The sequence below is a fragment of the Mustela putorius genome, unplaced genomic scaffold (assembly GCF_011764305.1).
Source record: "Mustela putorius furo isolate JIRA1106 unplaced genomic scaffold, ASM1176430v1.1 tig00000281_pilon_pilon_pilon, whole genome shotgun sequence".
Taxonomy (NCBI): Eukaryota; Metazoa; Chordata; class Mammalia; order Carnivora; family Mustelidae; genus Mustela; species Mustela putorius.
Window position 1 is genome coordinate 28,771,936 of NW_025421343.1, and position 51,003 is coordinate 28,822,938.

At 46.6% G+C, this 51,003-nt stretch overlaps 1 protein-coding gene across 2 annotated transcripts; it reads right to left on the reverse strand.

Annotated features, from left to right (window-relative positions):
* Positions 1 to 270: 270 nt before the first annotated feature.
* Positions 271 to 36,286, reverse strand: CAPN14 (calpain 14). Of its 2 annotated transcripts, none has more exons than XM_045079273.1 (22): positions 35,846 to 36,286; positions 25,392 to 25,651; positions 24,094 to 24,163; positions 23,154 to 23,272; positions 22,881 to 23,017; positions 22,433 to 22,607; positions 21,774 to 21,839; positions 19,425 to 19,510; positions 18,162 to 18,236; positions 16,916 to 17,079; positions 15,894 to 16,057; positions 15,369 to 15,377; positions 14,698 to 14,903; positions 13,710 to 13,746; positions 13,167 to 13,223; positions 11,318 to 11,375; positions 8,642 to 8,706; positions 7,232 to 7,300; positions 6,498 to 6,576; positions 5,764 to 5,880; positions 5,358 to 5,413; positions 271 to 2,999 (listed from the first exon to the last, which is right to left on the reverse strand). In XM_045079273.1, exons 2-22 carry the CDS (start codon positions 25,614 to 25,616, stop codon positions 2,973 to 2,975), a joined length of 2,061 nt encoding a protein of 686 aa, XP_044935208.1. In that variant the 5' UTR covers positions 25,617 to 25,651; positions 35,846 to 36,286; the 3' UTR covers positions 271 to 2,972. The 2 variants fall into 2 exon arrangements, with proteins under 2 accessions (XP_044935208.1, XP_044935207.1); XM_045079272.1 differs by lacking the exon at positions 35,846 to 36,286 and adding an exon at positions 27,999 to 28,172.
* Positions 36,287 to 51,003: the final 14,717 nt, after the last annotated feature.

The following is a 51,003-nucleotide window of genomic DNA, read 5'->3' on the forward strand; positions in this document are numbered from 1 at the left end:
GTATTCATAACCAGACGGCCACTTTCTCAGAGGTTCCCGGAGCTGAGTCCCTGACACCGGTGACCAGGGCAGTCCTCCCGAGGCTGCACTTCAAAGACATGGGGTGAAGTGTTCAGAGAGGCAATGTGGAGGAAGAAGAGGAAAGTGGAAATGAGACAATGAAATGCTGGGTGTTTATGAAGAGCCGTCGGTAGGAGAAACCATGTTCTTAGACACAAAAATAAAAATAAATTATAATAGTTGTAAAAAAAATACTTGTACTCCTTCAGGAAAAAAAAAGAGACACTTTATTTATTGAGTGCCCCCAGTATGCTGGCATTAGTTATCACATAATGACCCGGTGAGATAGACATCTGGGGGTCCATTTCACAAATGAGTAAACTGAGGCCCAACGTCATCCAGCTAGAATGTTCCTTCCTAACGTCTCCTCACTTTCATTGCTGTTGGATTTTGTATACCTAGGTACAAAAAAAGGGCACTGGAAAAGAGCTGGTACTCAGGACTTGGGGCCAGTGACTCCAGATGGCCATCTTTCCAAAGCTCCCGGACTGCTGGACGCACAGCTTGCTCCAAAACTCAGCCCGGCACAGCTGGCCCACTTTGACCTACCCATGACCCATGAAACTCATTTCCTCCTTTTTCCCCATTATAAATATAAATGCAGATATTTCACTGGGGAAACATCAGATTGAGAATCCCAGAGGCTAAAACCATTTCTCTAACCCAGCATGACAGTGGCAGGGAAACAGTGCTATTTACAGTCAGCTGCTGACTGCCTTGCCCCAGGCTCCAACTGGAATCTAGAAGGTTCTCTGTGGTGGCTGAGTTTTTGTACAAAACATGAGAGAAGGAAGCGAGAAAAAACAGGGGTAAAGAAAGGGCAGGTATTTTAGTCCTGGTCTTGGAACTGTCATTTTTTTTTTCAGCAGTTCGGGTCTTTTTTCCTTTTCTTTTCCTGAGATTTTAAAAGCTTGCACCAGTGCTCAGCCTGGTATGCTCTGCCTGCTTATAGTGGACGGGTGGACACCCCAACTTTCTAGACTCCCTGACCTCACCTGTCTTGGCACCCGAGGACCGATTTCTTGCTAATCCTTCGCTGGGTTTGCACACTTCCTGCTTGTCTCAGTCAGGATCAAACTTCTGGCTTCTGACTCCTGGGAAATGCAGCTGCCCGCCTCTCAGACCTTCGGCCTGACCTCATTGACGCTTGTGAGGCCCATCCTGTCCCAGGATGCCTCACATGCCCCAGAGTGACAGAGGATGGGGAAGGGATATTTGGGTGGGAAAGGGGCTCTGCCCCTGGTCTCTGGCCCTCAGCTTTGGGGGGCACTGGAAGGAATGGGGGAGGAGGTCAGCATGGCACGGGGCATCTGACTTACCACAGTGATAGGCCCAGGCGAGCGAGGGGAACATATGAGTGACGTAGGAAGGCAGTTCAGACCATTGAGAAGCTAAAAGGGAGGTTCTGTCAGACGTAATTAACTTCGTTATAAACACCTTCGGCGCTAAGCAAAACTACTACACTGTAACCCACGGGTCGTGAATGGGATCAAGGTATCATCTTCCTTGCTCCAAAAACCTCCCACACTGCCTTCGTGGAACCAAAGCAAGAGCTATTTAATTAAAACAAATCTTTACAATGACAGAATCTAAGGACAGAGATACTGACAAATAAATAAACATAAAAATCCTGGCTATGATACATGATCATCATTTATACAATCAGGAATATCTCATGTACCTGGAACTTCATGGGAAACCATTTTACATTTCATCATTTGGAATCAACAAAGTTTTCTCTAAGTGAAATACTTTTTGACTTCCGAAGCCACGCTTAGAAAGTGTTTGCTCCTTCTTCAGTGCCCACTTATCGGACTGTCAAGCTTCCTTTTGTTCTGCCAACAGACACCCTTTTATCCCATCATTCAGCTTTCTCCCTGAGTCTTTTATGGGCTTGGAAACCAGACAGTCATGTCTATTAGAACAGTTTGGAAATCAAGAGTAAATAGAATTTTAACAAATGGCTCTGAGTCGCTAAACTGTGAGTAAAATATATAGACTTTGGAAGATGGACTTTATTCTGGTTTTCCTCCAGGCTCTGGGGCTGGGAGGGATGCTGTGAAGATGCGGCAGCATGGTAGTTCAAAAAATCAGAGACACCAACCATCCACTGCTCAGCTTTATACTACAGCACGGACAGGTTGCTCTTCTATAAAGTAGGCACACGGAGGCTTTGGGGACTGATCTGAAATGGATCTGATAGTCCAGAGGTCAAGTAAACAGACTGACATCTATTATATGCAGGAAGCCCTTGGAGAACTCAGGTGTTTCAAATCCAATGGTTCCCGCCCCAATTTCAACCACCTGGAGATCCTGGAGCAGAAGACCGTCCAGTGCCCTCAAATGTCAGAGCTGGCCCAACCCACCTGGACCCCGCCAATCCTCTCATTTTCCATGTTCTCGAAAGCTCACTAGAGCCTCACCCCACCTCCACACGGTTGAAATCTACCTAGGCCTCTATCGATTTCTAGAAGCTGGCGCAGTTTTTTAAGGGCATATTAGTCTCTCCTCAGGTCTTGAAACCTAGACTACTGCCCCAAATGGGGTAACATTCGGCTGAGGTCACTGAAGCTGGACGGTCATGAAGGCAGGATTGTTAAAGGTTGAGACACCAACCCTGGAATCAGTTTGCTTAGGTCACATCAGGTAACATCTCTCCTTGTGAAAAGGTTGTGGCCTGAGAATGGCCATTGGTCTTTACAAGTCCAAGGCAATCTCCCTTTCCCTTTTTGCACACTGCCTATCCAAAAGAGAGGTCTGCAGAAAAGAAATCTTCCCCTCTGAGAAGATGATGACTGGAGACGTGGTCCTGAAGAACTGTAACTGGGTTGCATGTGGACTGGTGTCCGCCAAAAGCCACCTCTGAGCTGTATGCAAAGTCCTCAGCGAAGACAGACAGGGCCCCAGCCTTCTCAGGAGTACAGAGTCATCATCAGCCACTGGACATAATGGGGAAGCAAATTATGGTCAGTTCAGGCAGATCCCTGACATTCAGCTAAGGGTGCTTCATTTTTCGGTCACCAGACCCTGGAGCCTGACACAGGACTGGGACCTCCTCCCCTCTTGTTCCTGAGAAGCCATGGAGACAGGACAGTAATGGATGGTTTAGCCAGAGGGACCACACCATCTGGTAGTAAGTATAAATCAACCTGAAATATAATCAACCTTGACTTCTCAGGGTGTGAGTGAATGATGATACCTAAGATGCAGGCTGATTCTGTATTCAATTCTCAATGCAATTTTCTGCCATGAATTCAATTTGGCGTGCTCGGGACAGCAGTGTGCAGGTGTGTGGACCAACTGGGTAGCAGAAATCCATTACAGCTAGTCTACATGTTTCCATTTATGGGCCCATTTGTCTGACAGCTTTATGTGGGTGTGATACACAGTCCCTCTGTCTCACATACAGAGGACCTCTGGAGAAACCACTTCCCAGGTCATTTACATCAGAACGATACTGCTAATGATGTTGGTGAGGAAGATGACAAGGTTGGAGTTACCCATGGCATCAGAGAAAACCAGTGTGAAATTCAAACCAGTTAGCTGCCACTCCCTGTAGACGTTCTTGGATGGCCCTGAGGATCTCCTTCTCGTGCAGCCAGAGATGCTCAGAGCTGAAGAGGATCTTAGAGACAACCTAACCCAGGTCACTCATTTCACATGTGGGGAAACTGAGGCCCAGGCATACTGAAGTTGATTCAACGAGGATCCCACAGCTAGTTACAAGCAGTGCTGTGGGCTCACCTCGGGTCTCTGTCCAGTTCTCTTCCCATGATGGCACATTGCTCTGCTGGATCCAGCTAGGGCTGTGGGCTGCCCATTTCAATGGCACATTCATGTTTTCCTGCTCTCCCAACTCTCAGCCTGTGCTATGGAGTTACTGCCTGGGATCAGGACATGAGCTTGGGGATTTGAGATGGAGATGGGCTCAGAAAATTCTAACCACTGCCCCTCCAGCTGACTCCTAGCTTCACATTCAGATAGGACTGTGACTGAGGCAAGACACATGCCACATGCTGAGTATCCCGATATCTTGGAAAGATACTATGTAGAATGGACATTTGAGGTCAAGGAAGAAACCTCTGCTTTTACTAGACTCTTTTAAAGCAGACTAAATGGAGGATGTGTTTTTACAAAGGAAAAACATAATTTAATTCCAGATTCCAATGTCTTTGCAGGAAACACTACCTGGACCCACGTCGGACATAGAGTAGGTGCTCAGTAAATCCGTGCGGTTTGATTCATCAGGGAAGACCGTCGGTGTCAGGCACACATTTGTCTTGTTGCCATATCATCTCATTCACTCAACGAACATTTGTCAAGCCTCCTATTACACGCAAACCGCTGTATGACGTTTGAGAAGAGGCTACCCAGACAAGATCAGAATCCCTGCCCCTAGGGGGAAGGCTAGGCCAGCTCTTGAGAAAGATCTGACCTTGATCTTTTCAGATTCATCTTGATCCAGTTTTGTCATTCTCTCTACTCCCGCCAGGACCACACACACTGTTCCCTCTAGCCTGAGCCTTTCCTAGTTTCCACTCAGCCTCCCTGGCTCCTTCTGATCTTCAAGGTTTCAACTTTGATGTTACCTCCTCCAGAAAGGCCTCTGTGAAATGCCCTATTCAGACCAGCTGCCTTATTTTTGTTCGTGCTGGAGTTCATTGCTGGCCTGGGTCCTTGCCCACTCTGTGTCCATGCCCTCTACAAGAGGCTCTGTGGTGCCTCTCATGACAGAGAAGGCTATTCCCCATGTGTTGGAAGTGGACTTGGCCACATGACTTGCTTTGGACAACAGAAGGAATTGCACAACACCATGTGCCTGACCTTGGAGACCTTGCATGTGTAAGCTCGCTCCTCTGTACTTCTGCTATTGTCTGGAGACAATGAGACCAGCCCGGCCAGAGCTTCCTCAATGAAGGTACTGGCAAAGTCCCCAGTTCACCCACCCATCATAAGCCAGCCAACCGAGACCCACTGACTCCCAGATGTGTAACTGGGGAACTCAGTGAGTGTTGCTGTCACAGCTGAAGTTGGGTGGATTTGCCCCATGGCATTACTGCGGTCACAGTCATTGGGTCCACTGAGCCAGAGTGTAGGTCCCTGCCTATGCACCCAGCACAGACTGAGTGCTCAGTAAAGAGTGGACCAATGAATGGAGAAGTACCGTGAGTGAGGGGCTACCTCCCCAGCTCAGCAGAATGAAGGCCCCAGAACCCCACTCCTTCATGAGAGCCTGGACCCGCTGTGGCCCCCTCTGCCTAAGATGGTGTGCGACCGCCCCAGGGACAAAGGCTTACCTCTGGCTTCTGGAGGTATATCCCTTTGCCATCTTGGGTTAAGTTCTGGAAGGCACCTGTGAAAATGCAGCAGCAAGGAACACAGCTAACGTGTGATGGAAACATTAGCTACTGGCTCCTCCTACCCGTCCCCTCTGCCGGGAACCTGGTTTTAGCCCTATGTGGCCACACTTTACAACGGCAAGTGAGCTTCCTCAGACCTTTGGCCCAGGGACAGGTGGGGTGTACATGATTCTGGGGCCATGCAGGCGGGGTTCTCAGGCACGGAGCCAGCGTGTCCCTATAGCTCCTGGCCTGTTGTTTCTGCCCCGGCATCTGTCCTCTCTCCTGCTTGAACTGGCGACAGGGGGAAATCCACAAGGAGTGCAGGGGAGGCTCCCACCCTGCCTCCTTCCCACCAGCTCACCCTCCATGCTCTCCGCACGCAGCATCAGGTGGACGAAGCTGACGAAGTCCATCTGGAGGCGGGGGCCGCCGTAGCGGACAAGCATCAGCTGGCAGATGTCGTCACTGAGCACGATCCCTGCATCAGACACAGATTCCCGCCTGGTGCTGGGGACCTCGTGCCCCCGCCCCTCCACCTGAAGCCCCTGCAGCTGTCCCTCCCCTTCTAGGACCCGAATCCTGATAACATGGGGGTCTTCTTTCATGAGGTTCAGTATGGACTGCTCAGTTAGTTAGTCCCTTAACGTTATCTCCATCTCGACTCCCCATTTCCACCCCCTTAGGCCATCAGCACGAGGATCTTTTTATAGAGTGGGATGCTGGCCTTCAAGGCAGGAGGCAGTCTGTCCAAGAGTGGTCCAAAACATCCCTTTTGGGGCCTGCTAGTCCTGGATTCAAGCTCCAGACAAATTTACGAACTTTTCTGACTGGTAACTGCTTCTTTGTTGAGTGGGGATTAGCCCTCGGCGTGGGTGATTAAACCAGAGTGTGGATGACCGAACCTTCAGCACTTCAGTACTGTCAGCTGTGACCAGTGATAACACACGTTTCTGTGATTTGCAGATCCACAGCCTCAGGCCTCTGGACCTGGGGAGCAACTCTGTGCCTTGGGATTACTTGAGAAGTGCTGCCCCACCCCACCCCTCCCAGCCCAGAGCAGGTGCGTCCCTCAGGACCTGCTCGGCCTGGGCTTACCTGCGTCCCTCATGGCCGCCCGCAGCTGAGTCCTGTTCAGGTATCCCAACCGGTGGCTGTCGTGCTTGTGGAAAACCTCCTGCGTAGAACCCAAACCAAAGGCTTGGGAATCAGGTGTTCGCAAGCATCACCTGTGAGCCAACCACCCCCCACCCCCGCCCCGCCGTGTCCCAGCATCCACGCCGCAGCGGCCATCGTGGGACCCCGCCAGCATGGCCTGCTGCCAGGACAGGAGTAGGTAGAGGGTCTGGGCTTCTGAGAAAAGGAGTGGGGTTTTTTTTGTCACGCAGATAGACAATCTGAGCGTAGCTAAATGTGCTTGACTTAGGTGCATTCTCCAAACCTTGAAGGTCTGCTGACTTTTGGACCCAGGAGAGAAGAGAGATGGTGGTCAGTAAGAACTGGGCAAGGAGGAAGAAGCCAGCTGATGCAGGACTTTAATTTTCCTGCTAAGGAGCTCAGACCTTATCCAAAGACCACAGGGGCTCTTCAAAAAGCTTTCATCAAGGAAGCAACATGATCAGACGTGCCCTTTAGAAATCCAGGAGACTCTTGCAACAGGCTGAGTTTAGGAGAGAGGGAAGGCGGGCGCACCGAAGGGAGGGGAGAGCTGCGGGGTGACCACTGGGGTACATGGTGCTGAAAGGGAGTGGTGCTTACACGGCTTCGCAGAACTGCCGTCTCTGCCCGCACCCCCGCCCCTGCAAGGAGGTCTAGGGAAGACTCATTCTTACCTGATAGAGCATCAGCTGCTTCCACAGGTGTCTGAACTCCTGGATGCTCACAGTGCCGGAAGCATTAAGCTGATAGAGCGTTAAGGTCAAAGCCGCCTGGGGAGTTGCTGTCACACCTCTGGGAGCAGCAGCGGGCCCTCCGCACAACAGGGTGTCATTGGTGGACAGCCCTGCTCCTTGTCTCATAGCCCTGCCTGGCTTCTGCTGGCTAGTCCGTCCAGCCCAGAGCGCCCCCGCCCTTGCTAGGAAGGGACAGAAGGAGCCAGAAACACAGCCGCACAGGAAGAAGTTTGAGGACAGGGGGCATGATGGTGATGACCACTGCTAGCACTTAGGGAGACAGGATATTCCGACACAGACTATTTGATGGGATTTAAATTAAAAAAAAAAAAAAGGTCACTTTTTTTCCCCATTATTGTTAAAACCAGCTTCTGGAGGGAGTCCATCATAGGGCAGCTCTTACATTTAGTCATTTTATAAAACGTTAACAACTTAATGATGGGGCCTTGTAGATCATGTCCACATAGCTCTGCATCAGAGAGACCGGGTCAAATACCGCCACACGCAAGTCTTCTTGGAGCCCGAGTTACAGGCTTGACCTACGTTACTTCATTCTCACCACCCAGGTGAGGTAGATATTCACTACCCCCCAGATGGATGATAAAATGGGGGCTCCGAGAGTACGATCCTGTTGAGGTTCCTGCAGCCGGTGATAAGGCTGCGCCCTCCCCCGACGCCTAGCACACCTGCCTGCGGCCACACACCATCCTCTGCAACATTCCCGCAAAGACCCCCTTTGTTGCTTGTAACTCACTTCCTCCCACCCCCGACACATACTATCCATTCCACGTGCCTCTCTGTACCATGGATAATGAAACTGCCATTCAATTGTCCACTTAGAAAACAGAGGGTTTGCTAGAAAGGTCACAGGGCTGAGAGCCAGGAAAACAGAGTCGGTGGTGTGCCATGGGGCTTACTCTGCTTTCCTGCTCTGCAAAGAGGAGCAGCCATGGCCTGGTCACAAGCCGGAAAACTCAGGAGCCTGAGGCTCCTGTGGCAGCTTCTTTGTTACCCAGAGGATTGCTCCTAACCAGCACCTGCGGCTGCCTCATCCCCACTATCGGCAAGAAAGATTCTTGTTATTCACAGGTAATACTCAGGACTCCTTGGATGACAGCACCAAGCACCAGGCCTGGGTTACCCCACATTCTCCCACTGATTCTACAGAGCAGCTTTTAATAGCATCCTTGCTGCACTCGAGGACCTGAACCCACAACGAGGCTGCGTGACTTGTCGGAGATCACACGGCTAGAAAGTGCTTAGGTTGGGATTCAAACCCAGGCAGCTTGGCCCAGTGCAAAATTCTCCAACAGCAGCGGCGGGCCTCCTGCCCCAAACCTGAAAAGATACGTCCAGCAGGGCCAGGATCCCCTGGCAGGCGTCCAGGCTGAAGAGAGGCCGGGCGCTCCCCAGACCTGCAGAGGGACAGAAAGAGTGTGCATGGAGGTGGCCCTAGGATGGCACAGCCCTTTTCTGAACAGGAAGAGGCCGAGCTATCTAGGCCACCTGTAGGTTCTAATGACTGTCATTTATGGGGGGTAGCAGGGAGTAAGAACAAGAGGGCAGCAGAGAGAAAGGGCTCAGCTATGGTTCACCCAAGGAGCACTATAAACCCTCGCAGAGACTACCCGATCACAGCACAGTTTTGCCTCCATGTAGGCTGGTGACCGTGGCCCCAGGTACCTAGGACTTAGGTACCTCACAGAGTCACGGATCCCCAAATCTGCAAGAGAGCTGAGAGATCAATTTGTTCAAGCCCCCCTAAACTGGGGGATCCTTTCTCCAGATGTTTGGTGGACGGTCTTTCAGGCATGGGTGTTCACTTTTTCATACAGATGGAGAGCTCCGGTGAGGAGGAATTTAGGTTACTTCCAAAGGAACCTCCTCCAAAATTAGTCCCTAGTCCAAGTTCTGCCTCCAGAAAGGCATAAACAGGCTTATGTCTCTTCAACATCTCCCCTCTACTCTAAACGTGGCTTCTAAGCTCTCTTAGCCTTCCTTCAGACCCTATGCTTTGCCATCTTCTCTCTACATGCGGTACCAAGATCAGAATGCACTCCTTCAGTTGTGGTTTAATGAAGCAGACAGAGTACAGCGGGGCTATGACTTCCCAAATCTTCAAGCTGTATTCCCCAAATTATATTCCAATGATGATGTTCTGCAGAGAAAGGGTCTTGAGTTCAACTGTATTTGAAATATTTTGCACTTATGGACGCTTTTCTCCATTCACCGTGCATCGTAGCCTATAATAGGTACTGAGAAGCCAACATTAAAATTTTGTTTTTGTTTAATGCAGAATTTCCCGAGCACAATTGACCACAGAGTCTAACCCCTTCTGTTTCATGGAACACTTCCTAAAACTTCATAGTGTCTAATACTCCTTGGAACGCAATTTCAGAAATACAAATCTAAAGGTTTCCATTAAATATAGCCTGAATTTAGATTAGCTTACTTAGCAGCAACTTGAAACTGTGAGCTCGTGTTAAGTTCCAGGTCAACTAAATTAACCAGATATCTTTCACATAAGCTGCCATGAAAATGAGATCTCGTCTGCCAGGAACTCATGCGATCAATTTTTATAAAAAAATAATGAAATGTCAGTTTTTAATTATCATCCTGACTCTGTTTCATCTTTTGGGCTTGGGCACAGCTTGCTAAGAGCATTCTGAATTTCAATTCTGCTATCTATTATAGCAGAATTCCTTCCAGCTTTGTGCCATCTGCAAATCTGATAAGCCCACCTCCTGCATCCTCTTCTGAGTCATGGATAAAAGCTGAGGAAGTGAAAGGGACCAAGGGTAGAAACCTGGGACTCTCATCTATACTTGCCGACTCTCATCTATGACACAGAATTACCCCCTCTGCTTTTGTATTTATGTAACTCTTGGGAATGGTTATCTGACATGTGACTACATCTCTATTGCTACTTTCCAACCCACACGTCATCATTCTCCATCAGGTACTTTACCAAGGATTTCACCCAAAACCGCAGTAGTTCTCTGAGCTGTCAATCCAAAAATTCTCTCATAGGACTAAATGAAAGTGATCCGTCCACACATTCTTTGGGAAACCATTTTGCATACTTGTGTTCAAAACATTTAAAAAATTATAAATGTGTTCAAGCCATCTCTTCTAGATAATTTCCCTAGAATTCACTTTCTGGGGTGTGTGTGTGTGGTGGTGGTGGGGATTCTTATATAATTTCTAGAATCTCTCCTTCTGGCTCTTTTATGATACCTGAATTTGGCAATGAGGAACCATCTGGAAATTATTTCAAGCTCTGAGTTATACAACACCCTGGACTATAATTTGTTTGGGTCTGAAGTCTTGGCTTCATATAAAGGAGAAGTGATCACATATGTTAGGTGGCAAATATTCTTCAATTGTTTGGTTTACTTTTTTCATTTTGAACTTCATTCTCCTCTCTGGAGAAATCATGTGCTTCCCACTTGAAATATACATATAAAAAATTTTCCACGGGCTTTAAGCTTTCTTAATAATTTACCTCAGGTTTCATATGAAGGCATCCACACTGGCCATTTGCAGCCCTCTGAGGGGATGCGCTCCCCTCCTTCAAATTTTAGTAGGTTGCGCAACTTAAATATGAGTTTATTAGAAGGCTCCCGGGGGGGGGTAGTCAGTACTTATATTGTATATAAATACAATATTTATAGGTCAGGCTGGATACAGTCCTTCCACATGGAATCTATATGCCAAGAAAGAAGTACTCAGATATTCTCAAACTAGCAAAATATCAGAAATCTTTATTTTCACAGCCATACATCTCTACACACTCAAACTCAGCAAGCAAAAACTAAACAAAACCCCCCAAACAAGAAAGGAAATAACTATTTTCCAAGCTGTATAAATTTCTCTACCACTACATGACCCACTCTGATGTAAGACACAGCTGCCTAGGGGACCGTCGTGCAGCAACTCACATGTCCCACAGGGGAAAGAGAGCAGACCCTGAGTTCAGAACAGCCATGCCCCCTGAGTCCTACAGGATGACTCTGAAATACTCACTTGGCCAGGTCATGTGGTTCAGGATCTTCTGCAGCTGCACTGCATTTATTTCTGGATACTGAAGTGGGAGCAGAATGGCAGGAGAAAATTATCATTACCGAAGGCTCATTAGATGCAGAGGGGCTGCGGGAGAAGGGGGCTGGGAAGTCACTACGGCACCTGCTCAGCACGGTATATATGTCCCTTCAGGGCAGAGTAAGTAAGCCCGGGGAGTCAAGTCCAGGAAACCCCAGCAGGACAGGACTTGTAGGAAGCATTGCAATAATGGTGTTTTTCCAACTGGGTTTTATCAAGATGCTTCAGGAGTTCAGCAAACAATTTGGTTTGAATTTTATTCTTTTTTTTTTTTAAAGATTTATTTATTTATTTGACAGACAGAAATCACAGGGAGGCAGAGAGGCAGTCAGAGAGAGAGGAGGAAGCAGGCTCCCCGCCGAGCAGAGAGCCCGATGCGGGACTCGATCCCAGGACCCTGGGATCATGACCTGAGACGAAGGCAGAGGCTTTAACCCACTGAGCCACCCAGGCGTCCCTGAATTTTATTCTTAATAAGATATCTTCAGCCAAGGCTCCAAGTTCTGAAGTTCATCAGAAGCAACTTTTATACCGACATGTAACTTTAAAAAGGGTTCCTGAGTGGCTCAGTCAATTAAGGATCTGCCTTCTGCTTAGGTCATGATCTAGAGTCCTGGGATTGAGCCCCGCATCGGGCTCCCTGCTCAGCAGGGAGCCTGCTTCTCCCCCTCAGCTGCTCCCCCTGCTTGTGCTCTCTTGCATTCTCTTTCACTCGCAAATAAATAAATAAAATTTAACTTAAAATATACATTAAAAAAAATTTAACTTTAAAATATACATATGAAATATATCTTCAATGTGACTTATAAAATAGATACACATTCATAATTTATTTTTATCTGTTTTATATATATATATATATATATATATATATATATATAGGTTCTCAATGAGATTCCATTTGATAAAAGGACTGCAACAGAAATAAATTCTTAAAAAAAAATTAAAAGGACTGCAACAGAAAATGTTTGGAAATCCCTGGTAGAGAGGAAAACATTTATGAACAACACATGTAAGATTCTGTCTATCCTCTCTGGCTACATTAGGCAAAAATCCCAGAGGAGAATATGAGAAAAGATGAGGGGCAGGCATGTTGTGAATTAAATCTAGAGTAACACAAGGAGCTCATGCTTTTCTAGTTTTAATGACACCACTACACAGTCCGACGCCAGATTTCTAGTGCACTTCGTATCTTGTTCCTCAGTGGATCTAGTGTCCTGCAGGTTAGGGACAGAGTGGCCTCCGGAGCCCTACCTCACACCGCTGGCCTTGTGATCTGGGTCAGGGCAAGGAAAGGCCCCAAGGGGACCAGGTATGCAGCCCCAGGCCCTCCTCTTCCCTAATGCCCTCTTCCCAGCCCTATCACTTCTCTAGGTGACCCACAAAAGGGTCTTCCTCCTTGGGCTGCCCTCCCCGCCAGGCCCCTAGAGTTGGTCATCACACTCTACACCACTGCCAACAATGATTCTTAACTCTCAATTCCATTTTCTTAGGAATTAAAGATTAAAGCTATTTCTCCTACAACTAACAAATCAATGTCGCTTTCAAGAACAGATTTCGTATTTTACAGGAGTCTTCTGGAGACAATCCTCTTCTGCTTACTTGTCTAAAAACGTGAGGACTTGAATAGAAAGTGGCAGTTTGGGAAAGAGTAGCCTTACATCACACTTCGTACCCAAGGTCAGGTGGCTGCAAACACACCCTCCATGGAATTCTAGGCTCCACTCTGTCCCCTGGTTTGCCCTCGGCTCGCCACCACCTCTGGCCAACTTACCTTCTCAAAGAGTTTAGTGAAGAATGCATCCTGCCCTTCATTTTGGTCCACTATTTCCTAGAGGAACAGACACATGGAAAGACCTCGTCATTCATCTGGATGAATGGACACTGATGCATACACTCATGTCTCATGACCCCCCTCCCCCAAGTAGGACCTTGAGCATCGTCTTACGTTTCCTACTATAGCATTTATACCTCCTTTGGTTTTCCAATTCTCGCTGCCTTTGGGGAAGTAGCAAACAGTGAAATGGATAAAAGAAATACGAGGTAGAAAGAAGCAGAAGCAAGTCAATGTATAACTCGTGTACCTGCAGCTCTGGGCCCTCCATGACAAGGACCTGACCAGAAGGACAGTTCTCCTGGTGCAAAAAATAGCACAACCTTGGGACCCTTAGGGCACAGTAAGTAACACAGTACGAGTGCCATAGAGTAGGGACCTTAGGATCTGCAGACTTCTTCCCCAGACACATGAACGTGAGGGGAGAAGCCCACCATTCTTTGGAAACGGTCCCAGCATGGGGAATCTCACCTGCCTACATACCTTAGAGAAAACAGCACTGGCGTCGCAGCCAATTTCACTGAGGGAAAACAAAGGGCAGAATTAATCCTTGGCGGGCATCTTGGGAGCCTTTCGGCCAATATTCTCCCTCCCCAGGGAACACCTCCTCCAAGTCTGTTAGCTGATCTGCCAATGTGGGCTCACCTTGCTCTCACACCTCTCCCCCTACTTCTCCTTAGAGTCAACAGTGTAGCCACGTGGCCCCACACACTGCTAGTCCCTCTCCATGTGCCCGGGGCTGCTGCTCATCTCCGCGCCTGGCACGCCTTCCGCTGTCCCCACCCGCACCAAGTGACTCCTACTCATATATACAACTCGGCACTGCTAGGCAGTGAGGCTCAAGGTCAAATCAGACTACATAGGGCCAAACCATGAAATAAAAAGAAAGAGAACTGGATTCTAAGCCCTGACGGGCTGTCATGTCAAAACAATCATGAGCAGAAGATGTTGGGCTGGAAAGTGTGTCTACTGACTCACTCGCACACACTTACGGATCCAAGCCGATTCATTGATGACAGCATCCCCTCGTGTGCACAACCCCCATGCATCTCCTAGAAATTAACACCTCCCTGATGCTACCCCCGCTGCCCCCAGGACCATGGGAGATTGCCTCAGATCCCCCTCCTTGATGTTCTGCTAACACCCTGTGTAGATAAACACTTGTATGGGACACAGTGTAGCATAAACCACTGCTCGTACATCCCTGTTCTTTCCAGGCCTTGAGCTTCTGGAGGGCAAGGTCCAGGCGTGTTCTAGCTTTTTCTCTCGCATGTCTAGCAGATTGTTCATTTCTTAGGAGAGCGGGGAGGAAGAAGAGAAGGGAGCTCTTCATACAGGGAGCTCTCTGCTCTCCCTACCCTCTCCTGTGTTGGTCACACAGACCCCATCCTCTGCCATGTCTGCCTCCTCCTCCTCCATACCCCCCTGTCCAGAGGGGGCCCCAACCGCCAGGGGAGTCCTGGGTCCTTACTGAAAGATGTGCTTCCTGGAGAAGACTCTCAGGAGAAACTCCGACTCCTGGCCGGCCTCAGACGTGCAGGGCACAATAACATACGTCCCTGACACCAGCTGTAGTTCCTGACTCACTTCTCTCTCTGTGAGAAATGCTTCGGGCCAGCTGAGGGGGCCATTTTCCCAGAAGAACTCAGGAGGAAGTTTCCTTGGGTCACCATAGTACTGTGGTAGAGGATGGAAGAGTCCCAGTTAAGATGATACTCAGGGCTTGTGGCCGGCCCTGGGGCCCTTGGCCAGGAGACAGGATGCAGATGGTCTCTGATTAGCCAAACCCAACCTGCTCCAGTGGAGAGATAAGGGGGTGAGGAGAGAAAAGGAAAAACCACAATGTGTCAGGAATGGGCACCATTGCTCCTTTGTGGGGCTGAGGAAACACATGTCAGTTCATTTAACCTTACATTTAATAAATTCTAAAATATATCAGTTCTGCACCAGGCTCAGAGACAGCCCTATAGAGGCAGAAGGATTTCTCACGGTCCCTGGGTGGAAAGAATGTCAAGTGCTCGTCCCTTCGGCACTGTTGCCGGACGTCCTCACAGCACGTGCCGTGAGGTTCCTACAGTCAGGCTGAACCTGTCACGTGACATCACTCCAAACCGGGGCCGGCTGGTCAAGGGTGGCACTCACCTTGCTCAACTGAAAAACAGAGAAAAGAGAGGCCTTATTAGGCAGGGAAAGCAGCTCCTCCACAAGAACAAACTAACAAACTAACTATGTAAGAAGGCTCCCCCAAGGGCCCCCCGTCTCTCCCATAAGACTTGCTGTTCTCGTCAGTGACATTTTAATCCATCATCAGGAATTCTGGGAAAGGGTGAGGGAAGGCAACCTTGACTTTTGGGGAGAGTAAAAGAACAGCGGTATTGATTTTATGGACTGTGTGCCGGGCACCACGAGGCGCCCTGGTGCACGATGTCCCTCTGGTCTACTCTTTGCATAAATATCAGCATCCCCACTCTACAGATGAAGAAGTGGGTGCTCAAGGGCCCGCAGGTGATGGGTTCTAGATCACATATTCCCAAAGGACAGAGTCAAGGTCAGCACCCAGGTCTGTGTGTAGACATACAGATAGTGAAGAGGACAGGAAACAAGGAGGAAGGATGCCCAGCGGTGGGAGATGCCCCGTGAGGCTGCATGCCCGGGAGACCCACTCACCCTAAAGAGGTAGAAGCCGATGGCGAGGTGAGGCTTCCGGTTCCGGTGCCGGTGCCTTGGCTTCTGGAGCAGGGACACCAGCACGCTGCAGGGCATCAGGAATCTCCTGTCCTCCTGCGGGCTCCAGATGGACAGCAGAAACTGCGGGTTCTTCCAGAATGTGTCTGGACCAGGACGCAGTGAGGTGAGCCCGGCCCTGGTTCCCTGATCATCACATTCCCACAGACCCAGAGCACCTGTCCTAAGATTCCCACCCTGAGGTCCATCTGGATAGAGTGGAGCTCTCGGCCTCCCCTCTATCCCCCCGACCCCTCCCACCCTGTGTTCTACAGACACACAGACAGGAGCTCTTCTCATCACCATAGCCCCTTTGCACAGCACGGTTCCTGGCACAGACTTTGTGCCCCATAGGCACTGACTGCCTGAGGAAGGGACTGTATTAACTAACTGAGAATAGGTCCATGATTTCAGGGAGATTTGCATTTTAACAGGGACAAAGCCTTAGCTGAAGGGCAACTTCAGCCTTTGGGAGGACTACTGCGGTGAAAAGCAGGGAGCCAGAGCCAAGGGCACCTGGCCCCCTGAGATCACACCCTACAGGTCTTTCCTTCCAAAGAGATGGCTCAGCACCTCCAGCATGGAGAAAGGGACACAGTGACCAAATCTCTCCACTTTGAGATTTCAGACACCTTTGTCTCCTGTAACCGACCACCAATCCCCAGGCAAGGAGGGCCTGATACATAGGATACAAATACCGTTTCAAGCCTGCCTTTAAGGGGTGGTTATTTCAGCATAAAAATGGCCTTGTCCTAACACCAAAGATTGAACCCCCCTCCTTCTGCCGTGCATGTGTGCCTGTCCCTTCCTGGGGCCGAGGACACAGCCCAGAGGCAGAGCACGCGGCTCGACCATCAGAATTCCTCACACTCAGCTGGATGCCCCCGAGATGCCCACCTTCTCACTGGAGTGGCCAAGCTGGCACTCCAGCCCCCCAGAACCCCAGGTCCTGTGCACCTGCTTACCTCGGGGCGACTTCATCCGGCCACCGGCTGTGCTCCCCTTCTCCCACTTTCCCTCCCGCAGGGTGCAGGCCCACTTCTGGCCCACCTCCTGACTCAGCAGGCCTGGGGTCAGTTTACAGATGACCAGAAGCATGAAATGTGCTTTAAAGTCCTTCAAAGTCATCCTGTGGAGAGGACGGGGGCACAGCACAATGTCCGTTCATCAGGACTAAAGCAGGCGCAGAACCAAGCAGTCCCACCAGCCCCAGCCCGGTGACTTCCCCCTTCTGTCCAGCTGAGCCTGCCTGGGACACAGGAGAGCAGCGCTGGCTTGATCAATGTGAGGGTGCATCAGAGGACATGGGCCATCGAGAAAACTCCCCCACCCCCAGCCCGTCGCTGGCAGCAGCCTCCTGCAAAGCGTGCCGGGGGAAACATTCTTGCTGTGCCGATTGCAATGATAAAGCTGAACTGGGGCGTTCCTGACTGGTGGATTGAGATATAAATGCCCGATAATAATTGTACAAGTCAGTTCTCAACTGTTCATTGATAAAAGCCTCAGGCCCTACTCACTAACTTTGAGACCCAAGGCAAGCTATCTGCACTGGCTGATGCTCCGTTTACCTATCCGTAAAGTGGAAATTAATAGTACTTTCAGGCCTGTTGAGTTCAGCGACCACTTCCAAAGAGAGAGGGGTCACAGCAATCTAGAAAGAGTGCAGAATGGGGGAAGAGGGGCCCAGGGGAACAAGGGTGGAAGTTAATAGTAAGGGCCAGAAGAGAAGGGAAAGGGGAGCAGGTGGGGCTCCCATCACACACCCAGAAACAGCATCCACTCAAGGCGTCTTGGTGGCTTCTCATAACAGGGGGTGAGTGGCTTTGGGGTGGGTGGGAGTCTGGCCATGGCACTCTGAGGTGGCTTAGAATTTATAATGCCTTCTTTCCTCATCTCTCTTTCAGGCCAGGAAAGACAAAACCTTGGCTTTGAGTGTTTTGAGAGATACAAGAGACAGGGTAGAAAGCAGGGAGAGAGAAGGAGGTGGCCGCCCCCTTGCTCGGCACCGAGTGCCCACTGAGCGCCACGCCAGAAGTCACAGCTCTCATCATAGGGACTGTGACGGCTTGCGGGAGCTGCGGGTCCCTAACGGGTCTTTGCGATCTCTGCACACGAGGCTGCCGGGCACATGTGTGGCACCCAGTAAATATTGGCAGGCGGGGTGTCCAAATGGAAGCCAGAGCATTTGCCCCAAGTCCCCAGGTCAGATACCAGAACTCGCCATCATCACTCTTCCTCAGCAGCAGAATCTTCTCCTTGGGGCTCAGTAGCTCCCACGTACTTGAGCTGAAAAGAGAAAAGGGGTGTTTCTGTGGGGATGAAGGATTGGGGGGATGTGGGGGTGATGCTGAGAAGTGTCATTATTTCTCTCCTCCTCGAGCTGCTTTGCAAACAACTGAATCTCACATCCCGTCTTCTAAAGACAACACAGAACAGTAATTCATCCTCACAGGGCACCAAGCTCTGGGCCAGGCCCCTCACAGGCTTTATCTCACCTAAGGCTAACAACAAGTTTGCAAGGTAGGGATTTGTATTGCCATTTGAGATGTTGGGAAACAGAGGCTAAAAAAGATGAAATCACTTTCCCAAAGTCACAAAATTACGAAATGTCCGAGCACATTTGAAACGACCTTGGTACTATGTATTTTCAAAGCCCATCGTTTTGAACTTTTGTGCCTGATCACAAGGGAGTAAGGCTTTCCTGTCGTATTTCCCCACAGAAACAACTAAATATGCGACAAAATATAGAAAACAACTGTCTTCAAACATTAGACAGGAGGCAGCACCAGGTTACGATCCAGAGGAAGGGGAGGTGAATCCCAACGTCACCCAGACTCCTGCCTGAAACGAAATCCCTGGAGGGTGACACAGAGACTCCCATTCTGGTCTGAGCAGAGCTCCCAGAGGTCATGACACGGAACCAGAAGGTCCAGGCCAATCCAGATCTGTCTGTCTCTGACCCAGTGGGCCCCGAAGCACACTGAACCGTGCCCGGGACAGAACACGGATTCAACTCCAAAGACGTTAAGTGATTCATTCACTAATCACCAGTTTCTTCATCTGTAAAATGGGGATAAAATTCCCTACCTATATGAGCACTGTTCAGAGGAACAGAGATAATAAATACTCAAAGTGCTTGAAGGAAATAGGCACATAAGAGAGGTCTCTGCCTGCTCAAAGTCAAGGTAATTTTTATTTTTAAATAAATAAGGGCAGGAAAAAAATTCAAAGGGCTTAGCACAGTGCTGGCAAGCTCTCAGTAAACATTAGCTCAGTTATTATAATGAATGAAAAAACCGTCTATATGTCATTAAGCATCTTATAAATGTGAGCGATCGACCTTCACCGTCGGACCGCTCTCCTGATCCAGCTAGAGCACGAAGAACAATGTTGAATTGTCGTGCAGAGGGCAGCCTCCTTCGCAGGCTTGCCCTGCCCCATCCTCACCCCCGCCAGCCCGTCCTGGGTGTTCACCTGTCACTCCAGTCTCCTTTCCATTCCACTTTGCCCCAAGGGTTCCGCAGCCTGACTAGATATTCTGGTCCATGTTTGCAGGTCACCTGCACAAAATGAGAAGCAATTTTGGTGGCTGGGCTGAGTGCCAAACGCAAATGTTGCAGAGATCTGGGTGAGATCCGTGCCTGCCTTGAGATGAGACCTTGAAGTGGAAGACAGAAGGCCCTGAGCGTGGGGAGAAGAGAAAGTGGTTCTGCCTCTTAGAGCTGCCAAGACCTAGCGCAAGTTACTTACCCTCTCTGGGTCTGTTTCCTCATGTGTAAAGTAAAGCTAATAGCCACGTCTGCTGTAATGGGTTGAATGGTGCCCCCCTCCCCAACCAAAGACAGATCCACCCAATATCTGTCAGTGTGACCTTATTTAGTTATTTATTTTTAAATATTTATTTATTTATTTTAGTGAGAGAGAGAGAGAGTGCGCACAGGCTGGGGGGCAGAGGGAGAGAGACTCAAGCTGACTCCCCTTGGAGCTCAGAGCCCGACACAGGGCTCCATCCCGTGCCCTTGAGATCACGACCCAAGCTAAAACCGAGCTGGGTGTTTAACCGACTGTGCCACCCAGCTGCCCTAGTGTAATCCTATTTATTAAAAGGGTCTTTGCAGACATAATAGACTTAAGGAACTTGAGATGAAATCACCCTGGAGGAGTGCCTGGGTGGTTCAGTCAGGTTAGCGTCTGCCTTCGGCTCAAGTCCTTGGATCAAGCCCCATGGTCCAGCTCACTGCTCAGTGGGGAACCCACTTCTCCCTCTCCCTCTGCTGCATCCTGTCCCCTGCTTGTGCTTTCTGGCTCACTCTCTCCTCTCAAATAAATAAATAAAATCTTAAAAAAAAAAAAAAAGAGAGAGAAGAAGAGAAAAAAAAAAGAGAGAGAGAGAAAGAGAAAAGAAAAGAAAAATCACCGTGGCTTAGCAGAGTCCTAAACCCAGTGACAAGAGAAGGGAAAGTAAGGGTGGGGGAGACACAGAGGAGAAGGCCACATGGAGACGGGAGCTCTCCAGCCGAAGCTAAGGAGTGCTAGGAGCCGCCATAAGCCGGAAGAGGTGAGGAAGGACCCCCTACCACAACCCCCATAACCACCCACCCCGCCTGCACAGCTTGGTTTCAGACTTCTGGCCTCTGGAACCGTGAAAGAATAAATTTCCGTTGCTTGAAGCCCCCCAGTTTGTGGTGATTTATTATGGCAGGCCCGGGATACTAACACACCCCCTCACAGGGTTGTTGTGAGAATTGTTAACATTTGTGAAGCAGCTGGACCATGACTTAGTGCACAGGAAGTGCTACATTTTGGTAAAAACGTTAAATCAAAAAAATAAAAAAATAAATATATTAAATAAATATAAAACAAAATATGGACATAAATATATAACTAAATATTAATAAAGTCTAAGTTTTGTTAAAGAAGTATGAGAAGACATGAAAAACTCTTGACACACACACACACACACATGACTGATGCAGGTCTGGGAAGCGGAGGAAGACAGGTGGGAGCTGAGTTGCAGAGATCTGGCCGCGTAAAAGGGAACTGGAGGATTTGGGGACGTCAGGCTGTCTAGAGGACATCGGGGGCCCTCGATGATGGAACCTGCATGTTTCTCACCGGCATGCCCCATCCGCCCAGAGTACCCCTCTCCCTCAGACAAATCTACTGACCTTTCTGGGGCCAGCTCAATGCCACCTCCTCTATGAAGCCTTCCCTGATGTTCCCCAACCCAACCAGGCAAATGTCTCCTCAATGACCCCTGAGCCCCTAACACCTTTTATCTATTCTTCTCTCCACTTTCTACTTTGCTTCCTTCCCATTTTTACATACAGTTTGTCTCCATCCCTGAGCTCCGTGTAGGTAGGGTCCCTGTCTGATGCCTCTTTCCCTCCATGCTTAGCACAGCTCAAAAGATGAATAACCATGGAGAGTTATTCAGAAAGGAGGCTGACAGAAAGGAGTGTGTGAGAAAGAAGCAGGAATTTGGGTGGGAAGCCCCAGACGGGAAGGTTGTCAGTGGTAAGCCCAGAGCAAAGAGGGTCTCGAGGAAGGGCAGTGAGGCCCAGCAGGGCTGGGTGGCTGACTGGCAGGGCTTCCTCAGGGCAGAGGGGCTGGGGTGGTGTCCTGCAGGTGGCCCAGGCTGGACCCACCATGTCACTCCAGAACACAGGTGCACAGGTGCAGAGAGCCCAGCCCCTGCTTCAGCAGGTAAAGAATTGGCCCCCAAGACTGGGCACAGCTAATAATGCTCACCAAAGCCTTGGTGAGAAGCCCCGAGAGAGAAGGGGGGGCCCGAGGGGAAACAGAAGGGCTGTTTCCACCCACCTTCCTGATTCCTGTGAGGGTATAGGCATGGCCTCCCACCAGCCCATTCTCCAGCACCCTCTCCATCTGTGAAGACAAGAGAGCTCCTGTCAGCCTGCGGCTGTGTATAGGTTATTTGGGGGGCATGGGGATCGTGTGGCTGGAGCAAGGGCTTATGGGGAGGGCTGAGGGAGACCCACACAGTGGCCTCACAGTTGTCAAAGCTCTTCAGCACCCACTCGTTGGAGCCTCTTAGTCAGGATGCCATTCTGCATGATTCCCATCCCTTTGGACAGAAGACGAGCTCACATTCGGAGCTGCTAAACCATCATGTGGGGTGACAGGGTGGTCGCTTGTGGGGACGGGGCCAAACCCAGGGCTCCCTATGTTAGTTCCATGTTCTTGGTTTTTGCTAAATTAGTCAGTAAAGACCAGTTGTGCTAATACAGCCCCTTGCACCTGGTTGACACTTAGGCACAATTAGCTTGCTTGTCTACACCATCAGCATTTGACTTTGGCCCCTGAGGGCTCTGCTTGGCTGCTCGGGTTTGAACACCAGGACTCCAGGAGCGAGAGCTGGTTGGGGGTCTTGGGGACCATGCTAGGTGAGAACAGAAGCTGGCAGATGAAGGGGATGGCAGCAGGAGAGGACACTGTGCTGGTTCACAGCCCAGTCGCACCCCTGAGTGGGTCTGGCAGCCAATGAGCGTTCTGTTGTAGGTGGCTCGGGTTAGGATGTCCCAGAGGTTGCCAGGGGCTTCTGCTAGATTGAAGGTCATTGTCACCCCTCCAGTGAAGTCCACGAGCGCTTCAGACACCTGCCCGCGCTGCAAGTCTTCATAGGAGCCAGAGAGCCTGCCCAGGGAAGGAGTACAAATGGGAGTAGAAGGGAAGGGGCATTCATACTGTAGCCTGGCATGGTCCAAATGAGTCTAGTGAAGCCCCTGCTTGGTTCTTTCCTGGGTATATGCCTGCTAGTCCTTCCTTCCATCCCAGAGGCAAAGGAGAAAATATATACTGAGTCCCTGTCTTGTTAAACAACTCCATCCATTAGGGAAAGCTGAAGGGAAGGGAAGGGGGAATTGGGAAGGGAAAGGGAAGGGAAAAGATTTCTGGTGTTTGTCTTACTTGGCATAAGCTTTTTCCAGAAGAGCTCCCCAGAACAAGTTTTTGTAGGTGGAAGAGACAAACACCAGCTGGCCAGCTGCATTCACAGGGAGTCGGTCATCTATCACCACTGGCACCCACTTCCCAAAGTGCCAGAACTGGAAGGAGAAAGTGCCCACTAGTGAGTGAAGATTGCCATGGAAGATGGTCAGCCCAGGGGGCAAAGACACGACTCTCCCGAGACCCCTCTTTCCGAAGGCTTCCTCCAGGCTGGGGCACCAGCAAGTTACTCACCCAGAACTGGAAGATGCCAGCATACTTCTCAGTGAAATTCTGATTCAGGGGAACAACACGGCTCAAGATGTCCTGGTGCAAAGTCAGAGCTTGCAAAGCAGCCAAGAACCAGCAGTCTCCTAAGCCAGAGAGCACACAGCATCTGCACGGTGTACTTCCTACATTCTACAGGTGTTTGCATCAATCTACTGAAGACATTACATGCAAGAAATGCCTAGGCCCAGCTGCTTTTCTCCCTGGGCTTGTAGCCCAGTTTAGCAGAAGGGAAAGATATACCAAGGAGGAAGACAGTTGAGTGAGCAGAAGGTGGGGAAGAGCACTGGCAGGAATCTCAACTTGACACCAAGAACTGAACCACATTCCTGGACCAGCTTCCTGAAGGCCACATCCTCAGGAACTTGGATGCAAACACAACCAAACTTTTCTAAAGTCCTGCTTCTGTAACTGATGTATGCTCTTCTGGAAAGATCTCAACCCTTCCACGCTCCATTACCCCCATCTGTGAAACAGGTATCGCTACATTTGTGCCTTCCTTTGTGGCCATGGGTTTTTTCCTAGTCCCCCCAAAAAGAAAGTCAGGATGAGGATAGGCTTGGGCTATATACTTGGACTCTAGATGGGGCATCTAGTGACTGGTGTGCCAAAATGGACTCATTATGGGGACTAGAACAGAGGGAGCACATTCTTCCAAGACAAAACCCAGACCTGTAAACTGGTAATGAGGGTTGTCCTAGGGGAAAGTTTTAGCATTCCCATGTACCCTCAGAGGACCAGTTATTATCATTTTCCTGGCGAAGGACACGGACTTCAAGGTGGAGTTCAGGGTGGCCATTTCCCCCATTGGGACCTCTCAGATCCACTCTTTCCCACTCCATTCTGCCTTGGCTGGGTCAGGCTCGTGGCTGCCAGGTCTGCATGTCCAGGGGCTGTACACACTTACCTACCACTCCCTGGCACAGGTCCAGCCTTTTGGCATTGGCAGAGTAGAACTGGGGATTGTTATGTAACTCCTGCAGGGGACAGACAGAATTGTCCTTTTGACCAAGAAGCTCCTTGAGCTACAGTGACCGCAGTTTCCCATACCTCAAGATTGGACTTATGGGACACAGATATGGAATATATATGAAATCGGGACTGTCCCAGGCAAGCTGGCATATGGATTCAGCCCATCACATTTCTCATTCCTTCTTGTAGCCCATGGAAGCCAGAGTTCGAGAGAACTCTGTGTGGATCCTGAGAAATAGCACTGGTACCCAAAATGCCTTTGCCTGGAGTTTCTGTTAAAATAGAAGTATGTCTTTTAGAGGGTGTTCATATTTTTTCTTAGAGATCTTCCCATTGTCCTGATTCTCCTCCTCCTCCTCCTTCCTACCCTACCACCCAACAGAATGGCCTTTTTGCCTTTCTGTGCTACATGCAGGGGGTGGTGGCAGTGGGAGTGGGGCAGGTGGTCTCTGCTCCACAGTGAGGACTAAAGCCCTCATGTTCAGCATAGGCACAGCTCACCCAACGTCAGGTGTGACAGACTCTACATCAGCAGTTCCCGAATTTTCAGGGAAAAGTAGAATCTTGGCTGCTATCTAGTTTGGGAGGCCCACTTGGGAATTTTGCACACAGAAGGGACTTAATCTGGGGCCATACGCTTTGATGGGAAGGCTGAACAGGGCCCAGAGGGTGGTGAATCTGTGGCAAACCTGACTCCACTTTGTTCCCCAGCCATGTTGAGGAAAATTATTGTATAATTCAAGTTTGGTGGGGGCTGGATTGCCTTTGAACACAGTAAGTTGCCTTTTAAAGGAATTGTCAAAGCACTTTAGAAAGTGAAGAACATTGCTGTAAGGTGATTAATAGCTTCTTAATTTATGTCTTCCTTGGGCCTGATTTAAGGGTTAAGGGTGAAAGTATGTGAGAATGTGTCTTCCTGGTCGATGGCATTGGTGGTGGCTCAGGATGCCCTGCCAGCTTGGATGAGACCCAACAGTACTTTGGCTATGGCTGCCCAGCATATTTCTGAGTAGGGGCCGAGGGAGATCACATCTCAGATCCCTTTCAGCACCACCCCTGGTTTTCTCCATCTAGAGAATGGGAATGTGGGCACTCACCCACTGCCTTCACCTGGGGATCAATGGCAGTGAGTAAGACATGGCATCTGGAACACTCCCCAAGGAAGGTCTGGGCTGACTTGTGTGTGTGTGTGTGTGTGTGTGTGTACTGTGGGGAAGCTCCCTCCTCCCTTACCGGAGGCCTCTTCCATTGTAGGCCAGGTGGCAGCTTCCGCAGCAGGGGCCCGCTGCCCACCGAGCGCAGACTGGCTGGAAAGCTCTCATCTTCAAAGAGGTGGCCTTCCATCAGGCACCTTTCCCTCAGGGACTCATAGTCTTGCTTGGAGAGCTGTGAGGAGCCCCGCAATGAGTTCTTCTGCCCCAACTTCCATCTGCCTCGGAAAGGTAGCCACAGAGACATGGTCGAGTGGGTCTTCTGGATGGTTTCTGTTGCTCCTGGAATGGAGAGCCCATGTTCAGTTTACTCACTGCCTGTTGACCCTGTGCCATTCCCCCAGCGAGGAGGAGGATGGAGAGGTGAGACAGACTGCAGCATCTTGTCTGATTCTCGTCCCAGAGAGTGAGGTCCTTGAGCACTGGTTCCAGTGCTGGGGTTCTGATGGGGTTCTGGGCTCCCGCAGCCAAGGCCTGAGGGAAAGGAGGGGTCTCTTCAGCCTCAGGGCTGGGTCCTGGGCCCCTGACCATGCCAATGACACAAGGACACTTCTGCTTAGGGGGGCAGGGGAAGGAGGAGAGTAGCAGGAAGCTAAAGTTCAGTTCATTGGACTGAGGGTCCCTGTGCCAGACAAGGAAGGAGCAGTCACTACCCTTTCTGTCTTCCCTCACAGGGCCTTTCTGCTGTCACTCCCAAGCTCACACACGTCCTTCTACTTGCTCTAATGTCCTTTTCTGTCTTCCCTGCAAAACCATGTCTCTAGCTTTCCTCCTTCTACATATTCTTCAAATCAACTCCTTCTTTAAAGATATTTTTGGCAATGTAAAAAAAATCACATATGTATTATGGTGAATACCGAAAGGTCTGTACCTACCTGTTTTCTTCTTCACCTTATTATTAATAGGATACCAGTTTTGATCAATGAATAAAACCTGATTTCCCAGAGCTTCCTGCTGGACAGGTTGGCCATTGAGATGAAGGTGGCAGTCTACTAGGTGAGGCTTTTGGAAAAGTTATGACTTTCCCAATTTTTCCAGTTGGCACTACTTCTGAATTCCCCCCATCCCAATCCTGGGAAAGCAGATGTAACAGCTAGAGAGGGACCACTAGGTAAAAAACCACATGCTAGAAGGAGTCTGGATCTTGATGACTGCCTTGAACAAATGGTCCAGACTTGCCTGCAGTCTCCAATGGTGGCTTGCCTCCAGGCTTATTACATGAAAAGGACAAACCATTTGCTTACTTAAGCCATGAGAGTGGCCAGACTCGGCAGTGCTCTCTATGTTAGCCAGTGTTACGTGTCTGTTACATACAACCACAGCACTCTCAAGTGATACTCAATGGCCTAGAAAATTTTACATACACTTTTGGGAGATCAACGGATTCTTCTTCTGAAGCTCATCAACAACCTTCACACTGAGAGCTCTGCCAGCCGATTGGACCCCACCAGCCCCAATATTCTAACATATCTTTAAATCGCCTATGTCTATTTTTGTGCAGTAGTTGATTCATTAAGCCAGTGATTTCATGGCCTTTGTGATTTGTATTCCTATCTACTTAGAATCTGAAAATGTCAGAGCTAGAATATGGCTTAGTAATCATCAAATCCAGTATTTCCCCAAAATTATTTTAGCAGTGGAGTTCCTTCTTCAAATGAAATCCTACAGAAACTCAAGGGTAAAGGCTTGAGTTTACAGATTGGACCTCAGTGCAGCTTTGCAAGATTTCTCATTTTATGGTTTGAAAACCACCAATCTTATCTTGCTCCTCTCATTTTTCAAGTGTTAAAACCAAAACCTGTTCATCCATTGGCTCACCAAAAATTTTATTGGGAATTTTTCATCTGTCAGGCTTGAGCTAAGTATCATTCATGAGAGACAGTCCCTGCCCTCCTGGCTTTTCCAACCTAGTAGGGGTCAAGTAACCTTCTCAGGGCTACCCAGGGAAAATTCATCAGAACCCTATCTAGAACTCAGGGCCCTGACTCCCACAACAGTGCTCAGCCCTCCATGTCAACAGCTCCTATTTGTGCCAGTACAGTGCTTGGGACAGAATGTATATGCACTAAAAGCAGCCTTCAAACAAGCCTAGTCCAAGTATGAGTACTCCCTCCCAGCTGTATGAGTGATCTTCGTTCATCAGGATACTGCCTATCCTCCAAACTCCAACTTTATTCCCACCACCAGGAAACCTTCCTTGTGTGTCTAGTCTTCACTGAGTTCCCCTCAACTTGACTGTCTACTGTTCCATCATCTACCACCGAGGACACCCAATCACCTTCTAACTGGTTCTTCTCAAATTATCACTAGTGAAGCACCTGTATTCTTTTCAGCTTGCCACAGAAATTAACAGAAATAAATATTAAATTTATTTTATAAATTTATATATATATTCATATATTTTAAAAATTTATATTTATATAATATATAGTTTATATTTATAAATTTATTTTGTAAATTTATTTTTATAAATTATTAGATTTACTTTAAAATAAATTAATAAATTATTTAAAAATGAAATTCAAAAAGGATACGTAAAATACAAGCCCTCTTTTAAAATTTTTTTTCAGATTCAACAGAAATAAAATTATTTGATAAATTACTCTAAAATAAGGTTCTAAACACTTACCTTTAGTTTTTGTATTCAGCCTAACATGCACCGCTAGCAATCAGTTTCTGAAATGGTTTTGTTCTTGGATCCCATTGTGGGCTCTGCTCTGAGTGATTCACACACGGAAACCTCCTCTGCCTAACACCCTTTTTTCCCCCGACTGGATTAACACTGGTGGAATGCTGTTTGTCTCACACCCTTACCTCTCTCTGAGGTCAGGGCAGTCTGATTCCCGGCTGTTCTTATTTGTCACAAGTGTATTCACACTTCCTGGGGGACGACCCTGTACTCTCCTACCTTGGCTTACAGGGATCCAAACGTTATTACTGGGCCCTTGGATTTTCCCCTGAGTTTCTTCCTGATATAGACCATCAGACTATGCTTCCTCTGCCCTAACTCCTTCTTCCAGACATTTACATCTGTCAACAAACACAAAGCCACACAGAGGCTATCTTACTTTTTTTTCAAGCCTGAAGAGCAATCCTTTAAATCTTGAGGTGTGACCAATAATAGTGGGTCCCTTGGCTTCAGAACCAGATCCAGGCTCAGGCCCTCCCTCCCGAAGGTCACTGGGGAGGGTCACTGCTGGGTCACACTCAGATTCCTCTCCATGCCTGAAAACATTGCTTCTTATGAGAAGTCATGGTGCCTTGTCGGGCTCAGAGGCTTAAATACCCATCACAAGATGCTTCCACCCTCCAAATTGCAGAAAGAGGCCAAACCCATACACATCTTATCTTTAAATAAATACTCCTAAGGCACCTTAAGGAGAGTCTAGACCCAGATGTGGGTAGCTGGCGGGTCTGAAATGTCTTCTGTATGTTACCACCTATGACTGAAATGGGCTCTTTCTCAGATTGCCATAGCACTCTGCAAAGGGCCAGGTATATCTTGGTTGTATTTGGAAACTCATTTTAACTACTGTAAGTAAACAGTGTTGGAGCAGGCCCATAACAGAAGACTATGCAAATGAATAGGGAAAAGCTGATTGAGGCACATGATATTCAAGTGTGCAGCCTAAAGGCACAGAGCCCGTGCCTGAGCATCCTTTCCTTGCCACCCAAGAAGGTGTTAGACTTCTCTGTCACATTCTTCATGTCAGGATTCATTTGTACTCCGCAAAGAAGTAGTCAGAGCCTCCATTTCACTTTTCTGCATTGGCTCCACTCACCTTCTCTATAGACTTTAGGGCAAGATGGGGAGCTCTATAATGGTGAGGGGAGTCCCTGGTGCTCTTAATCCAGATGAAGCCTTTTGGTGCTAACTGCCTGGTGAACACTGAGGGACATTACCAGGTGAGACACATGAATACTCCATGCCTTGAGTCCCTGCCCTGATATGCGGTTAATTCACATGTGCATTGAACACCTACTATGCACCAGACACTGTACTCATGCTAAACACATACACGTAAGTATAGAGTTGGGGCTCTGGAAAGGAAACAAAAGAGATAAGAACCACATTCTCATTCACAGGTGCTATGGACCTGTAGCATCCTCCTAAGGGATGATTGATTTCCACAGAACTCTGGCATCCTGCCACAACCCACCAAGCTGTCAGAAGTAAAATTGGAAAAGAAACCTAGGCTTCTTGTACAGTGGTCTGTCTGAATGATAAAAAGCATTGGATTGGAAACATAATCAATTCTAGGGTCTGGACAGCTGGAACAAAAGAACAAGACTAACTGTTGGCCCTGCCTGATTTATCTTGGGCAGGGACTGTACTTCTTTTGTGTAATAGGAGCACTAGATTTGGAATTAGAAAACCAGGGAAGTGGCTGGGTTTGTCACCTCCTACCTCTGTGACTATGGGCAAGACCCTTACCCTCTCTGAGCTGGTCTCCTTACCTGTAAAATGGAGATGACACATACTGTAAACTCTCAGGACTCAAAAGAGCTAATGATAAAGTTTGAAAAAACTTTAGTCTAAAGCAGGAGTTGGCAAACTATGGCCCATGGGCCAAATCTGGCCCATTGTTGGTTTTTGTAAATAAATTCATTGAAACACAGGTATGCTACCTGTTTATGTACTATCTATGGCTATTTCTGCAACATACGTTACAACAGCAGAATTGGGTAGTTGCAAAAGACATCATACAGCCAACAAGCCTGAAATATTTATTGGTTGGCCCTTTATAGACAAATTGGCTTAAATCATGGTCTAACTCCATAAATATTATGGCACGATGCTAGACACAGTGGTAGGTTCCAAATAGTAATTCAGAGAATAAAATGTGATTAAGTGGGTTCATCATTAAGAATTTATGTTAATGCAACAGAATTTTTTCTCTAATTGATTCATTAATTTTTTATAGACTCAACATTTACGGTTACATTTATGTCTCAAAAAGACTTGAAGATGTGGCCTGCCATTCCTCTCTGCTAAAGTCTTGTCTCTAATTCATTTTTCAGATGTGATGACATCAGACATTCCTTGGAAGTTTCAGGTGGTTTTGCGGTTACTGATTATGAATAGGAAAACCCACATCTCTATGTACAGATCATGATCTGTTTGTAAAAGAGGAAGTTATTTGGCAATGTAGGGGAGCAAAATTTTCCTCCCCGAAGTGTGTCTTTGTGGAGTGTGGATTATTTTAAGCTGTTTATTTTTTTTAAAGATTTTATTTATTTATTTGACAGAGAGATCACAAGTAGGCAGAGAGGCAGGCGGGGGAGGAAGGAGTGGGGGAGGTGGGAGGGAAGAGCCTGATGCGGGGCTCAATCCCAGGACCCTGGGATCATGACCTGAGCTGAAGGCAGAGGCTTTAACCCACTGAGCCACCCAGGTGCCCTTATGCTGTTTATTTTTAAGAAGCAGAAGACTCAAGAAGTTTTTCTTTTTTGCTACCCTCCTAATGCCTAAGAAAGTTTAGATAGAGGACTTATTTCAGAAAAAGAACTATTACCATAGATAACTATAGTACAATATGAACTAGGTGTGTTAGAGAGGATGGGACCTAGAAAAGTCTGTTGGTTAAAATTCTTCTCTATCTTCCATTGTTGCTATGGGCCCAGCAAACATTTGTTTACTCTTTTACTCCTTTTCATCTTTACGTGGATCGTGTTCCTTTCCTGTCAAGACCTAGACCCCTGCCTCCTTTTCTGGAGTTCTGGATGGCATATAAGCTTCAATTGCCTGACAGCCTGTGGGCCTCCTATTCTTATGGAAGCTCTCTTGCTTACATAATTAAATTTGATTTTCCCCTGTTAATCTGTTTCCTGTCAATTTAATTCTTAGATCAGCCAAAAGAAGCTGGGAGGGTAAAGGAAAAATTTTCCTCCCAACAGCAAAATTAATGGTTTGAAAGGATCATGAAAGTTTTTATTATTTAGATATGTCTAATTTAGATATAGTTTGTAACAGAAGACCCCAAGCCCCCCTATATTAGGGAAGACATCTGTCTTTGAGGAAACAAGAATGTGGACCAACCATGAGCTACAGAAGATAAGAATGGTATTTATTTTTTTCTAGATTTACAGAGCCGGGTGATACATCATGAATAAACAGATGCCTGACAAATACTTGCTGACAGGTTGACTAAATGAACAAATAGTTGGTTCTTCATTTGTAAAACATAAAGGATGATAAAGCCTGCCCTCTCCACCTCTCCTGATTGAAGCTGAAATGAGATACAGGCTATGAAATATTTTGGGGAGCTGGCAATCATTTGGCTGCTCTTCTGTTGTTCTGACCACATCCCCGAGAATTGGTTTTGGTTGAGATTTGCTTTTAGGAGCCTCATAACAGCCTTGCCTTCTAATCCATGCTGGCTTGGAAGTAACTTTCCTGGGGGAATTATGCAGGTTCCAAGGCAAAGCACCCTGGGGAACAAAGTAAAATCAAGGTCATCCTTCAAGGAGAAAAGAGTCTCCAAGGGGAATATACACCTTGGCAGTAGACTGGGTGGGGAGGAGGGGCAGGAAATGTCCTGCCTTAGCTGGTGACGCTAAGGGTTCCTATGGGCTGATTACGTACTTATTTGGAGAGATTAAAATTTTGTGGAGCTCTCTTTTCACTCCCAACTGCCCCATCTGTCATCTGACTCCATGGGACACTGAAGAGCCACAGATCTGCGGCTTTGTAGAACTACAGGCACCCTCATAGAGATAACTTTCCTTGGGCGTAGGAATATTCCCTGAGCCTGTGTGGAAGATGTCACTCACTGTATATGAACCAAATATCAGGACAAAAGGAATTTGGTGGTCACCCCACTCAACACTCCTGTGTACAGTTAAGACTTCTGAGGAGGTCTAATGGGCTCTCAGCCTGCTCAGCTTCATGGGGGTGAGCCTCTCATCCCGAATCCCAGTGCGGTCACTCTGTTCCCTCAAGCCTGCTTCTGGTCTTGTAGCTCCCACCCAGGAGATCACCAAACCCTAGCCTCAGGTCAGTCCCTTCTCTTATTTCTCCACCGCCTTCCACACTTCAATGGACTAAGCCTTTCAATTTTTCCCTCTTCTGAACATTTCAAAACGCATTTGAATAGTTTTAAAACAGATCTAGAGGAGTTACTTTTATTTTTTTAGGAGTATTTGCATCTCAAAGGAGTCACAGACTTAGTGCTGCATTGCCTGGTCAGGCAGAGGCAGCTTTTCTTCCAACTGGTCCTGCATTTACCTTCTGAGTGGCCAATTTCACAGCACTCCCCTCAGATCGACACAGCCCATGGTCTCAAACCCAACAGCTGGGCTCTTGGTGTTTTGGCCCCTTTCTGCGTAAACAACCTACATCACACACCTCTTCTCTATTCCAACTTATCTTTTCATGGGTGCACAAATACAAGGTGTTTCTTGCTCTCTCTGCTTCAAATAAAACCATCCTTCAAAGTTCAGCTCAGGTTTCCCTTCCTCCCCAGAGCCTTCTCTACCCCGCCAGCACATTTGATCTTCTCCTCACAGCTGAGTCACCTCATGATGTACTGATGTTCTCACCTTAGAAAAGGTATTCTAGGGGCGCCTGGGTGGCTCAGTGGTGAAAGCCTCTGCCTTCAGCTCAGGTCATGATCCCAGGATCCTGGGATCAAGCCTCACATCCGGGTCTCTGCTCAGCAGGGAGCCTGCCTCCTCCTCTCTCTCTCTCTGCCTGCCTCTCTGCCTACTTGTGATCTGTCTGTCAAATAAATAAAAAATCTTAAAAAAAAAAAAAAAGAAAGAAAGAAAAGGTATTCTAAGGGTCTCCGATATTTGGTGACAGGCAGAGATCACTGTAAAAGCAGCTGCCCAGAAAGAACAATCCTGAATCTGACCTAGTGCTCCGTTGCCCATTGTTCAAGTGTGTAAACCAGGTAGGAGGATGCTGGGTAAGATCACACCCTGCCCCCCGGAATGCTCAGTCCTGGACTTGAGGAGTGGTAGCTTTGCATATTAGGTTATGATTTACACTATTCTAGAACACCAAGCTGTGTAGTTCGACACTAAGGCAAAACTTTGGGGACAGTAAGCTAATCAAAAACATCTTTTTTTTTTTTTAAAGATTTTATTTATTTGATAGAGAGAGATCACAAGTAGGCAGAGAGGCAGGCAGAGAGAGAGAGGAGGAAGCAGGCTCCCTGCTAAGCAGAGAGCCCGATGCGGGACTCGATCCCAGGACCCTGAGATCATGACCTGAGCCGAAGGCAGTGGCTTAACCCACTGAGCCACCCAGGCGCCCTCAAAAACATCTTTTAGGAAGACAACGTGGCCATGAATATTAAAGCTAAACATATATACAGCCTACGACACAACAATCCCTGGGCATCACCCAACAGAAATGCTTAAATTTATGCCCCAAAAGACCTATTACAACGGGATTCGTAAAAGCATTATTCAAATGAGGCCTGGACTGAGAAATGACCCTCATGCCCATGAACACGGATAAATGGTATTGGGCTACATTCACACAACAGAATACAATACAGCACTGAGACTGAACAAACAGGAACTACTTGCTACAATGGGGATGAAATTTGCAAACTCCAGTACGGAGTGAAAAAAATCCAGGCACAGAGACCCTATGACAACATTTATGTAACTTCCAAAAAAAGAAAAAAAAAGCAAAACCAACCTATATGTTAGAAATCAGTTTACTGGTTACCCCTGGAGTGGACACATTTATAACAAAGCTAATTATACCACTAATATATGAGTCTATTCTATTCCTTTCTATTGATTGAAAATTTTGATGGTCAGGAGGGAGATTTACAGGGAGATTGAAAAGTGGTAGATTCAACTCATGGAAACAAGGCTTTATTGAGTGCCTCCCCATGGGCCAGGCATCACCCTTGATGACAGGAGTATAGGATGAATTAGTTTCTAGCCACAAGGAAATCACAGACCAGTGGCCAGGCTCCCACTCTAGAGAGGGCCTTTTTCGCTTCACGGAAAGGTGCTCACTCCACGTAATAATTGGTACCCACCAGTCTAAGAATCCTCATTCTAAAAGTCAAAGACACCCTCTCAAGGAGAATCCCCCAATCAAAAAACCTAGGTTTATTTTACCAGCTCAAGGTTAGGATCACTGTTCCAGCCCTAAACTCCTGTAGACTATACCTGGCATTTCTGGAACAACAATGTTTAACCCATTTCCAAGCTACCTCCCACGCAAACCACAAAAAGGATTATGAGCTGAGCTGAGAGCTGCCTGCCTTCTTCCAGAATCATCCAGAGCCCCTAAGAGACTTCTCATGTCCAGAGACCAGCAAATGGCTCCAAACAAGGTGAGTTTCAGAGTTTTAGTCTAAATGAGCCCTAGTGCCATAGGATGTCATAATGATAAGCACTATGTGAGAGATGGAGGGAGGAAAAAGACCCTTTTAGGGTCCTGGTTGGGTGTGAAAATTAAACTAATGAAGACAGATTAAAAGGAGAAAAGCACACAAATTTTATTAAATTTTTACATAGGAGTCTTTATAAGGGGAGGAAGACCCAAAGTGGCCAGAACTGGAGGCTTTCATACCTTTTAGACAAAGAAACAATAATCTGTGAGTAATTGACATGACAAAGGAATTTGGGCCAGGCTCAACTAGAACTAAGCCTTCCTCATCTTCCATAACTAAGAAAAGCTAGTTTGCTTAACTAGGACAAGAACAAGAAGGTAAGGGTTATTTTCACTAGGTTTGTTTGCAGATTCTTTTAGTGCCTTCTCTGAGCCTGTGAAGAATATGTCTCCAATAAAAGGAGAATTTATTTCCTGCCTTAGGCAGAAAAGAGGGAACTTTTTCTGTGTGTACCACTTCTCAAGTCCCTTCAGCTCAAAATAATTTTTATATCAAGGAGGCATATTTTGGGGTGATGTATTCTGGTTTCCTTCAGGAACGATTTGCCTCTTACAGAATGTGAGCATCATCACTGGTGTTTTCTCATCTGATTTCACAGAAGCCAAAACAGCCTCACCGTCTATCAGCACCCAGAGAACAGCCTACCTCCCAGAACATCAGGATCCCACAAAAGGCTCCAGACGAGAACCAGCTACCTCCAGACCCCTTCTAAAATCAAGAAGGTTCATAAAAACCCTGGAATGGCCTGAACGCTAGGAAATGACAGCACCTAGGGACATCAGTCACTCCACAAAATAACCACCGATAACAATCAAAGCTGGAGGAAACTCAGAGCTCCCCTAGGACCAAAGAACCCTTGATTTTAATGATGAGACTGAGGCCAAAGGGCCAGAAATCTGTTCCTTAGAATCACTCAGATTAGGGACTGCAAAGTTGAGAACAAAATTCAGGTCTCCAGAACTCCAGGGCTCTTTCCATATACACTCTGACCTGCAACGTTCAAACCAGGAGAGGCAACTATCTCTTTCTCATCATCTGAACCCAAACACTCCGGCAGCCCACAGGGGCTCTGGGCTAAACCGAACCCACCTTTGAAGCTAAAGAAATTTACCTGCACTGAAGATCTTGTTTCTTTAAGCAAATGGACATGCTCTAGTCCCGGTGCAACCAGAAGCCAGCTGCGGGAGACCAACATTTATATGAGCCTTTCTAAGCACAGGTGCTTGGCTGGGAGTCTGGGTTCCTGGCTCCTACAGCCTCTGCTCCTCCCCACTCTGTGTTGCCTGGAAGGGAGGGGAGCATCCAGGGCTTTGTGATGCTATTGCCTAAATCCAATTATTTTCTTAGAAAACCAGCATTGTTTCAGTAATGCCTTGACAGAGAGAGTTAGTCATCTTCCCACTTCCAGATAAGGGAGGTATCTGGACATATGACTTAGAACATTATTTCATTACAGGAAATAACGCAGTGTTTATATTCTTCTGTGGTCTTTGCTGCCCTGAAGGATGTTCTCGGCTAAGAAGGAACCCAGCGATTCCTCTGTGTTGTAGAGAGATCTCCCTTTCCTTTCCCAACCCTACTTTCTGAATCCCCTATTTCAGTCCATTTTGTCTTCTTGTCTTTGGCTGCTCAGGGATAGAAATGACCTCTGTTGGTGGTTTCCTTGCATTCCACTCTGGCACTCACGTGCTGACTCTTTGGTAGGTGTTCTTGGCTCTCCCAGGAACTTTCAGACACCCCGCATGGCTTGTGCAGAGCTCTCATTCACCTGACTCCACGATCATAATCTTTAGGTCTCTAAGACATGGATCGAGGCCTGGCATTCAGTAGGTTCTTAACACCGTCAGTGCATTGAACAAGTCCCTGCTTCTTTGCAGTGGCCTTTGAACTCTGACTCTAACCTCTCACACCTTGATCTTTTTGTGCAATTATCTATCTCCCCACTCATTTTATAAGTATGAATAAGGAAAATAATAATGGTAGTAAAAGCTATGATGACTGAATGTATGCGTCTCCCCAGAAATTGACATGTTGAAACCCCAACCCCTTGGTGTAGCTGTATTTGTATTAAATAAGGAAACAAGGGAGGTCGAACTGACCTGTATCCTATGGGATCCGCATGCTTCTAAGAAGAGGCAGCAGAGATACTGGTCTCTGTGTGTGTGTATGTGCATGTGTGTGTGCGCACATGCATAGAGAAAAGGCCATGTGCAGGTACAGTGAGAGGGCAACTGTCCACATGCCAGGAGGAGAGCTCTCACCAGAAACTGAGCCTGCCAGACCTTGAACTGGGATCATGAGAAAATAAATTTCTGTTGCAGAAGCCCCCTAATCTATGTTCTTTTCTTATGGCCTTCTGAGCAGAGTAGGACAACGGCCAACATTCCAACGTACACTGCGCCCTTGTGACATGCCCGGTACAATGCTTGTACACTGCACGCAGCATCTCACCAAATCTCCACAAGTCTGTGAGGAGGTACTATTATCCCCACTTCACAAAAATGGAAGTGAGGCACAGAGTGGTAACCCCACCAAGATTCCCATAGCTGGTAAGCGGCAGAGTGGAACTCAGTCCCGGATGCATCACATTCCACAAGCTTTTCATCATATCCATCAAGAAACCATGTTTCTCTGCCAAATCCAAAGTCAAGCCCAAAGCTTTCCTCCTGAGTTCAAAGCTCTTTGAATCCTTGGCCCACCTGGTGTTTATTTTATTTTTTTTAAGATTTTCTATTTATTTATTTGACAGACAGAGATCACAAGTAGGCAGAGGCAGGCAGAGAGAGAGGGGAAACAGACTCCCCACTGAACAGAGAGCCCGATGTGGGGCCCGATCCCAGGACCCCGAGACCACGACCTGAGCCGAAGGCAGAGGCTTAACCCACTGAGCCACCCAGGTGCCCCCCACCTGGTGTTTAAACAGCCAACACCCTCATACTCTTTGGTCTGAGGGTGTTGTGCGGAGAGCAGGAGTAGTGGATTTAGAAATCAAAAGATTTCTGATTTTAGAAATCAAAAGAAATCAAAAGATCCTGTTTGGTTAAGAAAACATCAGTGTTCTCTTCTGAAAAATCAGCACAATAATTCATCCTTCTTAATAATACATCAAGGGTGCCTGGGTGGCTCAGTCATTAAGCATCTGCCTTTGGCTTAGATCACGATTCCAGGGGCCTGGGATCGAGCCCCTGATTGGGCTCCCTGCTCCATGGGAAGCCTGCTTCTCCCTCTCCCGTTCCTCCTGCTCGTGTTCCCTCTCTCTGTGTGTCTCTGTCAAATAAGTAAATAAAAAAAATCTTTTTAAAAAAATACTAATACTGGGCGCCTGGGTGGCTCAGTGGGTTAAGCCGCTGCCTTCGGCTCAGGTCATGATCTCAGGGTCCTGGGACTGAGTCCCGCATCGGGCTCTCTGCTCAGCAGGGAGCCTGCTTCCTTCTCTCTCTCTGCCTGCCTCTCAGTGTACTTGTAATTTCTCTCTGTCAAATAAATAAATAAAATCTTTAAAAAAAAATTACTAATACATCAGGTCACAAATACGAAAATGTTCTGTAAAAACCGCAGGGATCTAAGTGTATACAAAGGACCGCCGTTATGACTGATCTCTAAGTTACGTGTCACGTGTAACTTTTTCACTATCACCCCCCCGGACCCCAGCACCGATCTTTTCTCTCTCACACTGGCCATTGTTTCAGGAACTTCTGGCCGGGGCTGCTTCTCAACCTTGGGTCTCCTGCTCCACGCCTGGTACAGAGCCGGGACTGACTCTACGTCAGAGCTGTTTTTGTCAGGTCATCACTGGGCTTGTCACAAACTGTGTGGAAGAGGGCGAGGCCCAATGGCCGTTTCCTCCTTTGACCCTCCTGTGACTTATTGTTTGGGGTGAAGGAAACAAGGCCAGGGAGGCTCACTGGCCTCTCACACGAGCGCTATGACTAACAGTTATTCAGAAGTCAGATGACCCTTCCTCACCTGGGGGTGAGTCCTTCTATCTTTGCACAGCATGGGCAGTCCTTGACCCAGGAGTGGGTTGTAAACCAAAAGCAGGTTAACACGTTTGTGATTTAGGACCAGGAGTCCATTTTCCAGTGGAAACAAGGCTTGAGGAGTGCTAAAGTCCCCCAGGAGAGCTCTGGTGGCTTCTGCAAGGTCTGGAGCAGCAGGACCTGAGCGCTTGCCAAATTCTGGGTCCTACTGGAAAATCCAAGGGGGAAAGGAGTGCCTCCTTAACTTTGCAAGGCAGCAGAATATTGGAGAAGGAGCGCTGACATGAGAGTTAAGAAATGTGGGTTCAGGTCCAAGTTCTGCTGCTGACTCTGAAGCTGGGCAAGTCACCTCCTCTCTCTGCGACTGAGTTACATAAAACGAGGAAGTGGTACCCCACCACCTCTCAGCCTTTTGTGAGAACATTCTATGACTCTGCTTGGGACCTGCCTTGAGCAAACATTCAAAGGAAAACAAGTTTGTCTCTGGCACCTTCTTACCCCACTCCATGGACACTCTAAGTGCCCTGCACAAACTTAAGTTCTCTCTCCAAAGTGGCTCCTTCCCTTTCCTCCTAGAAAAACTCTCATTCCTCCACCAGGAAACAATCAGATGGAACCGGTTTTCATAAATGTGTGAAGAGTTCACACCTCCTTAACCTTGCTGTAAGGATTTGCATTAAAAAAAAAAAAAAATAGGGAGCTTCTTATCTAGACAAATTCCTGACTGTCAGAATTTCAGGCAGTGAAATAATCAGTGAAAAAGTCTGGTTGAGAATGAAGTTAAGGCCCCAAGTACAGTAAATGTAACAGCTCACAAATGTTCGTTCATGCTCACACGGGTCACTTCTGTTGTTTAATTCAACTCACATTTAAAAAACAAGTAAAACTATTATGTTTTTACATAACTATAAAGGAGGAAAACTACTAGAATACATATGGACAAGCTCTAACCATTTCTTGCATTGATTCCCTTCCGTGCAGATATAAGAGTAAGTCCAGAAAATCATGAGGCATCACAGCTCAGGCGAAGTTATTGCTGGCAGCCCTCTAGATGAGAATTCAAGGTCTGGGTAGTTACGACAGCTCCAAAGCTTCACGAAATCAACTGACAGACTGTCCTATTCTCTGACGTTTTTCTTGCTCGATTTTTGTTCAGTTGGTGACATGTTTTCAAAACTAGGATCCACTAAGGTAAAGAGAAGGGATTTGATTTGTGAGTAGGAGAAAGGGCCCCATCAAGTTCAGAAGAATGGAAGGAAAAACTGATGCTTCCATATATAACTTTTAAGCATTAGAAATTTCTCCAAAAACCAAGATTATAAAAAGAGACTTTGTGGGCTAATTCCTCTCCAAGACTCCAGTAAATTCTCAGGCCTAAGTTCCTAATTTCTCTATATTCAAAATATTTTCAGAATGTCATAGGAAAATATCCTTTAAGAAATTCACTACAGGGGCACCTGGGTGATTCAGTCATAAGGCATCTGCCTTCAGCTCAGGTCATGATCCCAGAGCCCTGGGATTGAGCCCCGCATCAAGTTCCCTGCTTTGCCGGAAGCCTGCTTCACCCTCTCCCGCTTCCCCTGCTTGTATTCACTCTCTCACTGTCTCTCTCTCTCTGTCAAATAAATAAATAAAGTCTTTAAAAAAAACAAATTAATTCACTACGAAGTTTGGAAATAAAAACAGACAAGCTTGTTTGTTTTCAATAGGAAAGTGTTTTCCTAAATTATCAGAGAACTCAGCAGAATTTCAAGGACACTTATTTCTAACTCATAACCCAAGTGAACTTGAATTGACAAGATTTGTTGTCCTTGGGAAGGGCTTGGGGGTGCCCCAGAAACCATGCAAACCAGGGAGCCAGGCCAGAAAGGTCTGGGAGGGTGAAGAATTATAGAAATACACTAGCTTAAGCACCAGGAAGGCAGGCAGCATCGGAGATGGCCTAAAACAGCCATGATTACCTGGCTACGGAGCACAGATAGGTTCCTAGAAAGGTAGCAGAAGCACATCTGGTAACTGTCGAATTGGAAAGCAGGTCCGGGGCAGAGAGCACCTTCATGGTATTAGAATGCAAGGAGACGGATCCTAGAAAGGTGAATAAGCAAAGCTGTCGAAACAGACTTCAAGAACCCACAAACAACAACAACTACCACCACAACAAAACACTTAATTGGGACCTACCGATTTCCCCAGTCTTGGGGCAGAATTGGTCACTAAATCTTGGGTGGCAAGTAATTCCATGGAAGCAGCAGCAAGAACCCTCTTCTATCAGCCTCCATTCTGGTTATGTCCTCACAACCCCTCTTCTCTAATCTAGTAGGGGTCTAGGCGAGCAGGTTTCTATAGCTTTTGGAGTCATCCTGGGGCAATACTTGGGACATATACATGGCAGGCACCTAACGGTTCACTCAGTGGGGAGTATATGTTGGCATTTCTATAGTAAGTTTGTGAAACATGCATTCATCCAGCACTCCTGTCTCTTTCTTTTTCACGTGTTTTCTTCCAAGACCATTGGAAAGAATCTGATAAACGAATTCATGAAAAGATGGCTAATAATAGTTGATTTGTCAAGTGCCCATGACTCGATTACAAAATACAGACCTTGATTGGGGCGTCTAGCTGGCACAGTCAGTTAAGCACCTGACTCTCGGTTTTGGCTCAAGAGGTGATCTCAGGGTTGTAAGATCAAGCCCCATGTCAGGCTCTGAGCTCAGAATAGAGTCTGCTTAAGACTCTCTCTTTCCCCATTCCTCTGCCCCTCCCCTCCCCATACTCAATTGCTTTCTCCCTCTCTCTCCAATTAATAAATCTTTAAAAAATAAACACACAGTACAAACCTTGAAGCATAGACCTTCATCTATTAACAATAAGCCACTGAGGGAGATCCCTTTCACATTATGGGCCTTCCTAGCCCACCTGGAAATCACATAATTATGAAACTACTGACTACTCCTTCAAAGAAAGACTGTCCAAAGGCAGGACATTTTATTTATTTGTTTGTTTATTTATTTATTTATTTGACAGAGAGAGAGAGAGAGAGAGAGCACAAGCAGCGGGAGAGGCAGGCCAAGGGAGAGGGAGAAGCAGGTCCCCTGCAGAGCAGTGGGCCCTACATGAGGCTCAACCCCAGGACCCCAGGATCATGATCTGAGCTGAAGGCAGACACTTAAATGACTGAGCCACCCAGGTGCCCCAAAGACAGAAAAATTTAAAAAGGTCTACAGCATGATTTGTTTTCATTTCTTTTTTTAGCTTTTAGTCTGGTTCCCTAACAAACAAAAATGTTGTCTAGACTTTTTTCTTTCAATGTCTCATTATGTATACCTTGTTTTCTGCCTCAATACTTAATGGTGTTCTTGGCATTATTAAACTCGGCCACATCAATACACAACTATGGAATGTATTTCAAACCCTTCTTCTTCCTGACCCTGACTTTGTTCCCGTCATCCTTTTCCCCTGAGCGTCTTACGATTTTACCTCTACTTATATATTTGTTTTGGTCACTTTTTTTTTTTTCCCTTTTGACTTATGACCTAGCCTATCCTTCTTGGCAGAAAGTTTGTTTGCCATTTTGATGCTCATGAGAGAGAAAAGTAACTGCTGGGGAAAACGGCACAGTTTCCATATTTCCTCCCAAGAGGTGGTGGCAATGTTTCTGTTAGGGAGAAAGTCCCCATGGTCAATAAACCATGACTAATCCCAGGAGCACAAAAAATGAGTAAGACCGGTGCCTAACGCCCAAGAAAGAAGATCCAGGAAAGGAGGGGAAGAGCATCCCGAAGTCAGCAGCATCCCAGCTGGGCTGACAATATGGCCGCTCCCATTCCTGAGAGTCTGGTCCTAAGTAACCATCTAAAGCGGGGTCTCTAGCGCTCAGACTGCAGACTCTGCAATTCCTAACCTTATCAAGTGTGTCTGTTAGCCATCCTCAACCTTGTGTCCTCAAAATAAGGGCTTTCTCTACATCCAGAAAACAATGGCTTTTAGGGAGTTATGTAGGCAGAAGTCTTCCACGGGAACATGGCAGGGATTTGTGTTGAAACAGGTTGTCCTCCTACAGTTCCATGGAAGGGTTGGTGTGTGCCTTTCAAAACATGAACAAAATGAACATCTCTTTCACTGAAAAGCATCATTCTGAAAGGCTTCTGGAACGAGGCAGCATCCATGAAAACATCAGTCACCTACAGGGTCCTCATGTCTGGGCCTCCCCAGGGTGTGTTGCCTTCCACCTTGATCTGCCCACACTGGAATGGTGACATTTGTGTCCTAGAAAGAGCATACTTACCTTCAGAGCCAGATGAACCTGGAAGCTTGAATCTGACTCCATTTAGAGTGTAAATGTGTAACCGAACCCAAGTTCATCTGTTGGACACAAGGCGGAAACAATCACTGGGACCTGGAGCAGCAGAAAGGAAAGAGATTGTTCGAGAGGCAGCCAAACTCAGACACAGAAGGGCAATGCCTCAAATCTGCCCCAGTCAGCCAATCTTAAAGGCAAATGAGAAAGTCCTGGGTAAAAAGTTACAGCTGGGCTTATTAGTCCCATAACCCCTTCGGATACCAGTTTCAGGCGGATAGCTTGAGAACTAACTTACCTCTGAGGGCCTCACTCTAATCCTCTACAACACAGTAATCACACATACTGGGAAGATTAGTGGGAGAATTTGACCAATATTGTGTTCAATGAATACAACATATTTCGTTCAGGGGCCAGGACATAATCAGCACTCAAAGCATTTTGTTAAAGTAATGATTATGATTAGTCCATAATGATTGGATTCAGTGCTCACAGAAAGGTCTTTGAGGACCCCCTTAACCTCCGGGACTGAGTGTCTGCCCTCTACAGGACATCCAGGGAATGCCTGGGCTGGAGTGAGGAATGGTCACGATTATCCGCATGCAGACAGACAGTAATTGAAATCCGCAAGCGGGTCGTATCACAGTAGTAGACTGATTGTTTATGGCTCACTCTAGATTCATAGTGTTTTCCCTCCCATGTGATAGCCCTTCAAGGATAGCTTTAAAATGTGTAATTCCTTAAATGCTTCATGATACAATGTAAGGACTCCCTCTCTCACTGTTAGACATGCCACATCAGGCCACATCTGGGGTATACTATTTCAGCTCGAGACCCTACACTTTGTAAAAACTCTAGCACATCCCTCGCTCTGCTGCATGTTAGGGACTAAATTTCAGTTTCTCTCTTGATTCTTTGAACTGTCGTCGTGAAAACGACATGAGTCATCTGTGCGAAAACACCTAGCCTTGTGCCTGCAATCTGTCAGGCTTTTGGCGAACACCGACCGTCATCATTTCCTATGCTTGTCTTCAGGCAGTTAGAACCTTATAGTTATTTTTGGCAGCTCCCTCTAAGCGTTGACTCACATTGGGTTTTCCATAAATTAGATCTCGTGTCTCTTTAACATCTGAATTCTCTCCCATCCTGAGAGAAGATATCCCATCCTTTGAGAAGATACTGAGAAGTGCTTCAGTATTCTGGTAGCTGTCACTAGATAACTCCCCAAGGTCCTCCTGCGGTCTCATTCCTACTAACACACCACAAGCTACCCAGGCTTCTAAACGAGAACACTCGGATTACATAACATGGACATGTAACTAGGTATGTAGGATTCTCTATACACACAAATACATGCATATTCTATTTGAGAGGATGCTATACTCTAGATGGTCTGTTTTAGTAGAATATGTTTTATCTGACAAAAAAGAAAAAAGTGTTGATAAAGGTCACAACTCTCAAGCCAAGGGAGCATAGAAAGAAAGCATAGAAAGAAGAATCTAGATAGGTATCTAGGAATGGGGAACAAAACAAGAATACTCTTTCTTTAAATTTTCAATATTGTCCTGAAAATCCAAAATATGAAATATAATTATAAACTAAAATAGCATTAATGAAGAGGAAAAACACTAGTTGTATGATCCTCATATAACTAGAAAACCTAAGAATAAACTAAAATTATTTTATTAATGAGTATTAAGTAAAACAACTATACTTAAGACTAATTTTTTTAAAGTAATGGCATTCCTATATGTAACAATAAGCAGTCAGAAGTTATCATGATAGATTTAGCTCATCCAGAGTAACAATAAAAATATAAATTAACAGAATAATCTTAAAGGAAACATTTTGACCTGTTTGATGGGAACTACAAACAGTTTATAGAAATAGAGAAGATATATGAATAAATGGGAAGTCACCCTATCTTGGATGGAAAGAGTAAATATCAAGAAAGTGTTCATGCTCTTAAAATCAATTCCTGGCTTTCGTGAGACGCTGATTAAAACAAAATAGAACTAATGTTTCCATTTTGCAGAGGAGTGAAAAGAACAGAGAAGGTAATTGACAAAATTTCTTTAAAATTACTCTGGATAAAGAAACACATGAGAGATTAATGTCCTTATTGTAAATAAGGAGTTCTTTTCCAAACAATGAGAAAAACATTAAATGTTTTTAGAAAAATGAAGGATAAACAAAAATAGACAATTATGGAAGAAATACGCATGGTTAATAAACAAGAAAATTTTCAAGTTTTTTGTAATTATGCATCTACTAATTTTAAAAAATGAAATATAATTGCCCACTTCCCACATTGGTGAACACTTTTAATTAATTACATGCAGTATTAAAGAGTGGAAAAAACCTTAGGAACTCTGGTATCATTATGATAGGGATATAAATTGATGTAACTCTTTCAAAAAGCAATTTGGTGATAAGTACCAAAAGCATTCATAATGTTCCCAGTAATTCCATTTATATAAAATATATTCAGTAAATAAAACCATGAATGAAGACATATATACAAAAATACTCATCTTTCATCGATGATCGCTAAAACAAAACAGATAACTTTGAAATAGAGCTTTTATTACTGTTGACAGCAATTCTGCAAATGACTTCTCTGTCCACCATTGACTAATTCAATTAATGAAATTTCCATGTAGTTGAATATTAGCATTCATTCCAACTTAAACATTTGGCTAGCTTTCTAGGATATGTAAAATACTCATGGTATGAGGTTGCCTGGGGACAATAGCGTAGTTGCTTTACGCAAAAGAGAGAGAGTAAGAGAGAGGGGGAAGAAAATGAGAACAAGAGGAAAGAGAATATCTAAGAAATTTAAAGATCACATAAGTAAGGGAGGGGGAGAATATTCATACCAGATATTAAAATGTATCATAAAATCATAAAAAAATGTATCCTAAAGTCATAAAATCATTTTAATGGCATGTTGTTAAAAATAGACAAATCAGTTATTGCAACAGAACATATAATTCTGAAATAGGTTTTAGGTTCTTCAATCATTTGTACTAATCTATCTTTAAGAAAACTTGCCATGGAAAAGAGAATAGAAAATTATTTATCGGAGAACTGCTCAAGCATTTGGAGTCATTCCATAACTTTGTGCACCAATAACAACAACAAAGATAAAGATGAATTAAAAAGTTACATAGAAAAACAGTCCAACTACAGGACAGTTTCGAGAAAAAAAAATTTCTCAAGTTTCTGAGCAGACGAATTCCAAGTTTAGTGTAGTAAGAGAAAGAATCATAAAGAATAAAATCAATAGCTTTTTCTGTTAAATTTCAGTAAGTAAAAAAAATCTATAATCAGAAAACAAAATCCAAACTAAATAAAATTAAAAAACATACAACTTTAGAATGGAGACAAAGCACGAGGTAGCAGCTGAGTAACTGACTTTTAAAGACGTGAGCAGGCTATAACTGCTACTGTTGTCTGCTTTTGTGTTTAAAAAAAAAAAAAATCCTCTTCCTTATCAGGTTCCCTCTGCCCATGCACCTTTCGGGATGGTCATGGCCTTCTTGTCTTATAATCGTTGGCTGGCTGTAGAAAATTCACATTTCCAGTCTCTGCTCATCAAGAACAACTTCAGCTGTGAGTGAAGTTCAGGGCTGGCCATAGCCATGAGATAGGGTCTTTTTCCCCCCTCTCAATTAGTCTCTACCCAACATGGGGCTTGAACTCACAACCCTGAGATCAAGCATTGCAGGCTCTAAGGACTGAGCCAGCTAGGTACCCCTGGGCAACTGTTTTTTGCATTTGTTTTTAATTTTATTTCACTTTTTCAATATTCTAAGATTTATTGTTTATGCACCACACCCAGGGCTCCATGCAAACGTGCCCTCCTTAATACCCACCACCAGGCTCAACCATTCCCCCACCCCCCAAAACTGTTTGTTTCTCAGAGTCCACAGTCTCTCATGGTTTGTCTCCCCCTCCAATTTCCCCAACTCACTTCTCCTCTCCATCTCCCCATGTCCTCCATGCTATTTGTTATGCTCCACAAATAAGCAAAACCATATGATAGTTGACTCCCTCTGCTTGATTTATTTCTCTCAGCATAATCTCTTCCAGTCCCGTTCATGTTGCTACAAAAGTTGGGTATTCATCCTTTCTGATGGAGGCATAATTCTCCACAGTGTATATGGACCACATCGTCTTTATCCATTCGTCTACTGAAGGGCATCTTGGTTCTTTCCGCAGTTTGGCGACTGTGGCCATTGCTGCTATGAGCATTGGGGTACAGATGGCCCTTCTTTTCACTACATCAGTATCTTTGGGGTAAATACCCAGCAGTGCAATTGCAGGGCCATAGGGAAGCTCTATTTTTAATTTCTTGAGGAATCTCCACACTGTTTTCCAAAGTGGCTGCACCAACTTGCATTCCCACCAACAGTGAAAGAGGGTTCCCCTTGCTCCACATCCTCTCCAACACTTGTTGTTTCCTGTCCTGTTAATTTTGGCCATTCTAACTGGTGTAAGGTGGTATCTCAATGTGGTTTTGATTTGGATTTTCTGATGGCTAGTTTTTGAGAGATGAAAACCCAGCCTTCCTCCTCCAGGAGCTTCCAGTAGCTCCCCCTGCTGGGAAGACCGACAAAACTTACTACCTGGGAAAGATGCCTGGACTCAATGCGAGCACACCAGGCTCCTTCCAGTTCTGGAATCTTGTGCTTTTGGAATTTCACTGTTTTGTCACTTTTCTCACCCAACGGAGGTTGTCTAGCAGAATGGTGCAATCCAATACTGCTGGCAGGAAAGGCTCGATCTATCTGGGTGGGGACCAAAAATTTGCTTCTGTTTTGCTTTGATCAAGAAGCCCGAAGCCACTGGTGCTGCTCATGTCCAAGGAGCTCTGGGTGAGCTCATTGGCTCCCAACGACATTCTCACTGCACCGGCCACCTATCTGCCCATACCCCTCCTACCTGCTGCTTCAAGGGTTAAATCATTTTTTTTTAGAATTCTGGAGATTTTGGTAAGCTACCTCACAGCTTTTGTGGATTGAGGGGAAAGTAGGAATGTAGGATGATAGCTAGCTCCGTAGAAGATGTCTGGTGGGCAAAGCTTTCAACGTCTCTGTGCTTAAGTGTCCCTCCCCAGGAAACATCCTATCTTGGCACCAGGATTGTTGTGAGGACCCTGTGTTGCAATAGTAATTCCCCCTCCTGCTCCACTTCCTCCCCTTCCCCAGAATCAGAGTCTGAGGCTGAAGGTGATGGTGGGGAGTTTTTCCAATCACAGCTCACATCCTACAAGTTTCATTTGTCTTGCCTTTGGGAGATGAGGGTATTAGAGAGAAAACAGCCATGGGGGCTCCTCAAGCAGGCATTTTAATAAAACCAGACATACACCATTGCCTCCGTTGTGGAGGCTTTCTTCTTTGTGATGGTGGACTTTCTAGGTTAGCTCTGCTCCTGGTACACCACGGAATGAACCTAGGTTCCTGCCCATGAGAGCTGGCATGCAAAACAGACACATGTCCCAGCAACTACATAGATGTGGCAGTAATGGCATGACAGGGGAAAGCAGTTCCTAGACAACAGGACATCGGAACCTAGCCTGACCCTGTTTCTTCATCCCCTTTTCCTGTTTATCCACTTCGGGAGCACAATTTGCTAATTTCTTTATTTTTATGCCAGACTTCCCTGTCCTTATGTGTATTGAGCTGTCATTCATTCAGGGGGAAGTGAGCTACTATTTACTGAGTGCTACAGATCTAGCGTATAATTACACCGCTAGCTAGCTAGATAGATGTAAATGCATAAACACTGTATTCGGTCCCCAACTTAGGCTGTTTTATTCTATCTCCGCAAAGCCTCATTCTGAGGTCTGGTCTCACAGATGAGGATGTTATCATAAGATGGCTACATAGTTTAGCCTGTTTCTCAATGATAGGTATTGGCTGACTCGATGCACTTATCTCTCCAATGGAGGCCAACAAAATGAGTCAACTATAGTTTCCCCAGGGGCCAGGCTGAGAGGGGCCTGGGTTCTGGGGTTGCAGAAGGGGTTCACATGAGACCCCCAGTGAACTCTCCTGACTCTGCCAGCCTCCCTGAACCAGGGCTCAAGCCTTTATTCCAAATTGCCTTTGCCTTTTCCATCTCTCTCCCTCTACTTCTGGCCAGACCTTGGTGATCTTGGTGAGGAAGGACGGAGAAAGAGGAAGAGAACAGAAAGTCCCCTGTTTCGTAGTGTCACTCCCAAGAGCCTATAGCAAATGCCACAAATTCTATTCTTTTGAGTCAGTGAGCCATCTTCGGTTTAGATACAAAAGAACTGAAAGAACTACCCCTGACCTATGTGCTCGCTTACTAAATAGCTCCAGAACACAGGGCAGGACACACACGGTGACTGAAAGTCCCAGAGATCCTCGGATATAGAACGGTTACACCGAGTGCTCTCAGTGGACCAGACACAGCCCTAAGCACACCCGTTGTCTCCTTTCACGCCGAACAATCCTGTTATATGCTCTCCATCCAGAGACCAGGGAGCTGGGGCTCGGAGGGTAAAGCCACTTTCCCAAGTTCACCCAGCCAGGATGTTGGGGGACCGGGATTCTGTGTTGCAGAGTATCTGACTGGGACCCTCCGTGAGCCAGCACGGAACCAGAACATGGGAGCCAGGTGCTGGGTTTGGGCAAGGCACCCGGTGGGAGAGAGGCGCCTGGAGGCCGGACAGGGCTGGAAAGCAATGCTGCTGACACAGCACTGACTAGGAAAAATGGAGTTCCTGGGGACTGCGTGCGGCCGATATGCTGTTTGTTAAGTCCCAAAGCCCTGGGCCTCCACGATATGTTGCTCAGGCTTCCATACACATGTGCTAACATTAATTTTAAAAGCAAGGGATTCGAGCGCCATAAATTCCAGGTGGGGTGGGAGAGGATTGGGGAGGAACGCACAGGTGGATGGAAATGATTGCTTGTTTTTCTACTCCTTGGGTTGGATGATGGGCTCACCATTACGTCATTTTAGACTGTGATAAGAAAAAAGAAAGAAAGAATACGATGAAAAAGCCAGACACAGGGGCACCTGGGTGCCTCCGTTGGTGAAGCGTCGGACTCTTGGTCTCAGCTCAGGTCTTGATCCCAGGGTCCACCCTGGGCACAGAGCCTACTTAAAAAAAAAAAAAAAAAAAAAAAAAAAGAAGAAGAAGGAAAGAGAACAAAAAAGAAAGAAGAGCCAAATACAAAGAGTTCATCTTGAACCACAGATTATGAAAAAAAAAAATCTAATTTCGTGCATCAAAGGACCAGATTTTTTTTTTTCAAAAGATAGGGGGAATTATAAATGAACAGCCAAGTATCCATTTTCACACTTAAGAAATAAAACATCATAAATATAGATGGAGCCCTGGTGTAACCTCTCTCCAGTTCCATGTCCCCTTCTTGTCCCCAGAGGACACGGCTTTCCTGACTGTCTTACGTTCCCTCACTTCTCTTCTTAAAACTTCAGCGCATCCAGGAACAGTGCACGTGGTTTTTGCAAGATCTCAGACTTGAGAGAAGCGGCCTCGGGCTGCCCGGCCGAGCCCCCGGCTGGCTTCATCTCTTCAGCGCTGGCTTGTCCTCCCCTTGCTCTCTTTCCTTCATTTTCTCTTTTGCCTCATATTTATTTCATTATGTGAAGTTGATTGTGTAAGAAATTTATTTAACGATAGGAAGGCGGCAAAATGTTTCTATCCACCTTCTTGGTGGGGGGAAATTTGGTGGTTTATAACATTGGGCTGCCCCACACAGAGAGCCGCCACGAACCTTCTGGTCCTGATCTCTCCAGTGCGTGTGTGGAGTTTCTCCAGATCATGCCTGGGCGGGGAACCGCCGAGCGGAGGACATGCACATTTCCCGCTTTGCCAGATAACGCCAAATGGTTTCCCAGAGTGTGTGTGCCAATCTACACATCACACAGGGTGTGAAAGTACCCACGGTGCCACGTCCTTGCTACCACTCGGTATCATCCAACATTTTTTTA

Coding starts and splice junctions, on each gene's coding strand:
- CAPN14 (XM_045079273.1), bottom strand. CDS start 25,616: ATGTCTCTGTGGCTACCTTTCCGAGGCAGATGGAAGTTGGGGCAGAAG. Junction 24,164..25,391: donor TACAATGGAAGAGGCCTCCG/GTAAGGGAGGAG, acceptor TGTCCCCTGCAG/GAGTTACATAACAATCCCCA. Junction 11,376..13,166: donor TCACTAAACTCTTTGAGAAG/GTAAGTTGGCCA, acceptor CTCCCACTTCAG/TATCCAGAAATAAATGCAGT.